General features: G+C 34.0%; 1 protein-coding gene across 1 annotated transcript; it reads left to right on the forward strand.

Moving 5' to 3' along the window:
- Positions 1-3,925: 3,925 nt before the first annotated feature.
- Positions 3,926-42,498, forward strand: LOC128997996 (pyruvate dehydrogenase (acetyl-transferring) kinase, mitochondrial-like). The gene is made up of 9 exons (XM_054423897.1): positions 3,926-4,166; positions 15,303-15,510; positions 24,973-25,157; positions 26,168-26,338; positions 27,718-27,899; positions 29,620-29,734; positions 31,267-31,376; positions 32,471-32,649; positions 40,978-42,498. The coding sequence occupies exons 1-8, from the start codon at positions 3,989-3,991 to the stop codon at positions 32,642-32,644; spliced, it is 1,323 nt and encodes a 440-aa protein (XP_054279872.1). The 5' UTR covers positions 3,926-3,988; the 3' UTR covers positions 32,645-32,649; positions 40,978-42,498.
- The last annotated feature ends 8,268 nt before the right edge of the window (positions 42,499-50,766 follow it).

Here is a 50,766-nt window from a genome sequence, read left to right on the forward strand (position 1 = left end):
ACAGCTAAATGGTTTCCTCCAATGTTTGAGGGTAAGAGATAAGAGATACGGTAAATTCCTTTGAATGTAATTATGGTTCAATCAAGTTCAATAAATAATTACATGTAAAAATATCGAATTAAGTGAGAGACAAAATGTCAATGTATGTCTGCAATGATGTTTACTCTCGATCAGTACTAAATGTACTGAACAATATACTGAAGAATAAATATACTGAACAATTAGCGCAAGCAGGTTTTACGTTAAGCTGACTTTATCAGAATATTCAATGAAACTTGATCGTGTATTAGACTTGAACGAACGGAATGACAAATGTCTGATTCAAAGCAAGGCGATGACTACCTTATACAGAGTCGTCGTACTTGGTCCTCGGAGACCCGTGTGTGGTTGACAGTCGTCTGTCTCGTGCCCTCGTAGTGGGTATGGTCGGCTCCCTGACTCGACTATCAGGTAGCGTGAAGTCTGCTCTCTCGTGTCCTGGCCTCGACTGTTGTCTAGTGAAAACTTACTATCGATAGTACTATCGATAGTATCGATAGTTTGAAAATATCGATAGTGGGTCGATAGTATTATACTATCGATGAGACTATCGATAGTTTTTTTTACGTTAAATTAAGTAAAGAAATCATTATCTGGTACTCTTACATTTCATTGTTTGTCTGTTAATGCATACCTATAGTTAATATTATAGACTATTTTTTTTAATTCATTGTAGAAAAGCTTGGTAGACAAGTAGGCTACCTTCTCAAACATTTGAAAGCGGGGGCATTTGCTAATTCACTACCGGACTTATGGGTACATTTGCCTCGTGAGTTTTAGCATACATAGTAGACACCGGTATACGGTATTTTCCTTTGATCTATGGTTTTAGATTGTCATAAAATATATGTATATATATATATATATATTATTTATGCTATGTGAGTAAAAAAATATTTTTGTAGTGAATAATAAAAAGAAAATAGTAAGAGAATTTTTCTTTTTTTATTGTTGTAACCGTTAAACAAACTTATTGTTATTTTATACAAATGTTGTAATATTTTGGAAAAAAAACATAAAGGGGGCTCCAGGGCGTCACTCATAAATTGTTAAAATTAATAATCTGATACAGCTTTATCTTCGACTAGGTAGAAACCATTGTTTAAACTCATGCAGGCAGGATATATACAATATTATATGCATTAAAAATCCATTTGAGTGACTATCGATAGTACTATCGATAGTATCGATAGTTATTAAAAAACTATCGAAAACTATCGATAGTGTGACTATCGATAGTAAGTTTTCACTACTGTTGTCTCGAAGAGCTGCGTATGGTGCAACGGCCGGGGACGACGCTTGTGCGCAGGTCCAGTCGGGCATGCGCAGAGCGCCCGGCGCTGTGCGAATGGAAGCCGCCGACTCAAACATTGGCGGGATTTACAAATTGACATTTGTGACATTGTATTAGAGCTAAATCGGCCCCTTACACAAAAAATTTCATGGCGAAATTTAACATGTTACACATGCCTGTGTAAAGTTAGTGGCTAGCAGCATTGACTATAGAACAGTAGTGTTATATAGTCAATGCTAGCAGACAATTTGACAACAACTAACTATGGAACTGGAACATCAGAAAATCAACTGTTTCCCCGTCCTCGCTCGCGCGCTCGGCACTCGCCTGTGCCCTAGCATGTCAACCAGCTGACTGCTGTAAAAATTGGATGATGCGTACAACAGGTACAACTTTCCATAGCGTAATATTGTTTTATTCGTTGTGCTGTTGTTCACAAATTGTATTTATGTGGAACTTAATACTACTCCTGCCATCGCTTATTAAGTTTAATAAAAACTACATTGATGCGTTGTACCATTTGGACAACGCATCGTAGTATTACAGTTCTATGACATCGCGTGTTTTAAGAACGAAATGTACGTTTACATTTATTTTTCCAGGGTCCAAGGGGGGGGCTTTAGCCCCTGTAGCCTGTAGCCCCCACCCTTGGAACTGCCACTGCCAGTAACTTTGGTTTGTTGGTGTTGATAAAGTGACTACAAAATATAATCAATTAGCATTCGATGCAACGCCGTAAGAACAAAATATCTTAATGGCAGTAATGGTACACTCATAAAGTTTCCTCGTTCCGAGATTCTGCAAAGCTCCTCCCAATGGATGGCATATGCAGGAATCTGCCTGGTCTACTACACAGTTGGCACTGTTGGCAGCCTTGGTGACCGGATCTGTCTGAGTGGGATACGGACAGGATTTTGAATTTTGCTAAGAAAAATTGATTGGTAACTGGTCAATAAATAATAGTCAATAAACCTTAAAATTGGACTTATAGATTTTTAGAACAGAAAAAGTTTCTCCAGCAGATAGAAACTAATATGGTAAACTTAATTAATTGTATAAATTTCATAAAACCTTGTTACCCTGTACATTGGAGTACATTATATGGAAATCACTACTAAAATAGGTTAAATTTTAGCATTAGCATAAAAATTAGCACAAAATAAAAATGTATACTCTACATTGCTTACTATAAACCCAACTATCCGCTTCCGAGCAAAGCTTGGTCCCCGGTATAACGTCTGTAAACAAGCATACTACAACATTCATTCTCCTTAAATGATCAGTTTGTCTCAGATTTGGCCTTGGCAAATTTTGAGCCAGCAAATAGGTTGGGTAATGTCATATTTATTTATTTATATAACCATAAGACAAAACATACTCCTCAAGGACTATGTTTTGTTTTATCTATGATATAACCAACGGCATACTCAATTTAACAAAAATGTTTTAAAATCAATCTGATTAAAATGTAAAGTTGTTGTTTTTCGTCTCATTTTAAATTCATTATACACTGCACTGCCTGTTTCCTTGTTATTATTATTAGTGCAGTGTGGAGAATAATCTATTGTTTATTGTTTTTTATAGGTGTATGTTGTTGTTAATTAACATTTGTTATTGTTATGTTACCGTCCTATTGTCTAAGTAGCACTAATCTTATGGTTGTTCAGTCATCTTGTAACCGTATACATTGCATTACTATTGATATATTTTTTTAAGCAAAAAGTACTGTACATAAAATTAAATGTCCGCTGACATTAAAATTAAAAATCAAATAAAATTGTTGTAATTGCCTGTTCATGGATATATTTTTATGTATTTTGACAAATTTCAATTATGCCAAATTTCAAACGTTCAATTAAAAAAAAAAACACACTTTATATTACCCTTCCTGTAGCAGAAAACCGAAGTACATAAAATTGATGTTATTTATTAATAGGAAATAAATCTCATTTCCAAGGAATTTTTTAGTGGAAATCCAGCCATCTACATGTAAATTCGATTAGTCTGCAGGTTTGCTTCAACGGGGGTATTTATCGTTGCCAAGAACATTAGCAATACCATAAGTAGTAACATAGATAAAACATACTCCCTTAGTAGATTTCTCATCCTTATGGAACAGCTGAAGACAATTTTATTGTTAGTTCTGTACGGTTTATGTAGAGGTCGTGTTTTGTTTACAATTTGTTTCCCGTTATTACAGCCATTTAAAACCTCGTGTAACCAAATAATACGATCTAATCATAAACAATAACTTGTCCCCTAGTTATATAACCAAACAGTAAAGCACAAATCAAGAAATTAACCCTAAAATAATAGAAACAAAATTTCGTCGACACTAGCGCTTAGTGTGGCGTACATGAACTAGACATGAAAAACAAGCTTCAAAATTTACAATGGGATGAGAAGTCTACTTGTGTTGGTTAGTCTATGGTAGTAAGTTTATTTCACTGCCCACCTGACAAAATTCTTTGCTGTTGGAAGTTTTCTTACTCTATTCAACCTCTTTTTTCAGTTAATCCGTTCCGTTCCTTGGATCTTGGATGTATTTTTTTATTTACCGTTTGAGGTCGTTCTTTCTTCCTTTCTTTAGGCTTAGTAGACGGCGAGACGCTTTTTCTGTTTATTTAGTTTCGTTCACTCGTTCAGTACAGTTGTATGTTTTGTGATACGGCAGGGTTTTTACTGTGTATTGTGTATGTTAAATTAATTTTCAAAATGAGGCTCTTCTCTCGTCTTTTAAGTAAATTTGTTGATAACAAGATGAACAAAATGGTTGATTTCTACGCGCAATTCAATCCATCGCCCCTCTCGATCAAACAGTTCATAGATTTCGGTAAGTAGATTTTGTCGCAATTAGGCCTACCCTAGTTGTATTCATATTATTTTAGTCCATATATTTACTTAATCATAAAATTGCATTTCAAATATAGGCTAACCCTAACCGTACTCTCTTAAACATAACATAAAATGTAGCCTAAGCTATGCTCTTGTGTATAACTTTTAGACAAAGTTAAGAATTTCCAAAGGCCTAGTCCTAGGTTCGGGGTAGGCCTAGGCTTATGTATTAACATCAGTTGGGCTAGCCAGATTTAGGATATTTGTGGTTTCTATACATTGCGATTTCCCAAGTCCCTATCGAGCCTTCATGAGAATCATAAAAAAATGGTTTACTCAGGTGAATACGGTAACTTAAACCTTCAATGTAAAAAAAAGAGGAGGCCTAGGCTAAACCCAGGCATATCTACAGTAGTCGCAGCTAGTCTGGGCGCGCGGCCGCGCTTGGGCAGGGGGTGTAGAGGGGAGTGTTTATTGCTCATTTCTAAAAACATTTGGCCCACACGGCACTCTGGGGTTGTTCAGCGCCTCAGCAATGTCTTAATGGCTCTGGCGTGTGGGACGGTTAGTACACAAGGGTCTGCACACCCAGACTAACTGCGACTACTGTAGTCCTAGGTTAACTCAGAAGGAGCATAACTGGCAGGAATGTTTTAAAATTAATTATATTTTAGCCTAAGTTAATAGTCCAATTAACGATTGACGGTTTATTGTTTCTAACCCCTAAATCACCTAAAACATCCTTAAAACGATTTGTAACTATTCCTTTACAACTTTGTTAATGATTTATTGGGAGGTGAGGCTTCCTTTTTTTAATAATTATTTAAATAGGGGATATCAACATTAGTCCAAAAACTCACAAGGAAACTTAAGGGTTTTGGTTGAGGGAGACATCTAACTTAACGTGGTTAATCATCGTGAGAAACAGGTCTATAATATATTAGACAGGTTATAATATACTTAGACGGGTAAGCTCAAAAGATTAATTATAGCGGGGGGTCTCCTGAAAAAACCCAAAATCCCCAAAATATGGAAACAAGTATTCTTACGTAATACGAGATAAAATCATGATTTATGGAAATATGGTGAATACCTACCAACTAAAACTTAACTGCTTGGATGGTTGGAGCGTTACTATCTGTCTCTGGCCGCCCTGGCAATAGCTACTGATGTGGAGCAGAGACAGGTAGACAAAGAGTAATAGTCTTACGAGTCTTAACAAGGTTGTTAATTATTGTTGCATTCGAACGAACCTTATTTAGGCATGTGGGGAAGGGAGGTCGGGGTTATGCAGATTCGTGGCTACATTAATCGTTATGAAGTTAGGTTAGATTAGGAAGGTAAAGTTTAGGTTAGGTATAGTTAACCGGGTTGTTTAGAACCTCATTTAGATAGGATAAATACTTTAAATAAAAGTCTAGAGGTTTCCACTAAATATTATTGTTTAATTTATCATACTTTTACAAGTAATTAACAATTAATTGTTTAGAGCAAATAAAAATGAACCACTTTGGTTGAAAAGCCTAAAAGAATCTCTCTTTGTTTCTTTTTCTTTTCATAGCAACCAAAATTCAATAAACTATTTAAAACATCTGTCAGCTGATAAATCTGTCAGCTGTTATATCCACATATTTTTATCACCATTGGGACATTGGCTTAAACAACGAAATCATTATGGAATGGCCTCTAGATCGTCTGAGTAAACTAACATAGGCTAGGTTAAATCACCCTACCTGTTTTCTGTCAAAACAATCGTCTTGGTAGTATGATGAGTATAGCTGTTTCGTGCTTTTTAAAAATAGCACATCTTCAGGCTGAGAATGTCTTGCTAGTCCTTCATGTGGAGTTCGTTAAAAATATATAAGATAAGTACAAATAAATAAACGTGGGAAACATACGGACATGACACAAACGAAAATACATTTAATTAACTGGTCGACCAGTCCCTGATTCACGAGACTAACCTTCTACCGGCGCCGCGTCTCGTGAATCAGCGTCTGGTCGACCAGTTAATTAAATGTATTTTCGTTTGTGTCATGTCCGTATGTTTCCCACGTTTATTTATTTGAGTTTGAGCTTAAAAGTAAAATATGGGCTTTTAACTTAGGATGGGCTTGTTTCGTAAATTTTGCAGGTACTGTTAGTAGATCTAGCTACTTAGGCCCATATTGACTAGAGGTACTGTTTGCTATAAGGCTACAGTTGGCCTATATATAAGTTAAGTTACCGTTACTTTATTATTATACATACTTTCCTTATAGGCATTGAGTACATAAAAGAGGGGACAGATAATGCTAATAGTTGTTACCGATTTTGGTGACGCAGTTCAAGCCGCTGATGCTTGGGTCACAGTCGGTAGTTTTTTTTTTTTTTTTTTTTTTTTTTGTCTAACGATGCTAGGCACGAGCTTGGGATTGTTTTTCACATTACATCAGGTTAGACCTATGGGTTGCTGCATTATCACTTAGATAAAATCTATTGGTGATCTGGCAGGATTTGAACCCAGGACCTCAGAGACCAAAGTCCCGCGCTCTAACCATTACACCAGCTCACTCCCCAGTCGCCCTGTAGTGCAGCAAGCCTCTGAGGGCCTTTTAATTATTAAGTAATACAAAAATAACACAACGAAATTACGACCAATCAAACTAATTTCATCAACAAAAATGACATTTTAGGCTACAACCTTCAATGAAAGCAATATTAAAAAAAACCAAACTGCTTTACCGACATGCCCAAGGTAGAGTTGTTCGGGCTGCTGATGCTAACTTAACTTACTCTGCAACAGCGCTGTTCAGGTAGGCCTAATGCTATTCTCCATTGAGTGTCTACTTTAGTACATGTAGGTACATACTTAATGCTGCTACCTATGTTTAAAAAACCCATAAACTACTGCATCAGAAAATCTTGTCAATCTTTTTTGTGGGGGTCGGTGAAATGCAGGAAAATGGGATTTCTTCTTCAATATGTGTTGTGAGTACTCAAATTGTGAGTAGTCTCATACTGATTATGATGATTCACCTTGTTTTATAATATAAAATCATTAGAGTTAGCCTAAGTAAATTATGCCTTTAAAATGTAGCCTGTAGGCCTACCAATTAGGGCCTAGCCTAGAACTAGTGATAGGCCTATGCCTAGTAGCCTACTTTTCTGACTGATTGTTTGTGGCTGGTCCGGAGTTTGTAGAAGTTCACCTTCTCCATTTTCGATCGCCTAATTTTAAGTAGCCTATCAGGACAAATAAAAAAAAATATTTAGCATAACATAGGCTTCAAATTGATACATAATTAAATGGGATAAATATTTAATAAGTAGGCCTATGTCAAGTGCAAAAACTTAAACAGATTTTTTTCAGTGATGAAAACATTATTTTTCATGCAATATTTAAAAAATAAAAAAATAAATTCTCACCTTTAACATTCTTTTTATTTTAAAGCTGTCATACAAGACTAAATCAGGCCTAAATCACAAGTTTTATTCATAAGAGTGTTGTCCTTTATTGTCTATAGGTCTATAAATATGGTGGATTGTCAAATTTTTGCCATTTTCAAGATCTTATATAACAAAAGGGAATGAATAAAAAAATATCAAATTTCTGTCATAAGCACTTGTAGTTAATATAAGTATGATGTACCAGTTTAATCACTGAGACTCATCTAGTATAGAAGATAATATGCCACATCAAAATTGGACGAAAACAACAAAGCCACTAGTAAGCTTTAAGCATGCATTGATAAGAAATAAGCCAAAAAGAAAATTATTTTTATGGTTTCATTACAAATAGTTTGTTATTTATGATATGTTGTGGTAATTTGATAATAAACCAAATTCAAACCTCAGTTAAACTTGCGATGGAATCGGGGGTACTGCCAAACGAGAACTAACAAGAACTAGTAGTTGTGGTTGGTTATGGTCTCACAGACCAGGGTTTCGGAGTTCGTATGAGTTTGGCATTCTCCGCATGAGTTTGTAAAATGAAACTAAATTTAGTACACATGTTAGTTTAGGTTTGACTTGTAAAAAGCTTGTTTATCCAATTTATTATGGAATTGGAAACAAAATGACTTAAATCCGTGCTCAACTTGAGTTGACTCAACTTGTCACAATGTTAAATACCAATGTACACCAGTACCCCATAGTCTACACTTGCTCCTAATTGAGAATCTTCACAATCTCTTTCAGAGAATTTTTATTGACTCGTCCCATTTGTTTTTTTTTTTGTGCAGTTTGAATCATGAGTGAAAACTTGCCCTTGGACCCGTGTAATTAGTCTTTTTTGCAATTGGTACTGTATTGAGGCTAATTCAACTGTTTGTTATCTCACTCACATGGAATAGGCTACAAATTGTTTTATACTTAAAGCTGTTTTTCTCTTACATACCATGTATGTATTTTTCTGTGGTCTTTAAATAAAGTAGGCTAATAGTTTGCACAGTGTCCATTAAAAGTTTTATTCAGTGATGATTAGGTTAAAATATTTTTTAAATTGTATAAATGCCTGCTTGTAGTAATCCTTAAAATTGTGGTCAGAAGCAGCCAGTCTCTGCCTAGGATTCACAACAAGGTTCCAGCTGGTGGCTGACTTCATCAGCTCAATGCTAAATGTAAACACATGTTGTTTTTCTGTGTCTTTTGCGCTTTGTCTTTAATCATGCACTTTTTCATACCTTTAACTCTTACAGACTTCAACTGAGTTTGATGATCACCATATGAATCCTCTATATTCACGCATGATTGAGAACATTTCTCTAACCTTACCTAACCTGTGACTGAGGTAGGCTTACACACCATCGGCAGTTAGTTTAGTTTTTGAGCTTTAAACAGTAATTTGCTGCTGACTGATTGAATTTAATAATTCTTTGCTAATGCATTGGCCTAGTTTTTGATCAATTGAAGTAAGGTTAATTGATTTACAGCAATTTATTTTAAAGTTACTACAGAGTAGGACTCTTAACCTTAGCAATACCTAGGTTGGGGCCATATGTATGCAGGGGCCATGGCTACTGTTTTTTGAAAGGGAAGGAGATCTTACTAGTGATGGTCAAAACCAGAAATAGTGATGGTCAAAACCAGAAATTTCGAATCCTAAAACCAAAGCCAAAACTTATAAAATCCAATACCGAATCTCTGGCTCTTGAAACTTGATGTTGGGAGTCTTTTCACGTCACCAGCTGAAAGGCTGTTGATCAGTTTTATGGCGGCAATTGGAAAAGATTTTTATGTTTTCCTCAGCCTACATCTATGGACTTCCAGGTTTTGTGCTTTACGAGTTTGATTTTGGTGTAGGCCTATGGTAGTTTTGTCATGAAACAGATTGATAAATGTTAAATGGAAAAATGTGTAAAAATGTTTGCTATGCAATTAAAACTGAAAGAAATTGACTCCTGACCCTGACATAATGACTATGTGACTAATACACTGTGTGTGACTAATACCTGAATATGTGACTAATACACTCTAAACCTAAAACATACTTTTTTTAAACAACAAACACTACTATTATATTACGTTAGTCCTAAAAATAGGTGTTTACCGGATGAGTGTACTTTCTAAATTCTGAGGTAATTTTATTCTAAGGTAACTGATAAAAGATTAATGTGTGGCTAACCATAAAGTGTTCATATAATATTAACACGGTGCAGGAGCAGTGATGACTGTATGAAATGGCTTTTACTGGCCAGAGGCCAATGTAAGGTTAGGAGGTGGCTGGCTTTAAAATGTTAAATAAAACCCCTTCTTGCAACACAATGAAATTACATATGCATTTTTCTGTTAGTAGAACTTTATTGTGCATTTGTTTTATGCTCTGTGGTTAAATATGGTTCCCCTATTTTAGTATATTTTTTTATTTATGTTGGTTCATGTTAATATTTTATACAGTTACTAACCAGATAATTTTAGCGAATTCCCCTATTGGGAAGTAGCTATTACCGTAGGTGGCTCGATAAGACTTGGCCCGGGACAGATTTACTTTTTCATTTTGATGTCTCCAAAAACACCATCCGTTCAAAATGTTTTATACCTGTAGAATAGAAGAAATTAAGTAATTTTTGTCCGATTTTAATAAAATTCAGATTGAAGGTAAGAGGTGGGATAAACTTAAACGAGTTCGCGGACCAGCATGATCGGATCATGGGAGTGTTGTTTTACGGAGGGGGTGGGGGGGGGGTTTATGGGGTAAAAATTGGTTTTTCAATGAGCTCGACCCTTTGTTTTCAGTTATCCTATCGGCGAATAAGCCTAGGAGGCTAGCTAATAAATAAGAGATATCTTCTACATCTCCTGTGATCACGAAGTCATCATGAAAATCTTCCACGATCACAGAGAAATCATGAAAGTCCCCTGTGGTCACAGAGAATTTGTAAACATCTTTCCTGTTAGCTAATAATTCTTCGTTGTCTCCCACAATCTTTGTGATTTTCAATATTTGCAGACGCTTTTGGCGATCACGAAAATAAAAGCTCTGCTCAAAAATAAACCTCCTAATAGATTTTCAGTGATATCCATTTTTCAAGAGAACAAAACTCTGAGGCCCCCGACAACCGTCGTGTCCACTTTTATATGATCTGTCTTAGGATGGATGCAAATTCAAGAGTGTGTCAGGTTTATTATGATTTTTATAACATTTCCAACTAATTTAATCCAAATTGTTTACAGTTTCTACGATATCTATCATTTACACATGCTGAAGGGATTCATTCTTGTTCTTGGCAGTTGAATTACCTATTTAGTAAACCCTCAGTAAACCAATACACATTTAATACATTTAAAACACTTAATAGAAATAGATCTGATTATAATTAAATACTGAATAATTCACGGAGCACTGAGGTTTAGTACCTACTCAGTTTTGATCTATTTCATCAGTTGATCCATTATTCTTTTCTACACTCCAATAGTTTAGGTAAATAAACATTTTTCACAACTTTTATATTGTAGCAACATCTTTTAAGACACTCTTTGACCTTTGCTATTTACAGACAACTTTATAACATTTGTTTACACAAAGTATAAATTTTGATTGTAGGCTAGTTTAAAGGGCTTTTCTTACGCTAAGTGTTTTGGAAAGTAGAAGTCAAAACACTTTGTGTATATGAAAAGTCCATTAGAATAGTATCCTGTATCAAATTAGAATAGTATCCTGTGCAAGTATGAACTTTTAAACACCAGTATGGACATTTGTTTTTCCTTGGTTGTAAAATAAACAAAATGTTTCTGATTTTTAATATTAGCAATGTGTAATAATTATTTTTCACTAAAGCAACTGACAGAATCAAACATTAGGTGAATTTTCGAGGAGCATTTGATAAAAGTGATTTGTTCTGGGACTTTTGTTTTTAAAAATGTTGCATCTGCAATATTTTAGTCTCATCTTTAAGTCATGTTAAAAAATAATCTAATTTATAGACTTAAATTTAATAGGTAATTTTTAAAAGTAAATAAACAGGATAGTAAATGATGCATGAAACCCACATTAGTCTTACAATGTGCCACTTATAATGCCAACAAAATTTCATTACAGGTACACTTTGAATTTTAGACAAGATTAAAAGTCAATGTTCTACTTGGACCAAGTCCAACTATTCTGGGAATAGGAAAGATTAAAACCAGGTGTACTGAATACATACACTTACTTTTATGTAATCGTTTCCTCTGACTGCTTTAATTTATTCCCTTTGACATTGACGGAATACCATCTGTTTCTGTTTGAAGAAAAATGTGTTAACGCCTAACTAAAATTTTACATTGTCATTGAATTTGAAACAGTTCAAATGTTTTAATCACACTTGACTGTATATTACTTTAATCTTGGGAACAAAAATCGTAGTGTTGTTTAGTTTTGTTATAAAATGTCTTGTATTATTCTAGAATATACTAATCCACCAAATAGTCTGTAAAATGTGCAGCTTATCGGAGAAAGTTGATGACCTTGATAAAACTTCCTTCTTCCTCACACCCATTAGTTTTCAATGTCAATATAAACACTTGGACTCTAGTCTAAACAACTTAAAACTTCATTTTTAAGTTGTTAATTTCCATCTTTAATCAACCTTGATTAATTTTAAAAGTTGTATACCCTCTTTTGATTCTAATTGCTCTTAAGTTTTCTTTATATTTTCTCTCCCCTAATTTTTTTTTTTAAATTTAGTATTCAGCTATAGTATATTTATTAAAATTTTAAATCTAGTATGTTAAATACAATTCTGTTGAGTAAAACACGTTGATATAAAGCTCTTAAACACTTTATCTGTTTACTAAATTGATCCAGTTGTTATTGTTAAATATTCATTGGTTCTAAGAAATTAGGTGTTTGTAAATAACCAAACCATTCCAACATAAGGTCTCAGCCTAATGTCCCTCAGAGTAGGCCTATCTATTTCACATCCACACAAAAATCTCACAATAATGTGATGTCATTCAAGACTTTATATGTGAAAATTACAATAATAACAAAAAATACAATATTAGGTCTATTTAAACAGTGTTTTATCCATTTACAGAATTAAACTTGAATCTGTCAATGAAAGGGATGCATGGGACTAAATGCATTGACTATTGGATACTAAAAGACATCCAATCTATATGATCCAGCTGTCCATTTTTTTTATTAAAAAGGACATAGTTGTGTGTGTCAACCAGAAAATGTGCTGGTGTCCAAAATTTTATTTTCTACCTTTTTTCAAATGGTGACTAGGTTGATGGGTCATGTAAGGTTGCTATTAGTTCCCAATAAGTTCCATTAGTTTGATTTGGTAAACAAGTTTATGTATTCGATAGAAGTTTGTTATTTAGATCAGCGCAATATGTTGGTCATCCAATCAACTAACGGTTTTACTGGCGACAACTTTAACATGGTGATGGAATGTCTAGTAGATCAATAGTTAAAATTAACATTAAAATAGTAATTTGTTTAGAAGATTAAATTGAAGTTGGTGTATGGATTAAGTGGACCTTTCGTATGGATTAGATCTACGTGTCAGAGTTGAGATGCACATGTGGGTAGTTGCTTGCCGTGCCAGATAATTGAGACATAACGACAGAGGTCATTGGCTCAATGCTGTCAGCTGTTGACCTAATTACTACATCCTTATCAATTTGTTTATCCGCCAACTTCAAAAAATATAATTGGACCAGAAAATTCAATAATTAAAGAGTTCCTAATATTATTAATCTTTTGGTGATAATTCTTAAATAATTACAGTTTATAAATTGGTTGTGTTATCATAAAGGCTTCAAATTGTGTTGCAATTATTTAAATAATTATTATTATCTATTACATATTACATTCTTTATAAGTTTAGTGTGATGTGAAATGAAGCAATTGAACTTTTCAATTTTGTACGCCTATGTCTCATACGGGGTGTCCAGTAAGTGTCAAACTCCAGGAAATTGTTTCATGGGTCGAATAAATCTGTTATGATATTTCTTCGCAACAACTTTTAATATTCAAGATATCGACCAATTTGTATGTTTTCACATAAATCAAAAATATATATCCTGCAACTTAACCAACTATAAGAGAACTATCTTAGCAAAAAATCCAACTTGGTCCAATTTAAAGTTTCAAAATAGCGGCTTTTTAAAGATTTGGAGAAGTAAAATTTCATGAAAAGGGGTGGCACAATCAACAATTTACACAGCATTACATTTAAAGCAATTTTAAATCCAAATGCTAGCCAGTTGGTCTCTCAATGACCGTGAGTGGTGTATAACTTGTAAAGAACAGAAAAATTCATGCAGCATAAAAGGGGATTTTTTCTTATAAGAAGTTTTCCCAACCCAGTGAGTGGGATTTTTGTATTGGTCCTGTGGAAATATTATTGAAATTAAATGCAAAATAGAAATCATGGACACAGAAACCAGAAAATGACTTGCATTTTATAACTGTCCAAATACTCTTAACACACACACAAGCAAATCTGTCAGTGATCAACCAGGCGTACAAGCCCCTAGGACAAACAATGGCTATAGGCCTACATCAAAAAACAAATTTTTTAGTGCTGTCACAAATTGGGAACAACTATCAAGGGATTTAATGGAAAAAGGGAAATATAAGATAAAGGGATTATTCTCACTACGCCGAGTTTAAGGGGCTTTACTATAAATTATTTGCTGTACGATTAAAGTTATTTTGATTAAAGATAGATGTTCGAATAGACCAACATGTGAATTGCTGAATGTAATAAAGTTTTGTCGTTTAGTTATAAACAATCTAGTGGTCTGTGACAGCCATCTACTGAGTCACAGCTGACTGTCTTATCAGAAGATAACATAAGAGATTAAATACTAAACAAAACTGTGAATGTAGGCTAAACATAATTTTGCATTCATATGAGTTATATACATCAGTGGAGGATATAGGTGCTTTTACGCAGTTAATAAAAAAACATTCAATACCGTACTTCAAACACAATTTGGTTTAAAATATCAAAAGCAATGTTGACACATTACCCTTTCAGGGGTCCCAGGCACCACCGAATTTCAGGTAAAATTAGGAGAGGCCCACTATTAAACTTCGCCTTGGGCCCACAATCTCTAGGGCCACCACTGGCTGTGGCAACTAGTTTCGGCTTATTATGGAGCCATTGTCAGGTGTTACAATTCACCAGCGTGTAAGGTTGCGAAAAAATTGATAAAATAGATACAAAATTATATTAGAGAATCACCATAATTATATTATCACGTTAATCGGCCATCAACAGGGAAGGTCGCATAACACAGAAAGTACAAATAACAATCACTTAATCTCAAAATCTCATTCTTACTTTAAAACCTGTGATGAAATCAGCATATTTAGCCTTTTTTTGTCCTAGGACGCTAGGCACGAGCCCGTAATTGTTTTTCACATTACTTCAGGCTAGACGTAGGGGTTACGACATTATTACTTAGATAAAATCAGTTGGTGATTCGGCAGGATTTCAACCCGGGACGCCAGGGCCTGGAGTCCCGCGCTCTAACCACTAGACCAGCTCGCTCCCCCACATATTTAGCCTTAAAGAACTTGCTTATCAAATTAAGCGAAAATTTCATGTCCATATTTTGAACGATTATAATACTAGCTGTATCCCTCTTTATTTAAGAACCTTGTGCGAACATGTGCTTGAATGAGACTAACCAAAATGTATTCTGTTTCCAGGACTTAGCGCATGTGAGAAAAAATCCTTCACCTTCCTAAGGAAGGAGTTGCCTGTGAGACTAGCCAATATTATGAAGGAGATTCGCCTTCTCCCAGAGAATCTGCTGCGCATGCCATCCGTTGTTATGGTCAACGAATGGTACATCCGTTCTTTTGAGGAGATTGTTGAATTTGAAAAGGCTGATTTCAGCAGCGACAATTTTGATAAGTAAGTTGATTCAAGGATGTTTCCCGTTTTTTTTTTCGTCGTAAGATTATTCAAATTTACTTTTTTAAGATTTACTAAAAATGCCTTAGTTTTCTTGGACAGTTTTGTTGGTATTCAGTACAATCGCAGTGTACAAAAAATCTCTTGATAAAAACAATTTTCCAAATTCTCTAGAGGACTTTTCATAAGAATCTATGTTAATTTATATTCTCCAAAAAAACTGCAGTACAACCTCTAAATAATGATTTGTTTATATTCTTGGCAAAATAAATTTCAGTGCAGTGAATTCTTTGTAATTATAACCTCTAAATAGCTAATTTCAGATAACAAAATACCTGTACAACTTTACCTCATAATAACAAATTTAAACACCTATCATGTTTTGACATGACATCTTAAATATAGCACAATGATCAGTATTGGGAGACAAGTTTATTCAGTTTCTGTGCAAAGATTGCATGGTGTGTGGATCAATTATTTTTTATTATTTACAATAAATGGCAAAATAAAGTAAATGGTGTGACAAGGTTGAAAGTTGTGAAATGTCTGATCCAAATTTAACTCACTGAATCGGATTGCTCTAAAGACTTGATCACACCAAGTAATCATTAATTATCAACTTTTTCTAAAACAAAGAGAATCATCAAAGACTAATAAATTATGCCAACCAAATACACATGCAAATTAGGGCATTTAATTTTCCTATTTAGTATTTCAGTACCTAAGTCATTAATATTTCCTGGGTTTTTTTTATGATTTAACAATGTTCCTACAAGTTCAAACATCACAAAAATGTTCTTTGAACTTCGAAAGAGTGATTTCCAACCAATATTTTAGTTATGTATTGTAGTAAAATATCCATGATGTATTAAATTTTCAATATTGTATGTTGGATCTTATCCAATTACAAATCTGAATGAATTGCTAATCTTGTTTTTGTTTACAACATTGTTCATAGAGTGAGGAAATGTGAGAGGGAAGTTGTTTTCAAGGATAACTTGTTATCTGTAGCCCCATTTTATAAGCAGTAAACATCTTAACTTTGTTATCACTCTTGTTTTGTTTTCATAATACGTTTAAATTACATAGGTTATTCTATTTAAAAATTGTATGAGTGATCATTTATTTTTATCTAGTAAAAAAGACACTTTTAACATATTTTTTTCAATATTTTTATAATTATTTATTCATGATGATTCTTCAATTATGACAGCAAGTTAGCTGAGTGGTATAAGTGTATTTATAATAAGAGGGTGCTCGGTTCAATCTGACGAAAATTTGGTCTTCATTTTGACGATTTGAATCAGATCCAATTACTCTTCATTATTGGAATTTCAATGAATTGGGCTACCTTGGGGAAACGGTTTGTTTGTTGGAATTAAAAGCTACATGTATAATTAATTATTCATGTATTTCTTCACACTCTCTGTATCCATATGATGACTAGCCAAACACCATTTTTAATTACAAGAAAAATGTATTCTTTGTTAACTTACCCGTTCTAAGAACCATGAAACTAGCTACCCTTTAAATAACTAGTGTACTTGTTAGGTTTTTGATAGGCGTCTAAGTGATTTTTGTTTATAACTGACTGATGAATTTTTAAAATCCTTTCATGACATTTACCAAACACCAAGATTTTTCACTACTCTTTGAAATCCTGTTGATACTAGAAAGCTATTTGAATTTTCATCTCTACCGTACTTTGATCAGTGCTGACTTGATTTTCAAAATGTAAGTTTTGCAACATGTTTCAGAAGTATCTTTACCGAGTCTGCTATCAATAATTATTTACGTTATATTATTTTGCAATATCAGTTTTTTGCCATATAAATGATTGGGTTTAATCCGCTTGCATCATTTTCTTGTTAATTAGAGCTGATGACCTGAACTAATTAAACCTTTGCTAATTAGAGAAACTGTTCAGTAAACAAATGCTGCAAATGCCCACATTTTTTATTGATAAAGAAAACTTTTTCTTAATTAGGTAGATATTAAAATAAATTGTCATTCTGGCTGATGACACTCAATGGTTTTATAGAAAACAAGCAAAACGTCTTGGACAGGTTTTATATTATTGAAAAATATCATTAATTCATTATTAATCCTTCCCAGACGGGCGAAATCGTGACATAGAACGGGGAAAACTTATAGGAAAAAATAAAAATTAATTTTCCTTATTTGTGTTTTGTTATACAAGTACAGTCTAACCTTGATATAACGAACCTCGATATAACGAATTCCTTGATATAACGAATTGTTTTTTAATCCCCTAGATCTCTCCATAAGACACAATGTATATTTTACCTCTACATAACGAACAAACCAAAACAACGACCTTGATTTAACGAATTGTTCGTGATTTCGGCTAAAATAAGACACCTCAATATAACAAATTTATCATTGTCAGAACCTCTACATTGCGAATTTAACCTCTGCATAACGAATTGTCTACGTCTTTCCCTCGATATAACAAATCCCCCACCCCAGTATTGTTTTGGGAAAATCTGTTTCTTTATCAAATGAAATGGAAAGGTCACGTCATCGCTTGCGCTAACATTCGTCTGCTCCGTTTTACATCTTTGTCTGCTGTCGCTGCGCGCGCTATGTTGCAACTGAGAACTGAACTGATTTCATTCACTGAGGACTGATGACGACGTAATGTTTAGTAAGCTGTGATTGGGCGATATGGGATAACTATGGTGAATTGTACAATTTTCGGATAAAGAGAAAACTAAGAAAGAATATAAAAACAAAACCAAAGAGAAAGAATAGCAACATCGTTATCTTAACATTCCTTTTACGAGTGTTTTTATTATCCTCAAGTTGGCTATGATTATACACTTTTATAATGACTTATCTAATAATTTATTGTTTTCAATACGATTTGTTTCAACTAGCAACACCAATGCTATAGTTAATGATTATTATTGACATTCCTCTGTTGTGATAAATCAGTACTGTACTGTAAGTAGCCTACCGGCCTATCACGAGCATTAGCTTACAAAACTTTCTACTGTTTTGTTTTGTTCTTTACATGGTTTATGACTACGCAATACAGTGTTTGGCTAGGTTTTAGGAGGGTTAGAACAAGCTGTGATTTTAAACTTGCAGTTTTTAATCTGTACCAAGGTCAAAGCCATTGTCATGATTGCGCAATATTCAAGATCCCTCCCCTTTATTTTGCCGGATAATTTAGGTTCTACTTTACAATGTAAACACTGTACTGTAAAGTATTGTTGCGTAGCCTATGCTACTTTAATTGTATTTTAATGAGGTCAAATCCCGACCTATATTGACCGACGCTGGTTCTGAACCTCGACTTAGCTGAAGTCGAAATTCCTGCAAACCTAACCTCTATATAACGAACCTCGTTTTAACAAAATCCTTGATATAACGAATATTCAGTTCGGTCCCTTCAGATTCGTTATACTGAGGTTGGACTGTATACATAAAATAAACACAATGGAACACTTCATACTGTCAAAATAATTTTTTACTCGTTTTTCACTATGCGGATATATCCGCTACCCGTCTGCGGATGAGTAGAAAAGCAGCGGATATATCCGCCTTTGAAGATATGACCATGACAACGTTAGGCAATAAATAAAGAACAATATGTAAACAATAAATAAAGACAACGTACTGTTGAGCGTGAAACTTCAAGGAGGGAGCATAGCATCCAATCATCCTGCTTCTCCACAAACTGATTACATCTGCAGCAGTCCCGGAACTCATGACATCAGTAATGAATACAAGGAAATACAGAGGCATACTAAGTTGTCAGCTACTGAGCAGGATGCTTCTATGTCTAAAGCTGTTGCGGCTCCAGGTCCTTCACCCCACCATGACCATCCAACATCACAGAGGCCAGACGATGATGTGCCTATCCTGGCCAGCCTCAACACCTTCCCTCCACTCATCCCATCACACCATCAGTTACAGCATTGTGAAAGTAACAAGTGCAAAAGTGGTAGTGAAAAGCAGAGTACAAGTGGTAACAACAAGCAGAATACAAGTAGTACTAATAGTAAAGATATTTTTTTAGAGAAATAGATAATTTTACTGATGCACATGTCAAGTTAGGGTCTGATAGTAAATTTGGAAAAGATATGTTTTTATTACATTTTAACATTCAGGGTTTTCTAAACAACTATGTAGACCTTAATCTGTTTATTGGAAATATGGATTGCAAAATTAATGTTATATCTATAAATGAACATTGGCTTGATGTTAAAAGTATAAATGTTTTAAATAAACTAGATGGTTTTGTAATTGCTGACTACTATGCTAGAATAGATCAATGGAGGGGGGGTTCATGTTTAATGATTGACAAAGATGTTAGTTTTAAGATTAGAAATGACTTAAAATTTTTAAATGAACAATGTTGTTTTGAAGGATCTTTTATTGAAGTCAAGGACTGGAATTCAGTTTTTATTTCAGTATACAGAATTCCAGGTAGGGACATAGATAAGATATTTTTTGAAAAGTTTGAAATGTTATTAGACAAAATAGCTTTGGAAGCAATGTCAAAAAATGTTTTTATAATGTCAGACACAAATATAGATTTATTAACCGATAAAGTAAGTACTGATAATTTACTAGAAATTTGTGATTGTTTTGGATTCAAACCTAACGTTCTTGTTCCAACTAGGGTAACCAGTATTTCAAGCACTTGCATTGACAATATTATTTCTAACTTGCAGACAAAAATAACTAGCAGTTTAGTTTTAGACATAGGTGCATCAGACCACAAAGTTTTACTTTTGTCATTTGAGAAAATGTCCTCTCCAAGACTTAAGGGTGTAAATAAAAAACTTACTCGGAAGTTTACAGAAACAAATTTTCAAACCTTTGAAAACACACTAAATAATGTTATTTGGAACCCTTTTGAAACCTTTAATGTAGATACAAATTACAATAATTTTTTTACAAACTTTCTAAATTCATTCAACGAGGCATTCCCCAAAACAGTAGATCGTCCAAAGAATAAACGTAACAAAAATAACTGGATAACAACAGGAATAAAAATTTCAGCAGAAAATAAAAATAAGTTGCACCAAGAATCAAAATGGAATCGTAACCCTCAGTTTTTAATCTATTACAAAAACTACAGAAAGGTCTTTAAAAAAGTAGTTGCATTAGCAAAACTGAAAGCTAATGACGATTTTATTAAAAAATCTAAGAATAAAAGTAAAGCATCTTGGGTAGTAGTGAAAAATGAAACAGGACTTAATAAACAAATATCTGATACTCCAGTTGAGATTAAATTCAAACATGAAAGGGATATACAAAATTGTGCAGTATTGGTAGCAAATAAATTCAATAACTTTTTTATTAATGTTTCTCAGTATGCCAACAAATCAACAGATAAATTAAAAGCCACTCAGTTATTAATCGAAAATCATCCACGTTCCAAATTAACATTTAAATTTAGAAATGTTTCAATTGACGAGTTAAGAAAAGTTGTTACATCTCTCAGTAATACTAAGTCCTCAGGTTGGGATGAAATTCCTCTTTTTGTCATTAAAAGAGTTTTTAAATTTATAGAACATCCATTATGCCAAATAGTGAATCAGTCCCTTGAGGGGGGGGTTTTTCCTGATAAGCTAAAGTTGGCTGAGATTAAACCTCTGTTCAAAGAGGGCGATGTCAACGATCCCTCTAACTACCGCCCCATCGCCCTTCTGCCTTGTTTTTCAAAGATTTTTGAAAAAATTGTAAAGATTCAACTAACAGAATATTTAGAAAGCAATAATTTAATAAATCCTTCACAGTTTGGTTTCCGCCCAGAACTCGGTACTGAAAAATCCATAACAAAAATGATTAACTACATTGCGGAAGCCTTGGATGGATCACAGAAGACTGTGGGTGTGCTATGTGACCTATCCAAGGCTTTTGACTGTGTGAATCATGAGATACTCATAGAAAAATTAAGTATGCATGGAATAAAAAATACTGAATTAAAATGGTTCATATCATATTTAAAGACCCGAAAACAAAGACTTATTTTACAAAAAATGCAGAGAAATTATAAATCAGAGTGGAACATTAACCCCAATGGAGTTCCTCAGGGCTCCATTCTCGGCCCTTGTTTATTTATTATTTATGTTAATGATCTATGCAATGCTACTAAGATGTCCACCTTTCAATACGCAGATGATACCGCTTTAATTTGCACAGGACAAAACAATGAGTTCATTCAAGCCTCAATAACTAAGGAATTTCAACTCCTTGGGGATTGGTTTGCAGTGAATGGCCTGTCCATGAATGTGGCAAAAACTCAACTAATTCAGTTTTCTGCATCCAATATTAACCAAGAAATAATTGTAAATACAAACTTAACTACAATTCATTCACAACAGTCAATAAATTATTTGGGAATAGAAATCGATTCACAACTAAATTGGCAAAAACACATTAAAAACCTATCAAAAAGACTACGCTCAGCAACATTTGTTCTCACAATAATTCGGGATACTACTAATCTAGAAACACAAATAGTAGTATATCACGCATATTTTTCATCGATTATGAATTATGGAATTACTGTATGGGGCTCATCAAGCCAGGCCAAAAAAATATTTATTCTCCAAAAAAGAGCTGTAAGATTAATGGCCAGAGTCTCCCGTAGAACACATTGTAAAGATTTATTTATTAATTTTAAAATTTTAACTTTTTTTAGCTCTTATATTTACAAATTGGCATTAATGGTTAAAAGTGATTTCGACACATTCATGGACTGTCAACAATCTCATCCACATAACACAAGATTCAAAAATATTATAAAACCAGTTCAACATAGGCTTAAAATCTTTCATTTATCCCCTCAGTATATGGGACCAAAAATTTACAATAAATTACCCGCTGGGATTAAAAACATTGCCTCATTCTCTAAATTTAAACTATCTTTAAAAAATTTCCTTTTGGAGAGGGCATTTTACTCGTTAGAGGAATATCTGGAAAATGAGTATATTTGAAAGATATTGCTTCTCCCATAGGTTTGTAGCTTATTATATGCTTTATTTCTTTTGTAAGCTATTTTATTTTAAAATGTAGTATAGTATTAGTATTAGACTTTGTGACAAATCACCTGTCAAGAGAATTGATGTAATGTGATGATGTTTAATAAATAAATAAATAAATAAATAGGAGGGGTGGGGGGGTTGCACGGGAGAGGAGTAGGCGCGGGAAAGAGGGGGGATAGCGGGAGAGAGCAGGAAAGTGGCGCCTTGGTACCGCAAAACATATGGTTACTGCTCAAGCACCTGCCAGTCTGTCTGCAGAGAAGGCGGATATATCCGCTTCCCGTCCGGAATTTCGAAAACCATAAGCGGTTATATCCGCCACCCGTCCTTTATCGCCAAAGACCCGTCCGGGAAGGGTTAATGATTAAGTATAAACATGTAACGTTGATTTTTAAAATTATTTTTCTTGTTACCTGACCTTTTCGCTTGTCTTAGCTTGCCACGACTGTTTCAGGTCAAATAATAGTCTACTGTACTTCAGTTCTACACCATTTCAAAAATAAAACCAGACGTCGCCTAATTACATTTCAGAAAAAACATCAAAAGTAGTTTATACTCAGTCAGTACATAACATTGCTCTAACATTTCACTCCCACGAAAATAATTTCTATCACATAACAATGTAGTGGCATTATAGTTAATTGGATAAGTCCATTAAACTTGTACAAATTTGGGTTAGAATTTGGACATTAAAATGTTCTTTTGCCAAACTCAAACTTAAATAGCTTTATTTTTGACAGTTGTTACAAAATTCATAATAGCGTCAACATAATTCTCTTAAACAAATCATAATCAAAACAATATTTTCTTATGGATAAAATCTATGAACTAAAAATCATTGTTTTCAACACTGTAACAACAGCATGACAAATAAGACTCTTAACCCCTTTGCCAAATTTGTCCACACTATTTCCCATCTTCAGGGAAGTGGGCAGTGCATTGAACAGTTGAATGTCATTGTACAATAAATTATTTTAAAAAAAGCAGTTTTGTGTTTTGGAATGTCTAAATCGACCGGCTTCTCAAACCATAGGAGTTAGGATGAGGCAGATTTTTAAAAAGGTCGATATTTTTCTTAACAAATACAAGACAGTTTAAGATATAGATGGACGGAACAGTAAGAATTTTATGGTTAGCAAAAAGTGGTTTACAGGAAAATTTACGACGCTTCTTAAAAATAGTTCTGATGGCTTTCTAAAAACTCTTTTAGAACTAGTGGTCAACCAACAAAAGTACGAAGAGTCTAAAGGTTTTGTTGTAGTTTTTAATTTTGAATAGAATAAGTTTAAACCAACTAATAATGTGTTAATATGTTTGACATATTTTATTTTAATGTACCATTATAATTTTTTACATAAACCATTTGGATTGTTTATTAAGTTTCTTTCTCAACGTTTGTTTAAAATCTGAGCAAAAGCGTGAAACATCAACCTGCTTGCTTGGTTATGTTTAGATAAGAAACTTGACAAGATAGAACAGGGTGGAATGAATACACCCAAAGACAACCTTGACATACATTTTGTCAACAGATGACACTTCTATCTCATCGTAGCACTCTTACTGTATTTCTTCTAAAACTTTAACACGATCAATACATTAGTAAACTTAGAACTATTAAAAATGGTAAAAAAATATATATTTGAAAAAACACTTTCTGCTGTTTGACTGTATTGTATGTAGGTATACAAAATGATGTAATGGTGTATACAGTTTTTAATTCATCGCATGCAATATTTTTTTCAGTAAAATAAATTGATCTTAAGTGCTAGTTTTGATAAGTAAGGATTAAATCACGTTAAAATCCATAGGCTTCGATTACGTAATAGCCTAAATCACCTCAGTTTTATTGTTTTAATTTAACACGTTTAATACTGAATAATAAGAGCGGTCTTCAATGGCTCAGCCCCTACGGTGTTCATCTCCTAAACTAAACCTATACTAAACTCACCATGCCGGTACAACCGTGAGAAAGATAAAGGTTTAAAAACTGCCCTCGTCAATGGTTAAGTTTACAGTGACCCAATGTATTTAAGATTGTTTGTACGCCGCCTATTATCTGTGCGCGCCACACGACAGCAACGACAGTGCCGACTAAAGTCGACGTGCACAATTATCGTGTTGAAATGTATTTTTGAATATTTTATTTAGTTTTATACTTAAAAGTCCACAGTTGAAATACATAAAAAAGCATTGGGGTGTGAATTCAAGATCAAGTTGCGCTAAGCAAATCTAAATTTGAAAAATTTGTCTTCAATTGCAGGCTTTATTCAAGTGTTTTTATTTTTTAATTTTCTTGTGTGTTATTGTCAAATAAACTTTTTAAACACAGTTTGAGTAACATTCATACTCTTTACATAAATCACTGTTACGACCACTCTTTCAAATCTTATTATTTGTTTTTTTCTTGTGATTTAAATGTTGATACTTGTTTCAGGTTCTGTAAAGCACTGATCAGAATCCGCAACCGCCACTCCGATGTCGTTCAAACAATGGCTCAGGGAGTGCTCGAATTGAAAGAGTCCCATGATGTGGATACCCAGACTGAGAACAGCATCCAGTACTTCTTAGATCGGTTTTACATGTCAAGAATTAGCATCCGCATGCTTATCAATCAGCACAGTAAGTATTTTAATAGGCCTGATTTCACTAATCAGTGCACATGTGGGGCAAACCCAAAGCTGTTTTAACCGATAAAAAGAGACAATGGGATAGGAAAGTGTTGGATTGTTTCCCTTGATACAAGACCCACAACACATGTACCTGGTACAACTGCAAAGCAAGGACATATTTTTCTAAATGAAAATAGTGGTTAAGAAAAAACAACAGGTTATTCTAGCTACACACTGATGTTTCAAGCTTTGGTTTCAACTAATCATGGGAGATTATTCAGCTACATAAATTCTTACAATTTGCATAATTCTACAATAAGCCGATGACCCTACAATTTCAATCAAAGCTTTCACACACCCTGGTGATTACCCAAATTTGTAGGAAGTTTAATCAACGGTGGACTTTAATTTTAAATTGTGTCTTCATCTCAACTACTCAAAATCTACATTTTAAACACTACATTTTACAATTCACAGTTACGTGCGAAAAGGTTACAATGAGGCTAGGATTCAGAGAAGAAATCAATTCTTCTAAAATTAATAAATTACTGAGTTGTCCTAGGGTTTAAAAGTTTTAGTGGACAGAACGTTTGGTTTTAGTTGACATAATCCTTATGTTTGCATTAAGAGCTATGGACTAAACAACAGGCCTGCTGCAGTGTCATTAAAGCTAATACTAACTGTTCACATAAATCTATACTAACTGTAGCAACATAATGGGAGAATGTTTCCTTGGCTGTGCGTTGAGACCTAAATAACCATAAAGACATTGTTCTCCAATAACAAAAATCATGGATATTAACTTAGTTATAGGCTATATACATATATAAGGACACATTTTAATGGAACAAAATATATTTTGAATGAGCAACTCCAATAAATCAAGTATATATCCTAGTTTAAACATGGATTTTTTTCCTATGATTGATACCAAGACATTAATATGTTTGGTAAAAGCATCGATTGTGTTTATATTTCAATTTTATCGTTCATCCTTATTTACGACTGTTTGTATTCCAGCCCTCTTGTTTGGAGGAGAACTAACCCATGATCCAAACCATCGTCACATCGGGTGCATTGATCCTCAATGCGACTTGGTTGCTGTAGTAAGAGACGCATATGAAAATGCTCGCTTCTTATGTGATCAGTACTACTTGTCCTCCCCAGAGCTCCAGATCAAAGAAGTGAACGGTATGTGTTTTTTGCCTGATAGTTTTTAAAGTGTAGATTGTAAGAGTTAGAAAACGTCAAGCCTAAAGGCATATTTGATCATTCATTTCATTTGCTTATTTGTCGTGTCATTTCAGTGTTGGGAATCAAGCCCCTCTGAAATATACAGGAATACAACGTTGTCACACAGTCATGGTTGGGTGTGTCTGAAATAAAATTAAAAAAACTTACTGGGTTGTTTTCCTGATGATAGTGAATGTTCAAACAGCAATGTAGGACACTTTATTTATTAACACTATACATGTTTTATTTCATTCATGGGTCTTCTTATAGCTTAAAATATATTTACAATTGACTATCGTTATTCTGATTTGGATGGTTGAAACTTCAGAACAATTCAGACAAGCACTTGTGTATAATATTGTTCTTGCATGCAAGCGCTTCTTTGTCCATGGCCAACCAGACTAAGTTGGATTCATATACAGTAAATATGTGTAACATCAACTCACTTGCGGCTTGATAATTCTTAGAATTTTTTAATGAATTCCATAGTTTATTATTTAGTTCTAATCGTTAACTTTCCCAAATCTTGTCCCATAAATACACTTTACCCTTAAGTGAAAGATGCTTCCCACAAATATGGCAAACAGGCAGTGTTTACCCTCGTTTAACTTTTTATAATCAAACTCAACAGTCCAATGACCATTTGCCTTCTTTTCCGTTTACATCTATTGTCCTGTCTATGAACATAGTGTACCTATGTAATTGTTGTATTGTTAGTTGTACATCAAGGTCTGCAGTGAATTTCTTGGATTCGTTCAGGATTATGAACTAATTCTTAATTTACATTTATTTACTTACTCGTGGATTTTATCGTAATATACTTTTATTGTATGTTACAACAGTGTTCAAGTACTTGTATAAAGCCATAAGTTTCCTTTCCACATTTGTTGTTTATTTAAAATTATTATCAATGGAAGTGCTACGTTCAATTTTAAGTATTGGTTTGTTACGTATGCTAAAGTGGACTCCCTCTTATCCGGACACCTTTTAACCGGACTACACTCGGCGGAAATGACATCTCTTTAACCGGACAATTTTTATCAGCACATTGGTTTAACTGGACTAGATCGGCAGGAAGTGGGCGGTACTGAAACGACAGTTCTTGTGGGAAAGATTTGAGACCAGTGATCACGTGTCTAAATACAATGATCTCCTAAATTTAAGTAGAATATCACAGTAAACGGTCCGTTTTAAAGAGTTTTTGGGGACGTCGGTTTCACCGGATAACCCGTTATCTGGACTGGCCTCGGTCCCGAGGAGTCCGGATAAGAGGGAATTTACTGTATTGTATTTTTATCTGTTCTTAAAGATACAACGATTTTTTTTACTTTTTTAAGATCGTGAGGATGGAGTTCCTATCAGAATTGTGTACGTGCCATCGCATCTGTACCATATGCTCTTTGAGCTGTTCAAGAACGCAATGCGAGCTGTAGTTGAACACTACAACAAGAAAGACGATGATAACTACCCAGCAATCCAAGTTACCATTGTCCATGGCAAGGAAGACGTGTGTGTCAAGGTACTAAACTAAGTATTTTGATATTTTTGCAATTGTATAAAATATTTATTTTTATGAGCATAAAACACCTTGAGTTAAAATTAGAGATGTTTTGATTCTTGATACCGATTCTTAGACATTAATATCAGTATTGAGAATCGATTGTTAAGAGTCCATATCGATAACTATAGTCCTCGCCACCCTAAGTTGAGGCAGCAGAAGGCCGCACTAGATCATGAAAAATTCGTTAAATCAAGGTCGTTGATATGGATTGTTCGTTATGTAGAGGTAAAATATACACTGTGTCTTGTGGAGAGTTCTAGGGGATTTAAAAAAGTTTGTTATATCAAGGAATTTGTTATACGAGGTTCGTTATATCAAGGTTAGACTGTATAACAGTTAAGGCGATCGCAGAAAGTGTCTGCAAGAATCGTGGGATTGAAAAGCACATTTTTGCCCGATTGTTTATGACGATGATAACATTTGAATAAGTTATTGCTGTTTTAAAATTGTTTCTTTGCTTCAAAAACACCCCATTACCCCTAAACTACTTTGTGTAAGGTCATTAAGATGGGGGTTGTGTAGTAAAACCAATCCATATGAATCATATTATAGAAGATATGGTAAAATTAAACGGTATCAGTATCAAGAATCAATTAACACTCAATAATTCAAATATTTCTTGTCTCTAAAACACTTTTCAACCAAGAAAGGTTTGAGCAAAGGAAAAGCTATTCGATTAACATTTTTTCTTTAAAATTATGATCTGGTCTATAGAAAATTAATTTAGTGCTCAATTCTCAATTCAATGTATCTAGACACTGTAACGAAATTGTGCTGTTGTAAAAGTAAACATGGATTACATTTTTTTACATGATTTTAGCTATGAATATTTTGTTTTCTATATCTGAATCATATTATTTTTGTTGGGCTTGAATATCAGTGGAATTAGTAATAGGTAAGTTATGATGCCAAAAAGTGGGAGGTATAGCATTGATTATATATATCTAATTAGAGTAATTTTCATCTTGGTTTAGTGACTATTAACATTCGCTAGATTTCTCAACTCCTGAAGGAATCTAGAAGCTGCTGATGTAGATACTCTGAAAATGTAAAAGTACTTTTGATGGATCTTATCTGTGCTCTTTTTTATGATTTAATAGTTTTATACAATAAATGGAACAGTTGTACTTAGTTTATTTATGTTTTAATATATTAATTATACTTGGAATTTTTTGTAAGAATCCCCGTACACATTCAATTGAAACCACACTCAAAGTTCTTATATTTATTAAAATTTTTATTTAAATTATTTAGAATATCCAATAAACTGGGAATCGGCAAGATAGATATGAAATGCATGTTTAAAGCTAGCAGTACACTATCGCCGAATGTAGGTGAGCATGATAGTGTACTTTTGTCTGCTCGTGTACGCTCGGGATAGTTTTCCTCGTCATGATTCATGCTCGCCTGTGCTCCAAATTTTGTCGGTTTTTGGGCCGAGTCTAAGGAGACTAGCTAAGGCGAGTGCCGGAAATTAAAATATATCTAACTGTGTACTGGGTGAGCTCGTGGTTCACGTTCAGCAGTATTCGTCGTCGCAACTCAAGTAAAAGACGAAAGTGTACTGCTAGCATTAGCTTTATCCTTTTTGTTTCACGATTGTCTCCAAGTTCATTCATGAGCCTGGCCAGGGAAGCCAGTCTTCTTAATTTATCATTGCCTTGTTTGATTCTTGCAGATGTCCGACCGTGGTGGTGGAATCCCCCGTAGCCTCACTGATCAGCTGTTTCACTATATGTACAGCACTGCGCCGCAGCCCTCCAAATCTGACGCCCACACTGTTCCCCTTGCTGGTGTGTAGTGCATGTTACCTTTGAAAAAGAAATACATCCGTCGTAGTAGGCAAAGTTATAATAATTTTTTTTTCAAACAGGATCACAGAGGGAAATTTTTGATCCACATACTGTATAATCAACATGAGTTTAACAAATATGGTTATAACAGTATTTAGGTTTACTGTAATAAAGAACTAAAAATTGTTTTTTTGATTAGGCCTAAATTTTTGTAGTCTAAAATTAAGTTATACAAAATTGTTATAGTTTATAAAGCTATATCGATAAAAAATAAAAATCCATCAGTCAGCGGTTAATTGTTCCTGTAAACGAATAATATGCAGATGTTTTTCTGTGTTTTGCACATTTAATATTTAACTAACGAATTAGTCCAGATAAGTAATGGTAATATAGGCTACAGTACTACATAATAGGGATGGACGGGATTGAATTTTTGGTTCGGGACGGGACCGGATTTTTATTTCCTTCCCAATTTTTGGGACAGGACGGGACAGGATTTTTTCCTGTACATTAAAAGAAAGTCTTGAGCTTTGCAGTTACCAAACAAGAAAAACAAAATCTATTTGTGGCACTGATCTACAAAAACCAAAAAATGGGCAAAAATTTACAGGTATAGAAACTTGTGACTTGCGGTCGAAATGACTCAGTGCGATCATCGGTATAACTCCGCGGTAAATGTAATCCCGACCCGAAAATCGGGAATATTTTTTTCCCGAAATTTCGGGACCCGTCCATTCCTACTAGTGTCTTTAAAAGTGGCTTTGAAAGGTATAATATATTTCTGTAATATATTTATAATATATAATATAATACATTTATAATGAATTTAATATATTTCTGGTCAAAAAGTTTGAAAATGTTTTATGTGTGTAAAATCCACCCTCCTTCCTCTTCCCATGGTTTTACCGTATTGGTTTGAGAATTCATTTGAATATATGGGGTTTACACATGTTTTCCAAGGTGAATTAAATTTGATCATATATTTTTCATGTGCAAAAGCAATTATTTAAATCTCCTTTGATGTTAAATATTTTCTCGTGAAATGTTTATGTTGTTATTTTAACTCAGAACCTGAAATTATTGAAATCTTAAATAAAGATAATATGCCTAAGCTTGTTTGAATTTGTGCAACATACCTGTAATGTGTAATCAATAATAAAAGAATATTTTCTTGTTATGTATCTAACATTATATTATAATATAATTTGATCTATTAGTTTGTTACTTGATAAAGATAAAAACTCAGTTTTCACTACTAGGAAAATTTTGTGGCTTTCAATCGTTTATCTCCTCTTGTAAGCAGTAAAACCTTACAGTAACTTCAAATACTAATACAATGTATATTTAGAGTTATCTTTAGAAATAAATGTTCATTCAATCATTGCTCATGTACAGTCATAGAAACAAAGACATTTCTCGTCTAGAATCTAACAACGTATCAATCAGTAATGCCAATTTGTTATGATATACAAATTAAAATTGTTCTACAACTTTTATGTAGGACTTACCTTCATGAAGTTTGTTTTTCGCAGGTTATGGGTACGGTCTCCCCATATCAAGACTGTATGCTCGCTACTTCCACGGAGAGTTAAGCCTCCTCTCATGTGACGGCTACGGCACAGATGCCATCGTGTACATGAAGGTAATATTATATCTTGTAATACATAACCTATCTAAGAAGAGGACATTTCTTAAATAAGGTTTGATGCTTCCAAAAGTATATTATTCTTAAGGTGTTGATGATTAAAAAATATACTGATTATCTAGATAGGAGTAATAAACACTACCTTCAGGTTTAAAAAAATTTTATTTAAAGAAGAAGATTTTTATAGACAACATGAATTTAGAAAATAACATTTTTAAAGTGAACAATTTCACTTAAATAATTTTTAATGAGTAATTTTTAACGGAATTTCCCAATCAATAATGTTGTTATTCGATAACCTTTAATCAGCTCACAGACTATTTCATCTTAGCTAAACTTATTTTATTATATTTAACAAATTAATAATCTCGTCTTATGTTTTATATATTTTAGTTTGAATATTTCATTGTTTTTCCAAGGGAACACTGGGTTGAGTCCTTACCCAGAATGCAATCTGGTTTATTCAATCACCTTAGTTCAGCTCTCAGTTCACATGGCACAGTTTACTATGCTGAAGGCTCCTCTACAAGTACAATGCAAACATCATGTCTCTTAGCTTTTCGGAACAAATTATAGTTTTTTTTAGAGATGAAAACAGTTTAAAATTAAAAAAAAATACTAGAGATCTAAAAAATTTTGTATTTCTTGTTTTTGTTTTTACTTTGAATTTCTGGTTCACCCTCTTCTTCAGAACATATACTTCAAATGTCATCTTAACAATGCACAATGACATATTTTATCACACTTTGGAATAATGACACATGTTTACGCACAGTTGAGCTGATGTGAAAGAACTGAATTAATAGGCCTAGACCATATTAAGGATTCAGCCCAGTGTTGAACTATATTTTGTTTCAATTGTTATTTTCACAGGCCCTAACTCGTGATGCAACGGAACACCTCCCGATATACAACAAATCATCTCAGTGGCACTATAAAAATGTGATTCCTAAAGGAGATTGGAGTTTGTAAACGAAGTCGGAGTATTTGGTAAATGTTAAATAACTTACTTATAGTTATACCTTATGGTCATCCGTTAAGGACGGTTGCTAGATTTTTATTCCTGTTATTCAAATGTATATTTTCCACAGGCTTTGTCAAACGAAGCCAACGAGCTGTTACCTATTTTCAACAAAACATCGACCAGGTTTTATCGCACTACCACACCCACAGGAGATTGGAGTAACCAGTCTTCCAACATGAATGTGCGACACTTCTTCACTGGCACTAATGCCAAAGTAAAGCAAATATACCGATCCATTTAGAATAGGTGAGTATACCTGTCTGAGGGTGTTGGGCATGGCATGGTTGGTGATGCTGCAGCTCTCACTTGTACCCCTGTATCATACAACCTCAGCTCTCGCTTGCTTCCCACTTCAACCCACACCGACTGTGGTGGACTAACAGAGTTAGATAACAAAAAGTCATTGTGTACAAATTTGTTGTAATGTTAATCTGGTTAAAATTATAACATACAGAAATCCGTTTGATCGTAAAGAACCTATCACAATCACTGCATCTTTCTAAGATCCAAGCTCCATGGCATGTGCTGTATAGTTCTCATCCGATCAGCTTTCCTGTGTCATTGTTAATGTCAAGTATATGTTTATTTGATTTTTTTGTAAAAACTCTCTTTTGTTAGGACCAAAATTTCAGTTCAAATAGCTACGGAAATTTGGTGTAATGTTAAGCTGGATAAAATCATAACACACAGATTCCCGTTTGATTGTAAAGAACCTTCACAATTCATCTTGCTAAGATCCATGCTCCATGGCATTTGTACAGTACTCGTCCTATCAGGTTTTCCTTGGTCAATGTCGTTGTTCGGTATATAATGTATCTGGTGTTTGTTAAAATTCCTTTTTGTTAGTACTAAAATATCAGTTCATATAGCAACTTGAAAGTTTTTTTATTGTAGCATTGAAGGATTTGACATGCTTTCAATGCAGAGAAGCCCTTTAATTTAGTAATCTTCCTATTTGCATTCACATATTGACTATAGTATTAACTATTAACCTGTAACTTGCTCACGTTTTGGGATCTAACAGCTGTAATATTTTTCCCTAACTTCCCTATAAATTGGCAAGAACTAACACAAAATAATCAGTGGTGCAGTTGTCTGGATTATGCCCTAGAATTTTGTATTGCTGTAAGAAATGTGGATACGAAAGCTGGAGGATTTTTTCCAACCAAATAGTTTTAAAACTGCAGATATACTTCCATTACATTTGAAAATGTCAAGTCAAGCAGCAGATCCCATAAATTGGCTGCCACATTTAATCAGGTGGATAGAAATATGATTTTTTGTTGAATTTGTTATGCAGACTTTTTCTTCATGATGACATTTCTAATTGGCAATTAGTAACAAAATTGCATAGCTTAGCTATTATTACAGGGTTTTGTTTGAATATTAGGCTTACCAGAATGGGAAAGAGTTCCCTCTGGCACAAAAAACATCAGAAACTTTACACCATCCACAAACTTTTGTGTAAGGTCTTTTGCGTTTTTTTCGCCAGAGCAGACACTTCCCTATTAGAGTATGTCTATGTGAGTATGTCATAACAAATATCATTAAAATAAAACCTAGGCCCTTGTGCTCTATGTTAAATTCATCACATTTTATAGATTTCAAATATTTTCATAGTGGTTTTCAAGTTTTGACAGTGATACAGTCCCACAGCACTCGAGCACTATGTCCCCTGCACAAATCTTGCCTTTTCTCTAATAGGTTTTCATCCTAGACCTAGTTCAACTATACTGTTTTGTAGATGATTTTGTAGTCGTCTTGTTATTGTCTGTCTTAGTTTGTTGTGTGTTTTTATTTACAAAATTTGGAAATTTGGTAGTCGCCAGGCAATATAGAAAGTATCAAAGTATCATCAGAGGAAAGTATCAATATGCCTCCCTGACAACCCAATACCGCCTCCATTGAAGGTAGGTTGTGAGGGTGGCATCTTGATGGCAACCACTACAGTAGAACCTCGTTTACACGACCCTCGATACCACAACGACCTCAATTACAAGTTCACTTTTCAAATCTCCTTTAAAACGCCATAACACATAACGTTAAATTAAACTCTGCAACAGACTACCTCTATTAAAACCACCTCAACAAAGCACCTTTATATAAATCGGAATGTAACTAAGAACCTCTATAACAAGTAGTTTTGAGAAGATTACACGAATAGATGAAACTGTATTGAACAGTTCCCAAGAGTATTCACCAGAGCCAGTTTTGAAGGAAACATCGTCAATTCACACAGATGCTAGAACAAGTCTAGACTTGAAACCACCACTCCACCCTGCTATTAACCCACTCCCCTTCTTAAAAAACGAGTTATCTTACAGATCAGCGCAGTGTGAATTGTTAGTCAAGGTCAACTCACAACAGAACTCCTTATTACTGATCATGCATTGTTTTATCTTAAGTTCAGTATCTTGTTGTTTGCACGTGTGAGTTGTGAATGATTGGTACATCTGTTGTGTGTGTAAATAATGTTTGGAAAACAAAGATAGAATTCATTAACAATGGAATGTAAAAGTAAATTCAATAAACATTTAGAAGAAAATATAAAAGAAGGAATCTAAAATAGCTTACGAATTTAACATTTCCTCAACTGTACAACTACGTAAAAATGAAATGTGAGTATTTCTCATTAAACACATTTTCTTTACAAACCTGTTTTAACTCTGACACAATATTAGGATTAACAGTACTGCATTATAAATTAAAATTAAACATTAGCATAAGCGTTACTTTGAACTGCACTTGGTCAGTGTTAAAAAAAAATAACACTAATAACACAACACTCAACAAGAAGAGTCCCTTGATAACAAAACTTTTCTCCTAATCTCCATAAGACACTTCTTAATCGAGGCTCGACTGAAATAGTAGTGATTTTCCTTTTAGACAATATACAAATTTTCAAACAGAATAATCAAAACTTCTACTCCTCTCATCCTAAATAGTCAATGGCTGTTCTTGAATCATCTTGATTAATTGTAAATTGGGAGTAAAATAACTTGATTTTGGAATTGAGTTTGGGTTTTTTCAGATTGTGCCAAGGCTTTGTATTACATATTACACTGTCTGTGCTGTCAATAGTTATATAAGACAACTAAAGAATTTAAGTAATTTTTTTGTCAAAGGTTCTTTTTTGGTGATTACCAAACTAGTGCCATAACAATAATGAACTTAACTTACCATACCCAACAGTATACCACACTTTATAACTCTGTACTAGTAATACTATGAATAGATATACACTCCATTCCCTTCTAAAAGTTGTTGCAATTTTACTAAAATGAACAAGATAGAATTGAACCCCTGACTGAGTGTATTGATGTAAATTCTGAGTTCTGTCGAATACGCTAAACTTTTCATCAAGCCGAACTGAAAATAAAACTTATTTCAATACTGATTATACACGGGATCTCTGCGAACTGAAACAAAATTTTAAATTGAGAAAGTTAAAATTGATCACAACACTCTGTTATATCGCAGAATAGTGTGCAGTAATCCCAGAATATACGGCAGTGTTCCCAACCTGTGTTACGTCATTACGGTATTGGCGACTCTCTAAATATCAGTATTATATATCATTATTGTTTGGGCTGGTGTTTACGACTCATCGGCAACTATGTATAGGCAACATGATGTTAAAAATAGGACAAAATTATTTTGTTGGTTTAATTAACAAACGAACTGATGACGTGGATGACTTAAAGTAAAGCCCCCAAGTAATATAAGCAAAATTTAAACTCTTGCGCTTAGTCACAACACACAGGGTATTATAATATCAGGTCAATATAACCTTCTTGGAAATGGAAATGGTGGATTAGTTTTTAGCCCATATCTATGGTGAGCCTGTTTTTGTTGTTTGTGCTGTACATGCTGCTGTTTTGCTCAATTCCCACTTTTGCCATTTGTGTTTTTGTGACTTGTGTTTTGTGTTTTTTATCAGCTCATGAGATCATATCAACTATTTTTTACATTGAACAAAATGTAAATTACAGTTTTTTATTACATTGGACTAGGATTAGTTTTTTTTATATATAGATAACAGGCTGTTGTCAATTAATTTGTTTTTACAACTGCACCTTTGGTTTAAAAATAAAGCTGTAACTAAACTAAACCACTCTGACTAGTCTATAAAAAAAAATAGCAGAAAAAAGCTGTAACATTGAAAGAGGTTTTATTGTGGCTATAAAAACAAATTAACTGTATTTTTTATCTCTTTGTTATTGCAAATTTGGATTGGTAAAATCTAAAAAACTATACAAAAATATATACAGACTGTCCCAAAAGTCCCGGACCGGTTTAATAACTCCTAAACGAAACAAGCTACAGTTATAATTTTTCAGACATGATTCCTGGCTACAAAAAACTATTTTTTGATGTGTTAGTCACTATTGCCCCTGCCCCCAAAAACCAAAAATGGGGGGGTTGCCCCACATTTTTAAATGTAAACCCCTATCGAGTGACCCATCATTTTAAAGGTCTTGTTATTTAAAACACAACAGCGCAAATCCGAGGTCGATATCTTGCTCCTGTCCAAAATGGCTGACCTTTTAGTGTTTCTTATGGTTACTGTACCAAAAGTCCCGGACCGGTTTAATAACTCCTAAACAAAACAAGCTACAGTAATAATACTTCAGACATGATTCCTGGCTACAAAAACCTATTTTTGATGTGTTAGTCACTATTGCCCCTGCCCCCAAAAACCAAAATTGGGGGGGTTGCCCCACATTTTTAAATGTAAACCCCTATCAAATGACCCATTTTTTTAAAGGTCTCATTGAGGTTAAGACAACAGCGCAAATCCGAGGTCGATATCTTGCTCCTGTCCAAAATGGCTGACCTTTTAGTGTTTCTTATGGTAATGTAATTCCAAATTGACCACCATCGGTTGTATTAAACTTTTAAAAATGTTATAATTTTAAAAGAAAGTAAACACAAGTACAACATAGTTTAAAGTATAAAAAAATGGTCACACTTGGTAATAAAAACAATTTTTTTTCTTTACACACAAAAACAAAGTTTCTTACCAAAGAGATGATATCCAGGGTTTAGAGTAAGTGTTCGAACTGCTTTCCTTCCACAGTCACGCAGTGTGCTAGTCTGTAATAGTAATGCTGTACTACATTCTGTATCATTTCCCCCGGTATTTGCTGAGCTTCGTGTGTTATTCGTTGTCGAAGTTCTATCAAGTTCTGGGGCTTCGTAGTATAAACTTTAGATTTAAGATAGCCCCAAAGAAAATAGTCTAGGGGGGTCAAGTCAGGAGACCTGGCAGGCCATTCAATTGCCCCTCGCCGGCCTATCCAGCGGCGTGGAAATGTACTGTCAAGGTACGTGCGGACATTTATTCCAAAATGGGGTGGCGCTCCATCTTGTTGAAACCAAGTTTCATGATTTTCATCTCTTGCTGCTTCAATTGCAGGAACAACTTCATTGAGTAACAACTGGTGGTAATTGTTGCGATTCAAATTTTCTTCAATAAAAAACGGTCCTATTATTTGGTCTCTGAAAATTCCCGCCCATACATTTATTTTTTCCGGGTACTGGGTATGAGCTTCACGCTTCCAGTGTGGGTTATCATCTGCCCAGTATCGACAGTTGTGGCGATTTACAGTTCCATTTAGCATAAAACTAGCTTCGTCTGAAAAAACTACATTATTGATAAAATTTTCATCGTTTTCAATTTTTGTCATCATCAATTCACAATATTCTACTCTCCTGTCAAAGTCATCCTCTGCTAGTTCCTGTACCAACCTTACTTTATATGGATGATATTTGTTGCTGCTCAATATACGGTGTATCGAAGATTTACTGATGTCATCCAGTTGTTGGGCAGCTTTTCTAGTAGAGTTATGTGGATCTTCTACGAAAGCTTGTAACACCTCAATAGCTTTGTCATCGCCTGAAACTGATTTTGGTCTGCCTGATCGAGGCAAATCCTTAACACTTCCCGTTTCTTGAAAACGATGAACGGTTCTTACAACTGTGGATTTCGAAATAGGTGGCCGAAGGTAATTTTCTTCATTATAAAGATCTGCAACTTCTTGAAATGACCTAGTCAGGTTACCATAGCCTCTCATCATCAATATTGTTATTCTTTCTGATTCACTTAATGACATAATGAATTATACTTAAAAAGTAAATAGTCATAAACTGATAAAAGGAAGAAAAAATATTAATAGTTTGCGAATTATTAGTAATAAATTTAAAAATTAACGCTGGAAAAATTAGACAACATTATTCTAAGACACAATCTCATAACTGAGCCATAATATCAAATGCTGCAGGTATTGTTTTGTTGATGCGGGGTTTTCCAGCAATGATAAGGATTAATGAATGTAGGAATGTTAAGGATTAAGAACTTAAAGTAGGAAAGTCCCAAAATGTTATCTGTTTCGAATTGTTAAAGGGCCACCGGTGTTTATTACAGCGGAAAAAGTAAAATATTTTAAACCCGTAAATGTGTATACTTTGTATACGATACAAAATGTTCAATTTTTAATTACATAACCATAAGAAACACTAAAAGATCGCCCATTTTGGACAGGAGCAAGATATCGACCTCGGATTTGCGCTGTTGTGTTTAACTCAATGAGACCTTTAAAATGATGGGTCACTCGATAGGGGTTTACATTAAAAAATTTTGGGCAACCCCCCCATTTTGGTTTTTGGGGGCAGGGGCAATAGTGACTAACACATCAAAAAATAGGTTTTTGTAGCCAGGAATCATGTCTGAGGTATTATTACTGTAGCTTGTTTTGTTTAGGAGTTATTAAACCGGTCCGGGACTTTAGGTACAGTAACCATAAGAAACACTAAAAGGTCAGCCATTTTGGACAGGAGCAAGATATCGACCTGGGATTTGCGCTGTTGTGTTTTAATTAACAAGACCTTTAAAATGATGGGTCACTCGATAGGGGTTTACATTAAAAAATTTGGGGCAACCCCCCCAATTTTGGTTTTTGGGGGCAGGGGCAATACTGACTAACACATCAAAAAATAGTTTTTTGTAGCCAGGAATCATGTCTGAAAAATTATTGCTGTAACTAGTTCCGTTTAGGATTTATTAAACCGGTCCGGGACTTTTGGGACAGTCTGTATAAATGGTTGTGTCCTATGTGTAAGTGGTTTTTACAAAATAAAAATGTGGTCTTCCAAATTTAGTAACAGTTCTGAAACTTGACATTCTAAAAATGTATGATGTGACAAAAGCAAGATATGTAAACTACTTCAGTAAACAATCAGAAAATTGGTTGGTGCACTAACAGGATTCCCCCGAGCTAATAAATACTATTAAGGCGTAATTTATAAATGGTTTGTACTAGTGATGTATCTATTGCTATTTATTTTAATTTGGTTTTGGTTCAGTCTTGTTTATCTGTTAATAGTTGTGTTTGGTTATTAATAGATAAATTAACCACCTATACAGGGTGTTCAAAAAAGGTGGGGACATATTTTACCTAGTGATTCCTTGAGTCAAAATAAAAAGAAAATCATGAATGAATTTTTTCCCAAAATCGCTTTGTTAACCAGATATTTGCCATTTTTTATTTTTTACATAAAAACTGTAAAAAAACAGTATTAGCTTTACTAATAATCAATTTGGTGTAATATGCATTTGTCATAAAGTCATCCTGACTATAATCCATGATCGTGATCATCTCCGGCTATCGAGCCAAAATTTTAGACATCTCCCTCAATCAGGAGGACATCATCATAATCTCCCGTGATTGCGGCAAAATCTTATGCATCCCCCCTGCAATGTCATCGTATCCTGCTGTCGTGGCAATATTTTGAAAATCTTCTTCACTCATCTTTATCTTTATTTTCCTGCAAGATCACATCAAAATCATACACACCCTCTGCAATCATCATCATCCTCTTCCACAGTTACGGAAATTCTTAGACATATAGCATATCACACGATTGCCAAGACATGATCATCGTTTCCTGTGATCGTGGAAAAAGCATATATATATATGCCCAGGAATGGAAAAGACATCTTCATCTTGTCGAGCGATTCATCAAAATCTTGAACATCTCCCATAAATGCAAAGACATCATTATCGTCTCCCAGAATGGCCAGAATCACAGCAAAATTATTGTACAGCAACTGATAAACTGAAATTGCCATTTTAAATCCATTTTGGGTCTCCGGTTTTCTTTCTAAAAACTGACAAGACAACAAAACTTTAAAATCCGGCCCATCCCTAGTTAATACTTTTAAAACAGATTAGACCATATAATTTTTATAACAGATCATAGGATGGTATATAGTAAAGTTAATGGAAAGTTTTATGAAATTTTTTTTCTATAATCTAAACTTTTTATCAACTTATTCATGATGATAAAACTTTATACTTCTGATTGCCGATTTTTACTACTTCAATGACTTACGGCTTTTGTTTTTAACAAAAAGCAATAGCGGTTTTCTTAAAGTCAGTTCAATAAATTAGGTAACTTAAATTTATCCGTTTGTTTTTTACCATTTAAGTAGTCCATTTTTAAGTGGGTTAAAGACAGATCCCCATCTATCAAGGTCATTTATCGATTGATTTTTGTTTTTTTCTTTTACAGATCGGCGCCCTAAGGTTTATTTCATAAGACTGAGCTAACTCCATTGCAGGGTTGCTGAATCATCATTAGAGACGACTTTCTCTTGTTTTGTTATTTATTGGCATTGAACATTAGCCAAATAGTTTTAATAACCAACCAACATTAAGCACAATGTGTTTAAGTTGAAGTCAAAGTTTTTAGTTTCTCAAAGTTTTTTATGTTTTGTTTTGTAGTACATTTGCAATGTTAAAACACCATTTTAGTAGTTAAGTATGTTATTAGTTATGAGTTACAACGTGAATGATGCTTGTTATTCGTTTGCATCTATTTATTGCAATAAACTTGACCGTGAGGTATTTTTGTATTGTACTGTAGTTGGATGGGGTTTTAAACACGCTCTGTTTCCGTACCTGTTAAATTATGTTTTGGTAAAGCTATGATTTATTTATGTGTTATTTTTTCCAAAATTGAACTGAAAATCTTTGATCAAAGTGCTGGGCTTGTCTCAACCAGATTGTATATAGTGAATTGAGTTACCATGGACTCTGCAACCCAGAGTAACTGTAGAACGGGAACAATGTGATTTAATAAGACTGTTTAGTTTGAAGTGAAATATTTGATAAAGTTATATCCTGCGAGTCTGTAGAAAGAAATCAATTAAAATTCCATGTGCATATCACTTGATGAAAGCAGCCTTCGAAATCTCTCAAGCATTCCCATTAAGTTCTTAACTTTTTCACCCCATTATCTGATAAACTTGCAATAACTAGGTATTTTTTGTTTGGTAATGTGTTGATTTCAAATCACTTTTATCATCCCAGTGCACACTTCATTAATTTGAAGGCCACTTTCTTGTCATACTGTGGCCACTAGCAATGTTTAATAGTTCCTCATTTTTGGTGGCAATAACTCCAAGTTTGTTGTGAGTGAAAGCAATATCTGTTTTAGATTCAGATTTAAGTTTTATATAATTACCTTATGTCCATCTAGTGGTACAAAATTTCATGAAATATTTTTACCCATTTACTTTTTGCAGACTCTTTACTACAATGTAATTTGATGCTTTAATAGGGTACGAGTAACTGACTCAATGTAATGCCTAAGTTAATAATATTTATACAAATATTCCTATTTAGTTATTTATGTTTAGGAACAAAAATGTGATTTACATTCAATTTTAATTCAGTTTAATTTTCATCCTACTTCTTGTTTTTAACAGTGTGTATTCATCACTGACAATGAGTTGTATCCACTTTCAAAGGAGATTAAAAAATTGCTTATGAGTCATTTGCTAAAAGAACATAACATATAACTAATTTAATTTTCTATATTTGCGTCCTTAGTAAAATAGTCAAAACAAAGCAATTTAGTTAGTTGAGGTTTCTTTATTGTTAACTGTTCATGTTTTCTTATGGTAAAGTTTAATAATTGCGTTTTGTAGAACATGTTGTTAGTTTTCTATGGATAACGAAATACATACGACAAGTTATGTAATGGGTATTACATTTTATAAAGATAGTGTCAATAAAGTTCTTACTTAAATTGTTGTGTTTTATTAATTCTATCATGTGTATTGATTGGAAAATGAAACAATTAAATAGTGGTGTCTGTGGGATATCCTATGGTGACTGGATTTGAGATTAAAATATCATCACCAGGCTTCAAATGTCATATTCCTCAAGGTGAGGTCATTGGGTGGTAAACTAAACCATTTATTTAATTTTACAAGTGGTCCTGCCTGGGCCACTAAAATGATTAAGTGGTTTCCCAGTTCTTTTCAAATGAGTTAGTTGTAATTGTTGTCTTTGAGAATTAGTATTTTTAAAGGTGAATGAGGTTTATGCTTGTGTCAAGTTGGAAAAGCTCCTCACGTCTAGATTTAGTTATATACTGGTTTTTACTGAATGCTAATACTAAACTTTGTGGATAAGTTTTATTTTTTTGGATCATGATACATGTCTCGTACATTTAAATTAAGTGGAATGAAGACCACAAGATTTCATCAAATCAACATCTGAATGTGTCTAGAATAAAGCCAAAAATGTGGTATGTTCTACTACAGTAAAATATGCCTTAGTTAATCTTAATTAAGTCTTATTAAAATACAAATAAAATTGTATTTGGATTTCACCTTACATTGGCGGAGTAAACTGTTGCATCTAATCTTTTTAATACAGGCCAAAATAGTTGAATAAATCCATAACAGCTTTTTATTAATTATAGGAAACTAATGTTAAAAAAATTTGGGAGCTAACTTAAAAAGGTAAATAAGGCAAATAATGATTAGTCTAATGTTAGTGTAATTAATGGTGAAGTCAGTAGGAAAAATATTGTTCATCGAACCAAAATTTTCTAAGCCTAAATTTTTATAGCCTGATAAAAACACATTAAAACGGAAAGTAAAATCATGAATAATTTGTTGTCCCTACAAGCCTTTGACTCTACAGGGAGGTGAGAATTGCCTCGGGCTCCAGAGTGTAATATTAAGGGGATGAGGCGATTGATCGAGCAGGGGCGCACCAGCCACATTCTGTGGAATTTTCGCACACTTAAGACTCAGAGTCAATTGAACTAGTGATGGTCAAAACCAGACATTTCAAACCTCGAAGCGGAGGCCGATATTAAAAGAATCAATTCTCAAAACCCAAATGTAAAACCTTTAGTTGGTCACGGCTACAAAAAAAATACATCTGTTATTAAAAAACCAAATAACATCCTTAACATAACAAATAACATCCATTAATTGATAGTGTTTTCTATCATGCAATCAAAACTGAAACTGAAAGAGATTGAAGGTCATAACATTCGAACAAAAATATGTGACTTATAAACTAAAAATAAATTTGTTATAAACAACAAACACTAAAATAAAACTGAACTCCTGGCGCTAACAGAAAAATGAGTATTAAATTTGATTCAAACACTTAGTAGTCAATATTTGTTTTTATTTCATGAATATCAATATGAATCTGTATTCCAGTATTAGTATTTAAGATACATTTTGCAGTTTACTTTTGCAGAAATTGGATTTTTATGGTATAAAACACCAGGAACTATAGTTATTTGTGCAACTAGTGAGAAAAGTGAGCAATTGACTCACTCGAGAGAAATACTTACTCACGAGCCGTAGGCGAGTGAGGAATGGTTTCTCGAGTGAGGCAATTGTACTTTGAACTCGAGTTGCACATTATACTTTTCCTACAGTTACCAAAAAACAAATAAATTGGTGAAGAAACATAACCTATTTTTACACTGAAGTGAACTTTTAATATAACATTTAATGTGAAGTGACAAATACAACAGTACAACAGCTGACCAGCTGATTTACAGCCAGTGCTGCCAACGTATTTCGCGCGCATACGTTGCCTGCATGTTACGCGCTCACTATTTCCTGCTTTCACGTTGCAAATCTGGTCTGGAGTGAGACAAAGTAATTAGAGTGAGACAATGTTAACATCATTTTAACAAAACAATCATTTTAAAATCATTTTAACATTGTCTCACTGATGAGCGAATTGGCCACTTTGCTTTCTCAAATCAGTGAGAGAACATGTACATTGTTAGATAACTGTAGGAAAAATTTTTTTTAAACCTACCTTTGTGGCAGACAACAATATGTAGCTTCCGGCAAACAAACATCAGCTTTTAAAGAGGTTCTTGCTGGGGTGCCACAGGGGTCAGTACTTGGGCCAGTGTTGTTTATATATATTAATGATAATGATTTGTCAAATGCTATGCCTTGTAAAACAGTTCTATATGCAGACGACACATCGTTTATTTGGCCTTCTGACGATCTTAACACAGCAATCCATCGAATTGATAACATGATCGATATTGGTAATAATTGGTTTAAGAGTAATTTTCTTGAAATTAATAATGACAAGACAGAGAAAATATGTTTTACACTACGCAGAAACCAAATTGAAAATCCAGATTATGTTAAATTGCTAGGTATTTACTTAGATAAAAAATTAACTTGGGAAGAACATACCAACAATGTAATATCTAAGTTGTCACGAGTTTGTTTTTTATTGCAAAAACTAAAAAACTGTGTATCAAATCACACACTCCTTTCTGTTTACCATAGTTTATTTCATACACATTTATTATATGGAAATATTCCTCTGGGGAAATAGCTGTGGGGCCAGCAGGGTATTTACTTGACAAAGAAAAGCCCTGCGGATCATGTTTGATAGACCAAATAAAGTTAACTGCAACCCTTTCTTTATAAATAATAATATAATGACACTTTCAAGTATTTATACTTTTAATAATTTAGTCTATGTTAAACAAAACATTACAAATTATACAAAATGTCACTCGACACAAAACCACTCAACTAGACAATCATACAACCTGTACATCCCACCAGTTAGACTTTCAAAATTCACAAAAAGCCAAAAATATTTACAACTACAACTTTTCAATAAACCATTTATTTTCCATTCCATTTAGAGAAATTGATAACATAAACCTTTTCAAATCAACATTATCAAGATGGCTAATTAGCAAAGCCATTTTTTCTATAGACCATTTTTTTTTACACAAATAATTACTCTAAACTCTTGACACTATTGGCCACTAGGAGGCAGCCTGCATGACCAAAAATCTTTTTACAAATTGTTTAATTTTAAAGTATTATTTACTTAAGTTTTTTTATACATTTGTGTAAGAGCATTCAATCTTAGAATTTTAAATTTAAATAAAATATTAGGCCTGTATGTAGGGGGCCTGTTCAATGCTTCATAAGATGATATTTAGATTTAAGCATGATGTCATATTCGTGTCCTGACTTCTGACGTTGTCTATTGTAATTTTATGTTGCTGAATGACAATAAAGATTATTATTATTATTTTAGAAGGTCACTAACTTCCACCATTTACTACCTTAATTAGTGTCAATGGTGATCTGTGTGCTCCATTGCTGTCAGCTCGTGTGTAACTTAACGGCAAACGGTTTTATAAACAATTATAATGAATGAGGCCGAAAAATGAAAGCAGTTAATAAATCTTCCAAAAATCTTTAATTTTGAGACTATTGAATCTCAAAACTCTCCAATCGAATCTCATGATCAAAACCGAAACTGATCCAAAGTTTTGAGGATTGTGGTTCTGTTTTGACACATCATTACATTGAACTTTAGGGGCCAGATGAAACCTGCAACATTCTGTCTTTGAGCTCTGCATAAGGCAGGTATCTGTCCATCACAATTTTTTCAAGGTGTTTTCCCTTACTTGAATGCAGTCAAGCAATTGGTTTGCATCCTCCATTCTTCATAGACTACCCACTTCTTCTAAACATTATATCCCCAAAATAGATCATTGAGTCTGACCTTCCCTGCTTCTTGCTTCAGTTGCCTCCTGTTGAACCCAAAAATGTTGTATGTAACTATCTTAGAATAGGGGAGGAAAGATGAGAGTGAGCTTGCTTCTTGATATGCACAGAAGCTCTACCTGCCCCCTCCTTAGCCCATATATCACCGAATAAGAATAGAAATCTTTTTTGTCCTTCAAACATTTTACAATGCATATGGGGTTCGTCATTTTGAAAATTGTTCAATACAAAATTACTTAAATTTAAAATGTAAAAAAATTCAATGATATTGAAACACAAGTAATTATTTAAGAGTCTTCTCAACATATTCATTCACACACTTTTGAAATCACTTGCTGTTCTTCCTGTTTCTATGGCAACGGCAAACTGAGGTCATTGTGAAAGCTGTCTCTAGCCTTAGATCAACCTACAACACCTCAAATCTGAAAGTGGGATTAATGCATTTTCTTTACTTATATATATTTCAAATTTTTTAGCTGATGTAGTTTGGTTGTAAGTTTGTACAAGAGGGGCTTCCCGCCGCAAGCCTACAATCTCACTTTTTCATACACAGTGTAGGTAGTCATAGTCGAGTTTGGATCTAGATACCGAAAAGTGTAGTGTATTTTTTTAAATTTTGCAACCAATTTATTTAGTTGTATATCTTTTTCAAACTAAAAAAGGACAGGTTTCTTTTAACTTAGAAAACACTGAGTACCTACATTAACATTTTCATCGTTTTAGCAAATTTTCCTACAGGGATGTATGTAGCTTTTATTGTGCGTGGACGGTAAGGCCGGGACCAATTTAATTTTTCTTTTTGAAGTCTTCAAATTAGGTAAAATTTCAAAATTTGGTTAAAAAAAAACACTTATTACCTTCCCTGAAGCAGCAAACCTAGGTAGGCTACCTACTCGTTAAATCTAGTGTTATTTAAATGGGGAATAATATGTCTTGTCTCATTGGAAATATTTAAGCAAAAATCCAATCAGACAATTAAATGGAAATTCGCTTATCTACAGGTTTGCTTCAGACAGTTAGACAGACAGACAGAAAATCTTTATTCGAAATCTTAGAGATTTGAAAGGCGTCAATACTATATTAATACAACAATGAGATGAATTATTGTTAAATACAATCAAATTTCCAGTCCATATGGCCAAATTATTATATTAGTAAGTCCAAATGGCCAGTCCATAAATTCTTTTATGCTGTAGAATGGCATCTTGCAGAACCAACGGGTGAGTCGAGCTTTCAAGGTTTTAGGGTTGTCATCTTTCAGCTCTCCTGAAAATTCTTCACCTGCGGGATCGAGGAAGGAAAGGCTTCTTGACCATACTCCTACGATTTCAGAGGAAAGACTTCACAACGTTCACACTTTCCGTTTCCAGTTCCATTCCTTGACCATTTTAGTGGTTCTGGTTAGTGGTTATTGGTTTCGGACTATCGGAACGTTGTTTTGTTTTGTTTAGTTGAAATACACTGGAGTGTGGCAAAAGAATGAGTGCGGCAAAAGTAAGTAAATGCTGCAATTAGCTATTTTGTGTGCTATAATCAGTGCAAGGAAAAGGAATCCCTCATCTTTGTCAGTTATTAACTATATGAAAAATATTTTTATTTAAGTATATCATTGTCTTTTGATTACTGAAGCAAAACATCCCATCCATGGTCCAGCGGTTAACAGAGTGCATGTTTAAAGTTAGTTTTAAAATACAAAGTTTAGTTTCAAATGTTTTTTTAATGAGTCGTAACCTGTGTTCCGAGTGGGATTGACGCTTTAAATTATGTAAAATATTTAACATAATATATTATGACATCTACTTCATTTTAGTACATTTTATATGCTCAGAATAAAATTAGTCTTTTTTAACTTATAAAATATAATATTACAAGCGTCATGGGCTATGCAAAATCACATCTTTTAATGCTAAAAGTTACCAAATATTTAGTATGGATGGAGCTTCTTGTTACCCTAAAAAAGGAGACTGAGAGGTTATCTAGCTTACAAATAGAGCTCTTCCAAAAGAAAACTTTGACAGTTGCAGAGGTCGACGACAACTACGATAAGGCTGTGTCACACTAGGCTACTTTACTAGCCGCTAGCGAAATAGCGGCTACTCATAGCCAATCTGACATAGGCAGTAGCGGCTGGTAGGAGTAGCGCGCTAGTCTCATTTCACTAGCGTCGAGAATTGAACATGTCCAATTTTCCAAGCTACTAACTAGCGGCTAGTGAGTCACGTGATTGACTAGCGGCTACCGAGTAGCCGGTGTGACATGTGTACTAGCGTAGTAGCGGCTAGTGGCTGTGCATGTTTGGGTTTGGTTTGTTGTGGAAAAGTTGGTTTCAATAAAAATTTAAAGTTATTTCCAATTTCGTTCGACATATTATTGCCACCCTCATTTTTGTATCTTGTTTTTGAATTAAAGGAGTTACCAAGGTTAGCAGCTCATCAAACTTTTTTACGGACATTCTCATAATATTGTAGTACGATTTCGGGTCCTCAACAGCTAGTTCTCTAATAAGTGTTCCTGATGCACCCAGCCTGTCTCTTCTCTTAATCCACTCTCTTACCCAGGAGCGTTTCTTCTTGTTGCGGATATTTTCAATTAAATCAATACAAACATCACTAACGCACATCAAAATTAAACGCCGTAATTCAACCCGGCTTATACCAACAGACGACATTTTCACAGGATTGACACTGACTGGCTGAATCGCTGCTACTAGGTAGCCGCTACCGACATTTGTTGTGTGACAGCTTTTACTAGCGGCTACTTCACTAGCCGCTACTAAATAGCAGCTAGTAAGTAGCCTAGTGTGACACAGCCTATACTGTCACAGACACTGCCATGATCTGCTGAAATCTTGCAATAACTGGACCCCTTCACCTGCCACAGTACAGGCTTACAAAATACTCTAGATTACTGTCCATCACTACACTACCTACTATCCTACAAGTACAGTAGGAGGAAATGCACCATTGAATGTATTTATTTTAATGTATTGAGGTGGCTATAATTTTTTTTTTGTGGTACTTTGTTTCGTAGTTATAGTATTTGAGCTTTCGTACGTTAAATCATGATGACAGTATCCTGTCTCTTATTTTAAATGCCTTTGATCGATCACCCAACTGACTTCAAGTATTCTGGATTCTGGCTCTACCATGACGTCTCTTTTAGGCTATGGTCTGTGACACAAAAAACGCTTTTTGCCACTCAAAAAAATATCGACTAGTTCAAGACGCGCCGCCCTGTGCCGTGCCGTACCGCTTTCTGTGTGTTTCTTCGGAATCGGATTACTTCGGAGGAGCTGAGTAAAGAACCCCTAAAAGTTATATAAAAGCCTTCATTAAAAAAGGGGAACACGTTTTATTTACCGCCACAGCCTGTTTAAGTTGTATTGTTTATATGTATGTAAATAGTAGTGTTTATTTTTAAATGTATATAATAACGCAGTCTATCCGACATTGTCGGTCAACGACGCAGCACACAAGTATCAAGTAAGTAAGTATCAAGTAAGTACTGTTCTAAGTACGAAGTAAGTACGTATTAACCCTTCCAGGGATATGGACGGATATATCCTTCAATCCTTGTTTACTTTCCGGGCTGAAAACGGATATATCCGTCCCAAGAAATTTCTTTTCTGGGATAAAGACGGATATATCCGTCCAAAAAACGAATTGATATACAATGTTTATAATAGGGTAGTAAACATTACACTGCATTATAAATGGATTATTTTGTTTTTGTGGTTGGCAATAATAATTGCCGCAGCTGTTTCGGCTATTTTGCACCATATAGAGTGTGCGTAAGTAAATATTGCTGTCAGCTGTCACTTCACACATGGGGCCCTATTTTTGAAATGGTTGACTGTTGAGTTGAGTGTCGAGTCATTCTATTTCCAATCGTTTCGTATTTTTGAAACGGTTGACGGTGGACTTATACAACCAAAACTACTCAACACCTATCGAGCTGTTGAGTGGAGGTTGACTGCACTTTCTTCTTCCTCTCTTTCGGCAAAAAATTACTCTTTTTGAGACGACGCCATATTGTTTTGTTATTGCTTTAATTTACTAATTGCGATTTAGAGGTTATGTATTTGTTGTCAATGTATTAGCACCCAATTATGCGATTGTTTTCTGTAGAATAATCGCATTTTAATTTTATTTACTGTGTCAATACTAGACTATTTACAAGTGGTACGTCCCTGACCATCACGTTTATGATTTCTATCATAAAAATTTCCAAAATTAAAATATCGTCATATTTCAATGTTTTATACACAAAAGAAGCACACCTCTATACAAACATAACGATTTTTCGGGTCTCAGGTAAGTTTTTTCGGAGTTATACAAACTTAAAAGGATTTTATTGACTTTTTTCTATTTTTTTGAGTTTTTTTAATTTTTTTCTAGAAAGACCAAATATACCAAAAGCTCAGTGACCTTTTTATTGTATAATGGTCATAAAAGTAAATTAGTTTATAGCAAAAC

The sequence above is a fragment of the Macrosteles quadrilineatus genome, unplaced genomic scaffold, assembly GCF_028750875.1.
Source record: "Macrosteles quadrilineatus isolate MER2022 unplaced genomic scaffold, UCM_ALF_1.0 Scaffold_7__1_contigs__length_78375512, whole genome shotgun sequence".
Classification (NCBI taxonomy): Eukaryota; Metazoa; Arthropoda; class Insecta; order Hemiptera; family Cicadellidae; genus Macrosteles; species Macrosteles quadrilineatus.

Coding starts and splice junctions, on each gene's coding strand:
- LOC128997996 (XM_054423897.1), top strand. CDS start 3,989: ATGTTTTGTGATACGGCAGGGTTTTTACTGTGTATTGTGTATGTTAAA. Junction 15,511..24,972: donor AGCAGCGACAATTTTGATAA/GTAAGTTGATTC, acceptor TACTTGTTTCAG/GTTCTGTAAAGCACTGATCA. Junction 29,735..31,266: donor CCACACTGTTCCCCTTGCTG/GTGTGTAGTGCA, acceptor TGTTTTTCGCAG/GTTATGGGTACGGTCTCCCC.